Raw genomic sequence first — 71,224 nt, 5'->3', positions numbered from 1 at the left:
GATCCTGATGTACCCCAAATAATCATGGGTAGCAGAATAAAACAGCTCAGCAAGAAGGGCCCTAGTCTGGACTGGTGTCTGTGCGTGCTGTCACTCAAACCCTTCAACTCTGCAGACGAACCATACAAATGGGACAGGGCAGAGCCTTGGTCAGTGTAAGATCAGGGCAGGGCTGAGAGGTCTTGCTGACCTACAAGAATGTGTCCTGCACCATACAGAGGAGTGCAGGTAGTCTGGTTTAATTTTGCTTTGGAGGCACACTCAAGGTAAAGCAGGTATCAGGGGGGTGCTTTTGGTGCCAGTCCAACCCCTTTGCCCCACGGCAAACTCCACGTTAGTGAGGGCAGAGTACAAAGAGACCAGTGCCCTGTGCAGACCCTGTATTCTTCTCTCTCTGGTGACTGATGCAGCATCAGACATCGCAGCCTTGGAGAGGTGTCCCCGGGCTTAGTGACTGATGCTGCAGTCTCTCTGGGCAAGGGGAACCCACCCGCAGGTACATGGGAATGGCTCACCACATCACTCCCATGGCTGCGTGTTTATCACCAGCATCAGCCGCACCACCTGCCTGCCCCAGCTCCAGGGACACAAACCCCTCATTTGCGCAGGTGTCACCACCCAGAGTAGCCAGTGCCCCAAACTCTCCCTCTGCCCTCGGGGGGCTGCCGGCTGGCCAGTGCTCACCTCCCTGTCTGCCCACCAACACCCCCAGCCAGGCCAGGCTTTCCCTGCTGAGCTGTGCTCTGTACCAGGAGAGGAAAGCACCCCCCTGCAGCCTGTGGGCGAAGGAGAAGGGTGGGCTGGAGGGTGCCTGGCCCTAGGACGGGCTGGGCAGGGCACTGTGCCGAGCCCTGCCATGGAGGCGACGTGTACCTGTAGTGCAAGAGCCCTGGCTTCACATCCTGCTGCTGCGACTCACCTGACACGTGGCCCTGGGCGAGCCTTTTGCCACTTCCTTCTTTCTCTCTCCCTCCCTATCTGTCTCGTCTAATTAGGTAAAAGCTTTCCAGGGTAGAGATTGCCTCTCCCTGGGCAGTGACAGGGGGCAGCTGGGAGCCTTCCTAGACACCATTAACACCAGAGCAGAGCAGACCAGCTGCATATGACGATGTCAGCAGGAGCAGGAATCCCTGATGCAAACTTTTATCTTGTCTCAATTAGTGGGCAGCAAAATCTCAGACCTTCTGTGATTTGGTTGGAAAGCCAAGGCTCTCCCCTGAAGAGCCAGTCCCTGGCCTCAGCTCCCCAGGCAAAGCATGGCTTTTGCAGCAACTGTGGGATGCATCTGCCCGCCAAAAAACCTTGCAGGCTCACCTCAAGCACGGACCAGAGAGGCTTTCTCAGGCTTTGGTGCTGCTAAAGGAAAGGCTTTGCCCGTTGGTTAGATAACTGAGAAAGTCCTGGAGCTCAGCCTGTCTCCCAGGTAGAGGCACACAGGCAGCAGGAAGAGAGTGACCCTGGCATGGTTATTACAAGGGCTTAGGGCTGCTCGCCTGCGTCACGGTGGAGATAACATCAGCCTACTGAAGACAGCCTCAGAGCAGCCTAATTGCTCCTGCAGGAGCAGGAAAATGCGGGCCCCAAGAGCCGCTCTTGCTCTGACTAATTACCGGTCAGTTGTGCTGCAGGGATCGTGTGTCCCAGAGGACAGGCTGCTGTGGAGGGATGCCACGGGCAGCCAGCGTGGAGACAAGCTCCAGTTAAATGCCATGAGGGGTGGGTGGACAGAGCAGTACTTGGAGGAAGAGGCTCCATTCTCTGTCTCCTGCTCCTCCCTGGGAAGGCGGTCGCAGGCTGGGGTGCCATGCCAAGGGCAATAGTCATCATCTTGGAAGGAAAGGGCAAGGGCTCTGATGGGGGCCCACGGAGAGTAGAGAGGAGCGGTGTGATGGCTGCTAGGAGTTTAAATGAGGGCACTGCAAGGGATGCAAAAGCACACAAGTTCTCCTTCTGTCCTTTGCTACCCGCCTTATTATTTCATTGCTGTTTGCCAGTACATTTGGAGATATTAAGCAGAGAATGCCACGAGACTAGCGCAGCTACAGACACTGCTAACCTCAAATACAGTCACCACAGACAGCACTGCAGAATGGCAAACCCGAGGTGTGCAGACATACCAAATCCAGACTCTCCTTACTAAAAATCCACATGCTCAGAATGTTTCCGACATGGCTTATAAATAACACATTTGCCTTAAATATTCGGAAACCCACAGTTATGTCCTCTAGGATTCAGGCCAAACAAAATAAGCGAACATTTTGAGACGATATAGGTCTATGCGTTTGAGAGCTGCATACTAAAAGTAGTAGTGGGAACAAACGCAGTGTTCTTCGTCTGCCTGGTAGACATACAAGGAGCAGTTTTTTCAGGCTCTGTCCCTGCTAAGACTGAAACTGAAGCTGGCTTGAGCATGTGGGTTCTGGGCTTCTTCCTTTCCTCCCCTCCTTGCCTGGTGTCTTCTTCTCCTTGCTCTGAACAGCCTAGCAGCTTGGCTCCTGACCCCGGCAAGAAGCATAACAGGACCCATCTACACTGAGCAGGACCCACACAGTCCTGCCAATTGCAGGGCAGGGAGCTGAGCTTTGTGGAGCTTGCGAGGCAGCATGAGCTCAAGCGGTTTTCCCAGCAAGCCCTTGAGCTCATTCACAAAACGGGAGCTCGGATCCCCACGAACCCACACGTTCACCAAAAGGAGCCTGGAAATCATCTGAAGGAAAGCACAGATGGAAATCATTGTCATCAGGGAGACCAAGAGCTTTGCAGGAAGCACGAAAAGATCAGATGTTTCAATGGATAAAAAAGAACATCCAGAGCTACATGAGATAGAATAAAAATGTAGGAGATGTAAGCCCTCTTGCTCCAGGATACAAGCCACCCCTGACTGCCAGGGATTAAGACAAAATGACACATCTGAGTGGGTTGTTTCATAGTTACCTGCAGCCACATTTCCCACCCCTCTTCCTTGCAGCATCTGGCACTGGCCCTGTCCCAGGCACAGCTCTGAATTAGACCACTGGGAAACTGGCAGGAGTGGAAGGAGGCTCTGTGGAGGGGGGACGAGGAGACAAACTGAGAAACCTCAACTGTGGTAGAGTGCACTCACCTCCCTTTTTCTCTCCCCTTATCCCCACCTTTCCCCCTGCCACTTCTGCCAAGGAAAGATCTCGCCTAAGCAAAGCTCTGATGACAGAACAGCCTGCTTTGGATATTTAGGTAGGCAAGGGAAAAAATTAATTTTCAGACCATCTGTCCTGTCCAAAGAAGAGCAGTCTTTCCCAAACTAAGCTAACTCCATGCAATGCAACAGTAAGCAACATGATATTAAACAATAATAAATCAAAGCTGACATCATTTGGAGTATGTCTGGACCCTCCCCTGTGGGGGTATCACTCTTCTGTGTGTCAATGGAGGGAAGAGAAAAGCAGAAAGAAATCTAATCCGAATCAGATAAAAGACAGTGGGCCTAGGATTGTATTTCTGAGAGAGAAGAGCCGTCCTGAAGACTTACTGTGAGCACCGTGAGGGCAGGAGAGGGGGGCACAGGGAGGAAGGACGGGGCAGGATGACCTGTCTTCTTTGTGGCAGATAATTGCCTAGAACAGCAAAGCCACCCTGGACACAGAGGGTTGAGACCATCCTTCCCCTCTGCAGCATGTAGCACACCTTCCAGAGCCTCTGCCTTTGCAGAGAGGTCCCTTCTAAATCGCACGAGGGCTGTGCACCTTGGTCCAGACCAGCAAGCGCAAGGGCTCAGACATGTATTGGGAGCAGCAGGGGAGGACTCATGGTGCCTCCGGACTGGCAGATGTGGTGGGAATGTAATGGTGACATAAAGTGCCAAAACAGCAATCCGAGATCATGTTGATGGCTTGGAGAGGCATGCGTGAGCCAGTTTTAAACTATCTGGGGACTAGTGGGAGAGTATGAGCAGCAGCAGAGTCAAGTTTGGCCTAGGAGGGGTCTGCAATCCAGACATCTCGGTGACACACTGCTACTGGTACCCACGCTAACAGGCAGAAAACTAGGTTAAAACTCAGATTAAAACCCAGGCTCATTAGGGTATGTTTACCAAGCTGCGATCCCACCTCTGGAATGCAATGCAGACATGCCCAAGGGATGACTGGATTTAGCTCTCTCCTTGTAAAATACTAATGGAGAAGTGACTTAAGGGAGTTTTACTCCAAGGCCAGTCCTACAGCTGTGTACTAAGCATTTCAGGGTAAACCTAATTTTGGTGTCTTTAATGCAAGCAGAAAAAATGAAACCATTTTCCCAGTGATGCACACCAGTGCCCAGGGGGACGTGCTGCAGACATGCTTTCTGTTCATGTTTCCACTCTGCACAGCCCAGGTTGGGGTATTTATACCTAGACACATGGAAGTCTCATCTATCTATCTATCTATCTATCTCATTTGGTGTTTTCTTCAAGGGCATGTCCAAGAAACCAGCCAGTAAGCAAGGGAAAGTTGGCAGGTGGATGGTGTTCAGAGAGCACAACTTCAGCCTAAGAGCTGAGGGCATCTCCCAGGTGCACATCTGTGACTGTGCTACAGACACAGCCAGCCCAGTGCGGGGCTGTGCACGGCATGCAGGGGCAGTGCCGCTGCCTTTATAGGAGATTGCAGGCATCAGGGTGGCTGGCTCTGAAGAAACCAGAGTCCAAGGCCGTGGCTGAAAAATAAGCTTTGGATCACATCACTGACAAGCCCATCTGGCTGGAGGGAGCTACTGGGGGCCTGTGACTGGGCTGGCAGGGGCCATGGGGCAGGAGACAGGGCAGAGGCAGAGACAGGGGGCCTGGGGACGGGTGTGGGGGGAATTTAAAGTGGGTCAAAGTGATGGGGTAAGGAATTATATCTGTCTTCCACCTCCCCTTTCCCGGCCATGTGCACTCCATTATAATGACTTGCTTCCACTGATGCTGGAAGCTTTTCAGGCCAGAACCTAATTCTCCAGAAATGCTGTGCAGCTCCAAGAACCAGCAATAATTATTCATAGTGCTTCCCTCCCTGCTTCCATCACTGCAGACACTGAGATGTGCACATGGGAAAAGAGACGGTTTACAGCAAAGAGGAGAAATAACGTGCTTGAGCTTCTTCCTTTCGGTTTTAATGGGCTTCTCGTAGGTGTGCCACTGCTAATGAGTGTTGAGTCATGCTGGTCAGAGCTTTCTCTTGCACAACCTCTCCCTGCCTCCCTAGGTTGCTCTGTATCTGCCCTCTGATACTGCTATACCTGATGACTAGGGCAAGCACCACTGCCAGCAGCAGGTTTTACGCAGTATTTGCTGAGCTTTACCAGAACGGGACCCAATTGTTTCGCTTTGGCAGCTGTTTGCTCGGCCAGCTCACTGTTTGCTCAGCCATTCCTCCCCCCTGTCCCCGCCGCTGCCCCGTCCCTCCATAACCCTCCACAGCTGCTCCTGCCATGCTCACAGCAGCGAAGGGAAAAGCACCCCCAGGGTGCACCCCCAGCCAGCCTGGTGTGCACCCCAGCAGCAGCCAGTGCCGGGGCCATGCTGCTCCCCTCTGACATCACCCACACCCCACCCCAGCTCCCTAGCACCCGCAGCCCCACTCCCTGCCCCTGAGCACAGGAGGAGCCACCCACCTGCCACCCGAGCTGTACTTCTAGGGCCAAACGCTGAGGCTGCAGGTGAAACTGTCTCTTTCCCACGGCCTCGGACCCCCTCCCATGCAGAGCCCCTTGTGGCATCACACCAGCCCCCTCCAGCCCTGCCTGGACATAGATAGATTAGCCCCAGCAGAGAACACGCCAGCTCAATGCAGGGATGGCTCACACCCCAGCCAGGTGGAAGCAGCCGGGAGCTTCAGTACAACATGACCAGCCCCCATACACGCTTCATTTTCATTTTCCTTCCTGTTTTTCTTCCAGGCTGCTGGTGGCAGAGTCACTCGCAGCATGCAGGATCCAGGTGCCCCACTCAGAGGCATCGATCCCATCAGATCTTTCTTGACGACCTCTAGGCACAGGGGAGCACGTCTTAAGCTGGTGCTTGGAACCTCCTATAACAGGATTGTGAGTCCAAAGACACTGTGTAAGTAGGCAGCATTCCCTTGCTGATTCAGCTAAAGGTACTGGCACATCACAGGGAAAAAGCTGGAGTATTTTCACTGACTCACATGGGTCCAGAGATCCTATTAGATCTATCCCAGGCTGTGAGAGCACGTCGAGCCTGTCTCTGAGTCTCAGTGCCTTGGGATTGCAATGGGCAGGAGAGAAAATCCCTTGTGGGGAGGAACTTGGATCCTGTCTGATACACCAAGGAGAGCAGAGATCTTCCACCTTGCAGCAGACACAGGCTGCAGGGCTGTGTGATGCAGTGCCTTACGCCAGTTTAGACTCGTCTCTGAATCCGGCCTTCAGTCTCTGAGTGGCTCCGCATGCCAGGGCACAGTGTCCCGGCATTAAAAATACCAAGGCTGACAGATAGTGTTTATTAATAGCACGAGTGGTGTTTATTGCTGAGCAACAGTCAGCAGCTCGGAGGTTACTGCTGTTACAAGCCAAGGTCTGAGAGCGTTGCCACATTGCTCCGTTCTCAGGGGAGAAAGGCTCCATCTTTGGAGGCAGAAGTCGCAGGGATCAGGGGTGAGGTGGGTGCCCGGCTTCCTTGGGGACCTGCAGTGCACAAGGGCAGGGGTTACAAGCAAAGCACCCTGACCTGACGCACAGGGCAGCCCCCATGGGCTGGGGGACCCCAGCTCCCAGGGTGACCTCCGTAACACACAGGCAGCTTGTGCAAATGGGTGCAGAGCAGACGTGCCAGTGCTGAGCATCCACTTTCTTCCAATTGCCTGCACTCGGCTGCGCTGGAGGCGCCATCCCTTATCCACGAAGAGTTCTGGTCTTCCAGGGTCCTGCTCAAACCCACAGCTCTGACCCTGACCCTCAGCCCTGCCCCATGGCCCCTTGCCAACCTCGAGGCACCAAGCTGCTGTTTAGGATGATGTTGGTTTTAACATCTCTGTTTCACAGAGAAGGAAACTGAGGCACAGAGAGATAAAATGATCCACCAAGGGTGATCTTCCGCCTGCGTTCCAGAGATCTCCACAGGTCTGGCGGCTACATGTTGGTTATCCAGAAGAAGTGACAAGGTAGGGCACTTCGCTGGATGTTCTGCAGAGCTCTACACATCTGACTTCTCTGAAGAGCTCTGAAACACCCCTGGAAGAGGAGCAGGGGTTCAGAGACTGAAAAAACTTGGAACCTAATAAGCAGTTGTCATACCCCAGACTCACAGTTCATACCATGGAGATGGAGGCCAAATGCAGCTCTCAGAAGACATTTCTTTCCAGTCCTTGATCTTACCCTCCCAGCAGACTTTGTGTGATGGTTTGCACTCTCCACGTTTCCCTCCTCCAGGGCTGAGCTCCCTAGCTTTTACCAGTTTATGGTTAAAACCCTACAGCACTAGTTTGCTACAAGCCACATCCCACTTTGCTCTGTTTCTCCTAGGTTTTTTCCCTTTTCTCTGTCATCCCATGCAACATGTGAGGGTCTCCTAGAGAACGTTAGTCCTGAGTTATCTCTTTACATATTGCTTCAAGGGAAGGCAGTTGCAGCTGGGAACCTACTCCATCCTGCCCACACAGGCTGCTGCACACCTGGAAATAACATTACGTGACTGATGAGCGCTTGTCTTAATCAAAGCGTGACTTTCCTTTGGAGCCACACAGAGAGGAGCAAAGACTCAGAGACAGGCTGCAACGTAAGCAAAAGCCATGCTTTGCACATCACATGAAACTTTGGCTCACCACTTGCTGCCCACTATCATGGAATCTCTCAGCACTTGACAGAGGGTAGCGATTAATTCTTCTTTAACTCCTCACCATTAATTCACTTACAAATCATCCCCCAGGGTAGCGCAGTACTGTTATCACCACTGTACTGTTATCACCACTAAGAGATGAGGAAACTGAGGCACGGACCGGACCAGTGATTGACACTGCTCTAATAAGCAAGCGAAGCACAGGGCTGGGAAGAGGACCCAGGACTCCCGGCTCTGGCACAGCACCAAGGTACAGGATCACCTGTATTACACCACTCTGCAACTTCTAGGCAGTCTCTTTTACACCGAGCACAGGGTTTGGCAAAAAATTTTCCACAGAGGCCACAGCTCTGGTCCGTCTTGGTAGAAAGAACCTACCCAAAACTCCCTTTGCCCTCTGTAGCAGCCCCCAAGCAGGTTTCCTGTCATCACTCTGCCTTCTGTCTTTACCCACTCCACCCCTCATCCTCTGTGAGTTAGAGACCAGTCATCCAGTGCTAGCTAGCACCTGGACTCTAAGGATCCACTGTTTTCTGGTGCAGGGCTCCGTCTGCCTGGCCACCTGGGCTGGGAAACCTAGGACCTGATTCAGAGGTACCCACAGACTGATTTTTGTCGCTAACATGTTCCACATACTTATCATTTGAACAAGAAAATGAGGAGCCTCTGGATGCATCGGACCCCATGCAGACAGGCAGGTCTGTGTGGAGATGCTGAACAAGCGCACAGACCTTCTGTGCTCCCAGCACAGCAGAAGCGAGGTACCTTCTCTCCTCCCTCAAGGACCCCAATCCGGGTCAGGGAGCCGGGCTGTGGATGTTTAGTCTGGAATGGTCTGCGGGACATGATTTGGTGGTGTTCCCGTGATATTTCACACAATAAGCTTAGAGAGGACAATGCAGTTGCTTTGTGAGACATGGTGATGCTGTGTCTTGTGACACAGCCTATTAGCAGATTGGCTAATGCTGGGTGTGCAGCTGCTTTCTGTCACGGGAAAGGCTGAAAGCAGCCAGAATATACCTGTGAATCCTGCCTCTAATTACTTACAGCAAAACACACTGTGCTCCTGGTTTTCCCGTATCCAAGTACTTTGCACACACATGAAAAATAACGGTCAATAACCAGAACAAAAATCCCCTTTTATCCCTTACTAAAATCCTGCTCAGTAAACAGGATTATACTTGAAATAGGCTGTGATAGAGATACAAGGAAAGACAGACAGATGCCCACAATTCTTTTCATGAAGACAACTTGTTAAACAGCTGAATGGATTTTGCTGCCTCCCCTTAACCCCAGCTGCCACTATGCTCCCTGCTTAAAACACTTTGCCTCTTTGCAGGGTCTGTCTGGCAGCCATCCATCACTGCTTGATTTTGCTGGGGCGGGATGCGAAACAGCCCGATGAGGGAACATAACGTTTTTCCCTCAATTTCACCAAGGCCAAGATTTCCCCCTTCTTGCTGAGGGTGGCTTGGTAGTAACAAGGGTCCCGGCAGTGAACTTCCTGTGAACTGATGGGAACGGCCCTTCTCCCGGAGCGAGGGGACAATATCCGAGGGCTGTGGATGGAAAAATGAGGCAGTTGGCTAATAAAGAAAATTAACCCGGTGGACATGATTTGCCCACATTCTACAAAGCTGGAGTTCTTTTATAAGGCTTGCCGCAGAAAGCTTTTAAGGATAACAACTAATCCCTGGATAAGGGTCAAAGTTCTTGCTGGGCATTAAAACTTGGTGATGTGATTAAAGAAAAAGTGAAAACCTGCTCGGAGCAGAGCCCCCAATGAGGAAGCCACAGGGTGTCGGTGCTCTGATTGCCACTGAATGATCGCAGGACACCGAGGATGAGGAGCTAATGGGTTTGGCTTATGGTGCTCAGATGTCTGAGGAGCCTGAAAGGGATGTAAAGATATTTTGGGGTGAAGCAGCCCAACAGCCCTCTGAAACGGCCCCTGGATAGGCGCAAGGTGACATACCCTGGCCCAGAACAGCCAAAACCTCACCTCTTCACCAACAGGTCTTGAAGGTCCCCTCTGGAAAAAAATATTTTGCAGTTGCTGTGGATACCTTGGATTGGATGCCTGGGTTTCGTGCGTATCTACAACCCAAAAGGCAAACAGGGCTCAAGTGACTTAAAATTGGGAGAGAAACTGTAAAAAACATCCACAGTGAGACAAGGGCACATATACAATCCTCTGCTGGGCATTGGAAAGGGTCTGAGATTGACAACACCAGAAGATGGGGAGTAGATTAAAAATAGGGTGGAACCTGGTTGTAAAGGGATATGGTGGGAGCCTTGAGAGCGGAGTCTGAAGCGTGCCCGAAGGAACTCACCGCCAGGATTTAAGGCTGGGAAGGAAAGTCATTGCTGGCAAATCACCTGCACAGCTGAACCCCACAGCAGTTTGAAAACTATTGCAATATGGGGCCGTTTGCCTTCTGAGCTTTTGGTGTATACTTGGGTCGTGTTGGAATTTATTTTTTTTCAGGAGTATGAAGGATTGAAAGCTTTTTGGGTTGACTAAAAGCAGGTAGTCTTGCACTGCACACAGCTCCTGTACTGGTATAAGTAGCACAAGATCCTCTGCGTTGGCCACCCTGGGCTCTAGCAGCTGCCTCTTCACCTGCACGGTCATCCTGCAGAGAGGGAAGACTCCAGGGAATTAATGAATAGCCAGGGAGGCAGCCGTGCGGCATCTCACGAGTGCCCTTTCTGCAGCGGGGCTCTCCGTGACATGCAGAGGCCGAGGGGCTGCCCAGGGAAAGCTCCCCAGTGCTGATGAAGCTGGCAGCTCAGGCACTCCTGCAAACCCTAACCATGGGAGCGCGGGAGGTTTCGTAACTGGGAGGGTTCCCTCTGCCCAGGGCTGCCAGATTATCTCAGGCCTGCCCCACCCCGCTCCTGAGACACAGTGAGCCTATTCCTCCTCATCCTCCCACCTCACAGGGCATCCCTCACCTTCCGCCCTCGTCACTCTCACACTGTCCCCTACCTCTCCCCGACAGCGAAGCCCCTCCTGAGCTGTGCCTTGCCGTCTCCCCTCCAGCCCCGTATCTCCTGTCCCCTCCCAAGGAGCAGGTGGAGGGAGGAGCTGTCTGTACCAAAATACCGGTTTAGGTTCCCTCTCAGATGATGGAGAGGAGCAGGGAGACACGACTGCAGCGGGGCAGGGGACAATGACTTAACCTGCTTTTGGGGAATGTACACAGAGATCCCTAACAATTCCAGCAAGCCGGGAAGCCTTCTACTAACCGGCGATAAAATGATAAGTAGTGAATGGAGCTTGACCATCTGCCAAGGGTCCCAGAAGAGGAGGATGAGATTTTGTCACGCATGGAGAAATCAAGGCAGGGAGGGAAAGCAGAGCCTCGGTGGCCCACCTGGGAGCTGAACCCAGCTCCCTCGCCTCCCACACCTCTGCCCTGCTCTACAGACTAGGACCCGCTGACTCCCACGGTTCCTCCAGCTGCTCTAGGCAACTCCTGTCTGAGGGTGAGGGAGAAATACAGCTCACCAGATGATTGAACACAGCTACGTGCAGGGCCACACCTGCACCCACACTGTGGGGCACCACCACCCCCCGGCACTGGGAGCCCCAGCGCCCTCCTGACTCAGCAGCACCAAGGGAAGGTTCCCCCATGAGCTGCCAGAGCTGGCACCTCCATCAGAAGCGATTGCGAATTCCAGGGCAAAATGAGAAATCCTCAAAAAGGATTTAGAGAGATTAGAAATGAGCAGGAAACAAAATGAGATTTAACTTGGGAAAAGATAAGCTAATGTATCTGGGGCAAAGCTGCTTTGCAGTGGGAGGGACACTCTGGAAAGCAGAACTGCCAGAAGAGGTTGAGAAAGAGCAACCCCAGAGAGATACATCCAGAGAGAGAGACAAGGGGTATGTTCAGAGCCAGCTGCCTGTCTGCAGTTCTGGAGCGATCCACCTTTGAGTGTCTTCAGCACTAGACATCCTTTGAAGAAAAATGAGTGTTATTGTTATGCATGGGTGGTGTCAGGAGGTGAGGAAGAGGAACAAACGGTCAAGGGCAGAGCTTGATGAGCTAATGACAGGGGTTTTGAATAATCATTTTATGTCACTGGCCAAGAAACATTCACAGCAGAGACGTGATGAGACCCCACAAGGATCTGAGGGGTCTACGTCAGAGAGGAAAGGAACACACCTACTGACACATCTGCAAACTCAGAGCAACAGGGTGAAATTAAGGCAGAGAAAACAGAGGCTAAAGAGCAGGACAGAGTCCAGGCAGTGCAACAGGTTAGGCTGTGGGGTATGACGTGCACTAAGATAGACATGTTCAGAACAGCAGCGCAATTGCAATTGGTTGACAAGATGTCCTAAACCCAGAAATTGTTCCTCTTGGGATGTCTCTGAGTCCGTGACCAGTCCCAACAATTCAGCAGGGGTGTGGATCATACTCAGTCCTGCAAAGTGACTCACGAATGTCACAGCCTCTTGTGCTGTACATCCAGCCACCCCAGTACGGCACTGGTGCAGAGGGCAGTGCCACTCCCTGACTCATCAGCACCCCCTTCGGCAGCTCAGCCAGTTCTTCTGGGTGCTGTGTATTGACAAGGTCCACCCCCCACATTCTCAACACAGAGCTCTGGCAAGCCAATACTGCAAGCAAGAAATTGGCCCTAAGCTTCAAGACCAGCCTCAGTTTAGTCACCGAATAACTCAGGATGATCCTATGACTCATAATTTATGGTGCCTGTGAAGACTGGAAACAATCAGATCCAGTGCCATTGACCCCCCATTCACTGCACTTCCAGTGGTGAAATAAATCAAAATAAGTAGAAGTTGGCTCCTTATTTCCCAGGAGCAACACCACCTTAGAAGAAATGTGATTTGCTCTGGAGTCTCCAGGCTGCTTCTCCCAGATATGAGGTCCTTGCAATGTGAAAAAAAGAAGGCCTGAACATTCCAGTAAGCAGCCCAGCGTAAGGAAGGGGACTTGGAGGAGGAATGAGCCAATTCAAACTGAGAAAAAAAAAAAAGGGGGGGGGGGTGATTGACAGCATGTTGTAGTTCCAAAAGTTAGTACCTGCACTGGCGTCCGAGTAGCCAGGTGAGGGGTTTCTTTGAAAGGAATGAGTCCGACATAAAGCTCAGTTTGGGCTTTTGCTTCTGCGCTTGGAGTCAGAGCCCAGCACAGGCAGGGAGAGCAGGGAGGGGTGCTGGTAGGAGCCCAGATTCTGGGTAAGAAGTCAATGACACAAACACTTACTCCCGTGGTATCAATATGTTCGTGGCACAGGCTGCCTCCAGTGCCAGCAGGTTCTCTGTAGGTGAGAAAGGCAGGAAGGCCAGGCAGTGAGACAGCAGCTTGGATGCCTTTCCAAAGCCTACACCATGGCTCAGGCAGGAGTTTTGGGCAAGATGAAGGTGAAGGGCTCTGGTCAGCTCAGGCAAGTCACGCTTCTGGCCTTAACATCACTGAAGAGGTGATGGAACTCAATTATTTGCTTAAGCTGATCATTGTACTCATCTTGTGCCACCTCTGCCAAGCCGTCCATAGGGCTTGCAGCTAAGGGGTTATGTCTCTCCCTGCTTTGCTTAGATAATGCTCCCATTGAACAGCATTGCACAGGAAAGGTCCAGGGGCTTGTGTGAGATGCACCCTTTCTTCGCCACAGACATGGTCGACCTAAATTCAGAGGTATTGCCATCCAGAGCCAAAGCTTCTCACCTCCAAGGCACCACACAGGCTGGGAGCAAGACATCCCAGTTTGCATCCCAGATTATTTTGGCATAATGTGAGCCTCTCTGGGGACTCGCATCCCAGATTGTTTCAGCATAACATGAGCTTCCCTGTGGAGTGCTCAGCAGGAATTGCCACTCATCAGTGGTCCTGGCAGGGCACTCAGCAGAGCCAGATGCCTTTCCCAGCCTGGGTCCCACCATGTAACACGCTCCAAACACGGAGCACACCAACAGCTCCCAGAATAGCTGGCAAAGGAGGTGTCAGAGTAACTCCCTAGCTAAACCCCTGCCATGCCAACATCAGGCTTGCAGCATGCCTTCCCCCTGCTGTGTGCACCAGGCTTGGCCAGGAAATGGGCAGCACAGGGTGGGCAGTAGAGGTACTTGGGTGCTAAAGGCACATAGAAGCCCATGGCAGCAGGTTGCCCAGCAGCCCCGATGCCTAAGGAGATGCTTGGCCACTCTCAGGTTAGAGAAGGATTTTGCCTTTTTTTTTCACCCCCAAAGAAGTGTCTGGGACATCTGAAAGAGCGAGGTAAAAATAAAGAGCACGAACCAGCAAGATTAGCCCCCTATCACCATGTACAGATATAGCCCAGAAGTGCAGATATTTCCTCACATGTCCCTCAGCTGTGAACATGCAGCATTGCCCACGTGGACGTATGGAGATGGCTCAGGCAGCAAATTGAAATAAATCCTTATGGGAAGGCTTTTTTGGCCTTAGGCCAGACTGGGGCAGGTAACCAGCTGACATGCCCAAGAAGCCCATTTGCCTGTATAAGCTATACCCTTCTCACACAGGTGGCAAGCTGCACCTCTGGGAGGTACTTCAGGACCCTGCCCCTGATGCAGGCAGGCAGCAAGCCACTGACATTTGAGAGGGGACCTGACCCTCGCCCTCTCTGTGGTGTAAAGCCCCCAGGGTCCTCCCACCACCCCAAACTGAAGTGAAAGCCTTCCCCAAAGCTGTGTCAGGCACTCTTTCCGTTCCTTTCACACCCTCCTTCACTGCTGGTGCAGGGGGTATCACCTCCCCGCTCTTATCCACAGCTCACCACGTCCTACAAGATACAGGATACTTGGCTGGAGGTCCAGTGACAGCCAGCAGCTCAGCCGCCCCATCACACTGCAGGGCATGGGGCGCTGCAGGGCACAGCGGGGACCAGCAGCTGCCTGTGGGGTGACACAGTGCTGCCGGGGCCACACTGGCCCGGCCCCAGATGGGATGCTGGGAGCAAACATGGTGCTTGCATGGAGCGGGACTGCAGACCTTGTGCTGGATGATCGAGATTAGGCTTAAATTTCAGGCGTCCCAAGCACGGAGAGGCTGCCTGCACCCACACCACATGGACTAGGATAAAAATACCCATCTGTCGCTATCAAAGCTCCCGCCAGCAGACAGTGGAGGACGTGGCCTGCGGGACTGATTTCCTTTGGGCTTCCAAGGCCCTTTGTGGGACCATGCTGAAGGACAGAAGCTTTACAGGCATTGCACTCTTTTTTCCCACTGACAGTGGGGTTTTCTGTCGTGTCTGCACAGGCCACCCTTTTTTGCTTTTCACGGTGCCTCCTCTCATTGAGTCCCACAGAATAAATGAGGCAGGCACGACGAAAGCACCAGCTGGCTGACTGAAGATAGCATTTTAATTAGCCAGCCACCAAAATGTGGATGTAACCAGAAGACTTTGAGAGAAAGTCCTCATCAGCAGGGTGAAAGGCTGCGTGCCGACATCAGAGCACCAGCCTTCAAACCTGGCCTCGCTCCATGTGTCCTCACCTCACCTCCGGAAGGGAACAGGTGAGCCAGGTGCGAACCCTGGGCAGGATGAGGGGCAGCCACGCTCCTGTGTCCCAAACCCTCCAGGAGCAGGTTCCTCACTGGCACGCAGCCTCTCCAGCCAGGCCAAGCTCCCCTCCAACATCAAGCTGCAATCACTCTCCTCACGAGACGTGACAGCCCAGCTATATCCACCCTGGAGGACAAAGAAAAGCTGGACTGCTGCCAGGGCCCCAGGTACCTCATTCAGAGCTGGCTTGGGCAGGTTCGTGCTGCAGTGTTTGAGGAAGCTGCCTCAGCTCTGCTGCAGCCACATGCGAGGGAATCCTTTGAGCGGGTAGAGTCATCCCAGCTGAAACATGCCACTCAGCCAGGTGCTGCCACTGTCTCATGGGGTAGGTGGCTACCAGCTCGCCTGGCTCTGCAGATGTCCTACTTCTCCTGAGCCCTCAGAGGTAGGAAAAGAGAGGGGTGCAGCATGCTCTGGTCCTCCAGGCGCTGGGAGCAGCCAGCCCAGCTCACCATCGGCAGGCAGGGCTTGACGTGTTGCAACTGGCAGCAGGGACCCACCGCCTCATCCATCTGGGAGACCTGGGCTCCCTCGTGCTGAGATTTCACACCCAGCTCAGCCCAGGGGAACACCACTGACCTGCCAGTTTCAATCTCAATCTGGTGACTTGTAAACATTTCCCAGGTCAGATAGAGACAATGCAGGTCTACTGAGGCAAACCTTGCTGTCACCTTGCACAGCCATCTGCAAAGCAGGCCATAGATCCAGAAGCTGGTGGTGAATACACAAGGGACATAACTCCTTGGGTTCCTCAGGCAGCATCATCCACAGACAGCCCCTGCTCACCTTCTCACTTCACCGCTGCACTCCACAAGATGTTACTGAACAAGACGAACCAGACCCTCCTCAAGTACTTGTCCTCTTTCCTCCACTCTGCCCTCTGCAGAGGCTGTGGCTGCTGATCCACCCACTGAGCTACCCAAGTCCACCCTAAATAAAAGCCAGCTCCTTCATCTTTGCAAGAGCAGGACCGAGGCGGCCATGAACTCAGTGCACTCTCTGTGTTAACCCGGGTGAGTCGCCTCCCAGACATCCAGGAACATCTTGTATGCTCCTTCCCAGCGTGGCCAGACAACTGGCACATGAAACACTCACCTCCACGGCTGATGAGCAGACAAGACCACTTCCAAAGAGCGTTTTATCCCAAAGAGCCCAAAGCGCATCACAAAAGGTGCAAGGGTACCAAGGTCCCTCACGAAGCGATGAGCACAGTCGGAGCTGAATAGTTCTTTGTTCAACATCATCCGGGATGGCAAGGTCTTGCTGAGCCACTGCTGGCAGTGGGTTACATACGTGCTACTCCAGCTGCAAACCGCAAGTCCATCACCAGTGAAGGACACGCTCAGAGTGTTACTTTCATCATGGTTTGTAAGCTCCACCAGGATCGTGTCTACTCATGCCTGTGCAGCACCCAGCACGTGGGGCTTGGCTCCTGACAAGGCACTGGCAGGGCTGGGACCATCACCGCGCTCCTTGGCATCAGAGGCTGGGAAGGAACGCAGGAGTCCTGCCCCCTCATTCCTGCCCATCAGACCACCCTCTTCTCACCGCGTGGGGAACTCGGGCTCAGCTCCACGCAAGTATTTCGGCGCCTACCTCCCATTCATCTCAACAGGCTTTAGGTACCTAGATGCTTTTGGAGGCTCTGAGCCCAAATCCAGGAGTCCAACTGGCAGGTTGCTGGCGCCCTGTAGCCTCCAGAGGCAATGCTGGAGGGTCTGCTACACAATGGAAGAAAACCAAGATGCAAGGCAGAAGGAGAAGGCAAAGGAAATCAAGGTCAGAATTAAATTCTTTAATACAAAAAAAAGTTTGTTTGTCGTCGTCGTCGTTGTTTTTTAAGATATATCTGTAATTTCTTTGTTTAAAAATAAATATGTACTAAGGAATATCTTGAAAAAATTCACTAGACACAATATGTAGTGTTAATATCTTTTTTCCCCGCAATTATTACAGATAAACAGTAGCACCAATAAATAAAATGATAACAAATATTAAAATTAAAAAGGAGAGAGATTCAAGATGTAGAATTTTCTATTTTTCTTGTTTCTTCTTTTTACATATATAAAAAAATCGTAGCGTCTATTTAATCCGAATCACACATATACATAAACATATATATATATACAAACACATAGCCAAATATATATATAGTATGTAGATGTATATCTAACCCTTGTCTCAATAGGAATGTGTAGGGGTAGGTGTTAAGAGAAATTAATTAAATAACTGCCCATAACATGCTACTGACTCTGCCAACAATTGGGGAGAGATGGAACGGGACAACAGGAAGGTTAAATTTATACACAACCAGTACAAATAAAAAAAAAAAAAAAAAAAAAAAAAGGAGGTACGGCTTATAAATAGTTGAAATTAAATATTAACAAAGAATACTGAAAAATCCCTACTCTTTAATTAAATTATCTGTTTAATTTCTAATTTAAAAAGGGATATTAAATAAGTATATAAAACACTTTCTCTTCCCTCCCCCCGATCGGAAGCCTCTGTCTTGCGCACGATGCAGCATGAGTATTATACGTTGCAGATGCAAGCACCCACCCGCGTGTTTTTTCTCCTTCTGAAAGCCATCAGTCGGATGGGGAGTACCTAGTGGTTAGTAGTCACTTGCTGTGAGTCTGTTTTTAGACTGTCTTGTCTTTTTGGAAGTTTTCCGTGTTGTACATTATCAAGCGTTGAAAATTCAATTGCAGATGATGTTTGGCAGCATTCTGACACAGACCGAGTACCTTTTTGATTATTATTATTATTATTATTAATAATTTTAATCACAGAACTAGATTATATATATCCACATAGATGTACAAACACGCTTTCTGGGGGGTGTGTGTGCGCGCATGTGTAAGGTGGGTTTCACATACACCACAGCGTATATTGCAGATACACACATAGCCAAGATTCTCAGACATGGCTTAGGGATTCCGGCTGCCTTCACATTTGACTTCCCAGCCCAAGATGTGGAAAAGGGGCCTGATATTTACAGTACATCGTTAAAAAAAATATCTTGACGTTCTTAAAGGTCATTCACACTGGGCACACAAACTGAAGGCAGCAGAAGTTGCTTTCTTTATCCCCCCTCCAATCTTGGCATACATATATATTATTTTTTTATATATATATATGTATAAAAATAAATATATATATATAAAAAAGAGAGAAAACCACAAACATACATACACACAGACACAAATGCACACATTCACATACACACACACACACCCCTACTGTGTATATACTTTTGATTAATATCCCTTTCCAGAAATGTTCCGTAAGCATCTTGGATGCTCTTGAGTGGCAGCTCTGTGCATGAAGAAAGCAGACAGTGCTGAACAACTGTGTGGCTATGCACCGGTCCCCATTCTTGCTTCAGCACACTGTAGGCCTTGTGTCCTTTTGCAGCCACCAAGGGCAGGAAATCTAGACTCCTGTGATACTTCCTTGAATGGAAAGTTAGCGCGCATCAGCTGCCCACCATCCTTAAGAGAAGCCAGCATGTCTCTCTGGCAAAAGTTTCTATAGCAAATAAAGTCAACGCAAAATGTACACTGACATCCCATGTCCCAGCAAGGCAGGCAGGTTATGAGACGAGTAAGGGCGAAGGTTGGGGGGAAGAGAGGGGAGGAGGAATCCTTGATCACGGAGACGGCCATTTCCTTGGCCTTTGACCCATTGCACCCTAGGATGCCGCTCTTTGGAACTCCCTGCCCGTCCTCTCCATCACCTCTCCTCCCTTGTCCCAGGCAAGGAGAAGGTGGCTTGTGGTACAGCACACTCTACAGAGAAACAGCGGAGGCCACACACGTCAGTTAGAGTTAAGAAGTTTACACCTAGCGCTTCTACTCAAGTCCAGTCTTAGCTTGTTTCTTATGCCCCAAGTAGCCCGCTTGTGTCCACAGCAGTCGAGTATTATCCAGTGAAGACACCAATAACATTAGCAATGTTAAAAAAAATAATCAGTATATATATATATATTTTATATATATATGTGTGTGTGTGTGGTTAAGATATACATATATGTATATATAGATGTGGTTAAAATATATATACATATATATATATGTATATGCATGTATACACACATATATATGTATGCATGGGAAACCCCATCAAATACACCCCTATAGTCTTCCTGGCTCTGTTATTTAGCAGCATGAAAAGAAAAATAAAATAAAACAGTTCAAAACCCAAAGGTGAATTCTGTGCGGCGGGTGCCTTGGGGAATGTTCCTTCCGGAGTCCATCGTCCATACTGAAAGTGCTGTGCTCTACCGATCCTTCATTTTTAGGGTTCATTTGGATTAGTGTTTTGTTTTGTTTTTTTCTGTCTAGGCGAGAAATCAGGCTCCAGAAACAGGGCTGTTCCCCCTTCTTTTCCGCTGCTCACCGTCTCGGTTTTTCACATCTGTCAGAGAGGAGAGGGAAGGAAAAAAAGAGAGGAAGGGTCAATGTTTGTGATGGGGGTGCAAGTAGGAGAGGAAAGGGAAGGAAGGGAGGTGGCTAATGTGTTTAAGAGCACATGGTGTTAAGACATGGCATGATGTCACTGGTGGGGTGAAGCGCTGTGCAGATGGGGCAGAACAGCTGAGAATCTTGACCCATGCACAGGTCAATGAATTCTATTCCCCCAGGCTCATCTGGACGTGGTGGGTGAGGGATACCGGTACAGGGGTAAATTTAGGAGCAGAATCGGAGGCCTTCTCACAGGTGAACTGTCTTGTTTGCACCCTCTCACACCGTGCACACATAGATACACACAAACACAGAAAAAAAAGGCTAAGCAATGCATGCAGAAAGACACACTCCCTCAGTTCTCCACCTAGCCTGCTGTTTGGGTTGGAAGCAATGCAGACAACAAGGCCTCATGCAGGCAAGAATGTGGAAAGAAAGTGCCTCTCATTCCACTAGCTGTCATGAGCAGGGGTTAGCACCAGAGAACAGCAGCAGCAGCCTGAAGAAGCAGCAGGAGAAATGAGAAATTACTCTTCCCTGTAGGGCCCAATTCTAACTCTACAAGAAAGAGCATGAGGAACTTCAGCTTAACCAGCTTTTTATCTGGAAACAGATAAGCTACCCGCTTCTATGACACCTTCCTATCTTTCTGGCCAACACACCAGCCCTGGAAACCTCCCTTAGTGCCAATTATCCCAATACAGACAGGGACTAGTAAGAGTAAGCAGTAACCCCCTTCTGCCATCATGACTTCTTTAGGGTATCCTTTGTTTTTTCTTTGTATTTGTTGCTATTTCTCACCCTTCAAACTCGGCAGGGTAATTTCCAGTTATTCTGGGGTCTGGGAACAGGAGCAGAGGGAAAACGCCAAAGTTAGGTCTCGTCTCATGCCTCAGGGGTTATGATCACTGGGAGAAGTTTAACTCCAGAAGCTGCTCTATTCTGGCCCCACCATCAGTTACTTTTCCACTGAAATTACAGCATCCAAGAAAATTCTCCTGTAAACAGAGCAGTTTCCACCACGCTGGCAGTGCCAATGCCTCTCTGGTTTGGGCACAACGCATTTTCACACCCAGAGGAGGCACTTGCTACTTGTAGCAGCCTTAGCAGCAGCAGATTCCAGGTAGGCAGAGTCAAATGGATGTCTCCTCTTTCAGGGTGTAGCCACAGAGGACCCTGGATCTCTCCCCCATCCAGCCACTGCCACTGCAATACTCTCTTGACAGGAGGAATTTGCCTAGATCTCTGTGAAAGGGACTGAAGCTCAGAGTCACAGCCAAGGGCTCATTAGCAACCCCACTTCCACGTCTCTCTCTGGATAGGTAGGATGATCCCACACCAGAGACACAAACATAGCTGGTGCAAGTCAAAAGACCCCACCGAGTTCACCAAAGTGCTCAGATAAGAACCAGGAATCGGTTTCTGCACATGTCTATGCCACAGATGGTGCGTGACAGGTAACACTCAGATGACACATGCACAGCATGGATCTCTGAACAAACGCTAACCACACAGTGTCTTTGCGTCTCCCACCTCACACCTGAAATACAGACTGCTGCCTGCCTTCACCCAGAGACAGACTCAATCCTGTTGTATCCCACACCACAGGCCTGAAAGCAGGCCCTCAAACCACAACTCTGGACAAGACATGGACAGGGAACTGTGAATACACTGCAAGAGGACAGGGTGCTCGCCCTGGCTTTTAGAAGAACAAAGAGGCAAAGGATAACGTGGGGACAGCCTTGAGGGAAGCTCCTGGCCCGGCTTTCCTCACTCCGCACACAGCAGAGTGTCCAGAAGCTACATAAAACAGGCTTAGAAGACAGGGGTGGTCAAATTGTAGTCAGCTAAGGATTTGTCTTTGTCCAACAGTACGCTCAAAGTTGCATACAGATAGTGTACAGAGGGCTACAGACCCTCCCCCTGGCTACCTTAGCAACATGAACTCCGTTATCTTGTTCTACAGGAAAGGATAGCTTAGATACAAATGCCCTGCTCTGGGAGCCGTCCCCGTCCAAGTTCTGACAGCACATCTGAAATGCACAGCCACCCTCTGACACAGGGAAACTCTGCCCTCATGTCAATTAGCCCCTCTGGCCCACGTAGGACAGGGAAAAGAAGTAATCATATAGCACTGGTGCCAGAAGTCAGCAGGAAGCAAGCTCCCCCCTCTTTCTCTTTATCTCTCTTTCTCTTTGTGTGTTTCTCTTTCATCCTTCAGGACACAAACCTGCAAGTGCGCTCGTTTAACTCAAGCTGCCTCGACTTGCAACGTGAGTCTGTGAATTTGCAGGAACATTTACAGGTCTGGGGATCTTGTACAAACAAGTGCTTTCTCCTCTCTGAGCAAGGCTCACAGTGACTGCAAAAAGGCAAAAGGAAAGATGTCTAAGCTACAGCGCTTCAGCAGAAAGAAAATACACATGCAACACCCTAAACATCAAAGCAATCCCCTTGCCCCCTCCCACAGCCCCCATGCTGCCCACTGGAGCGTCGCAGGCTGATGGATTTTCCAGCAGCACCCCGGCAGCCCCAGGACAGCACCCCCTTGCATTAGCGTAAAGAGAAAGAAAACAGGCTCTCTGCACAGTATTCACAAATGCTGCATTGGATCCATTGGCACAGGCCAGAGGGAGGAAGAAGGGAAAAGCACGGATGGGAAGGTGAGAGGTCCCAGCCAGCTATTGACAAATCGATGAAAGGAGTTCTCTGAAGTGGGCTATTCGAGTAGAAAGAGGCCAGCAGCTAAATGAGTTAGATGCACAGGGTCTCTCCTCCCCTGGAAAGCAGCTGGGCTCCAGCATCACATGCTTACCCCTGCAGCCAGCACTGCCCTCCTTTCTGTAAGCCCCATCCCAACCTTGCCATCTAGGAATCTCCTATGGAAGGGCCATGGATTTACAATGCAGGATTCTGTGAACCACTGTGAGAGCAGAGCGAAAGAGACAGCAAGAGAAACAGGGAGAGAGAAGCCACCAAAATCCAGCAGAAAGAGAAGGGGGAAAAAAGTGCACACCCTCCCCAGTTCCCCAGCACCCCCTCTCCAGCTTCCCGCCATCCCACCTCTCCTCTCCGCCTGTGACTCCACCAGACACACACGCACACGCGCGCACGCACGCACACACACACATGCACGGCAGATGCCAGCCTGCCTGTCACCAGTCATCGTAGCAAGTGAGGGCACGAGACAAGTGGGGGAAAGCAGATGACAGAATTGCAACCGGAAGGCGTGGAAAAGAGGTGCAGGGCGCTCGCCCACCCACCCACATTCTTGTGCCTTGGGAAAAAATGGTTGCCACTGATGATTAGAGAGCCAAGCAAGCTAAAGCCACCTTCCTTGAGATACCCTTAGTGCTAGAGCGGTGCCACCACCAGTGCTGCCCCTGCAGGGTCTGCAGCCCACCAGTGACTGGGAGGGGAGGGTGAGATTTGAGTGAGCAGCAAGCAGGCGGATTGGTTTGGGGAGAGGGAGGGAAGAGAGTCTACAAGCAGAGGACACAAACGTACAAGCTGGGTGGTTTGTACCGGCCTTTCTTGCGCTTTCTCTTTTGACCCTTCCCCTTTCCTCGCTTTGATTTTCTGGAAGAAAAACAAAAAAAAACAGAGAAGGAGAGAGAGAGAGAAGGAAAGAAAGGGAGAGAGAGAGAAAACGGAAGAAAACGCAAGGAAGAAGAGGGGGAAAAAATACAGCCATGTGCCTTGCTGGGAGGGGGGAAGCACATGAGGCAGGACTGGACGGCAAGTCCCAGGGCCGAAGCACAGATCTCCACCTCACACACACATTCACCGGCCCTCCTGCGCTGCTGCCAGCTCCGCAACCAGCCTGCCCACAGCCAAGCCAGCGCCGCAGACCCAGCAGAGACCACCTCCAGCAGGGCTGCTGCCAGCAGAGGTGGATCTGCTGGAGCCTCAGAGGGGCACCTGCCCCCTCACAAGAGGAGCAAGTGGGAAAGGGACAGGGGATGAGGAGGAAGGAACAGAAAGCTTTGTGAAAGCATCACGCAACCACAGTGAGCGCAGACAACCGTTCTAGGCAACAAGCACGGGCGCACAGTGACTAACAAGAGGCGACCTGAGCAGAGGGGCTCTCCCCAGGGAAAAGGAAACCGCTCTGACCTGATGCCCTGCCCAGCACCACCAGGCCTAGGAGGGAACAGCCAAGCTCCAACAGCTCTGCTGCAGGGTAGCGGTAATCCTGCCTTGAGATGGGAGCAAAGGGGGCCTGGCCTCAGACCCCACAGACAAGGGGAATGACCTGGTCTACACAGCAGTGCTGCGTGCAAGCGGGCCACCTAGCCCGAAGGCTCTGCTCACCCACTCCCACCTCCTGCCTGTGGTTCAGAGGACTCCAGGAGACCGTGGTGGATGTCTGCTAACATCCCCTCTGGCAGTCTCCATCCTGAGTGCCGAAGGCAAAAGAGGGACACCTGACCTAGTGATGGCACCCAGGAGATAACCAGAAAGCAGCTTTCAGATCTTCCCTCTTTTCCCTCCCTCCCCTCACCTTCACCATGGATCTGCCAGGCAGACAAGCGGACGGAGCCAAGGCACTGACTCCATTCTGAAAAATTCACCAGTTTCTCCTGACTCTTTGGGCAGAAGCTGAGACAGACAGGGGCTAGGATGTGCAGGCCTGGACACCAACAGTGGATCCCTACAGGCCAGTGAGAGCACAGGGAGGGAGGGAGGGAGGCTGGAGCCTGTGCTGCTCCTGGAGCCACGTTCGCACAGGACCAAAGGAGAGACATGCAAGGAGAAGGCCCTAGGCAAAGCACCAGGGCTCGTCGGGCAAGTGTGCCCCGGCACTGTGGCAGCTCAGCAAAGGCTCCCTCATTCCCTGGCGCAGCCCACCTCGGGAGGGAGCTGTTGGGGATATGTGGGGGGCGGAAGGGAAAGCACCACAGCTGTTTCTTGGGCCCTGTTCAAGCCGTCTCACTGGAACGAGTGTCAGAGCATCAGCTCGCTCCCAGCCTCTGCCCTACATGTCAGGAGTCACGGGGATGCGGTGAGGGGAGGAAAATCGACCTGAAGGGAGGAGAGGGGCACCAATATAACAGGACTTTCAATCCAGCACAAATCAAAGCACACCAAGCTCTCCCATCCCTTCCCTTCCTTCCCCAGGCAGTGCAGAACCAGCAAAGAGCAGGCAAGGTGCTGTTAGAAAAGGAAAGGGAATGCAACACAGTCTGGGCTGGCTGCTTCACCCACACCCCATCCTCACCAGAGCTCACACAGACCCAGCTCTCACACACCTTCAAACCACAGAGCCACGCTGACCGACCGTCCCCAACACAGCCCTGCACAGAGAGGAGTGTTTGCTGCACACAGCCCGGTGCAGCTAGGAGCAGATTTCCAGGGGGAGGAGGAGAGGCTGGAAGGCAGCTAGAAATATACAGCCACTGGGAGAGGGGTGAAGGAAGTTCTCTCACACTCCTTCTTGCTCCCTCTGTCTCCATTTCAGCCTCATCTCCCAGCATTGACCCCCTTCCTCTCATAACTCCACACCTCTAAAGGCAAAGTTGCTATCCCAGCCATGCACCATCCAGCTGACCCTCTTTCCCAGAGAGGTCACTCTTTTCAATCTTGTTCCACATTTTGTGATCGTCCCTGCAACTACTGCAGGACGAGAGCTTATTTCTCTTGTTTCCACAACCTTTTTACTTTGAGGAGGAAGGAAAAGGAAGGTTGTGCCTTAACCTCCTTCAGGTCACCACAGCAAATCCATCAGATTGATGAAAAAAAATCTCATGAAAGCCTCCACCAAGACCCAACTAGGACATCCACCTCCCTTTACACCCTCCCAGGCTCCCACCCAACAAAACCAGCACCACATCCTGCATGGCATCACTCCTGCCTCCACCAGGCCTCTACTGCCACCTCTCCCTGTTGCCAGCAGAGTTCCTACCCAAGCTGCTGTGAAAGAAGCCAGCAAGTACTCACTCAAGCAGCAAGAAAAAAATTAATAATAAAGAAAGGCAGCGATTTGCAGTAACCAGAAACACCCCAGGAAGAGGGAAGGGAAAATGGGGGCTGCACCTTGAATCCATTCTGGTAGGACACAGACGACGGCACTTCCCTGACTCAGGATAAAGCATTAGGAATGATTGCCGTGGCCATGGGTCATGCAAGCTCCAGGTCTGGGGTATGAAGGAAGGACCGTCAGATCTGGGTTTCTGTGCCCACCTGGAATGGATTCAGAGTGTCGCCCCATGCACTACCATATGCCATTTCCAAAAACACCTTCTCAAAGTGAGCATCTCCAACCAAAGAAAAGGGTAATGGGCAGTGGGGAGAGGAAATGCCAACCAACCACCAAAAGAGAAAGGAGGAAAGGCTTGTCACTTACTTTTCTTGTTTGTTTTTGACATCTTTCTTTGGTCTGGGGGGAAGAGAGAACAAAGACCTCATTAGAAGGGAGCTTACCACATATGCTTCCAGTATTATCCCCAGTTCCCACCAGGTCCAGGGAAGGACATGTACAGCTGGCATTGCAGGATGCCTATGGCACAGGTTAAGTGGTCCTTCTCAAAGTGTTTGCCCTCCTGTTGCACCTCGCTGGCAGCCAGTGCCAAAAGACTCATGGCTGCAAGCTTGCATTGTCCACTAGAGATGGAGGAGGCTTGCCAGCAAATGACTTCTTTTCCCAGGCTCAGCCATCCCACTGCAAACCAGCTGAGGAGACTGCAGAAGCCTCTGGACAACAGTCCCAACCCAATGGCAGAAAAAAGGAAAGGCTCAGAATAAGTTTATTGCAAAAGGAACCAATGCTGCCCCATTCTCACCTGCAGTCACATTTACTGTGCTGTAAGAAGCTCATGTGCGCTATGTGCTGACTCTGATGGGGTTTAATTCTCATGATCTGGAATGAAAGAAACAGAGAGGGTCACTGCCCATTCACTATTTATATTCACAGCTCCACATCAGCCCGCTGCGCAGCAAAGCATTTGCACCCCGGGTGCTCCTGGGAAAAGCATGGCAGAGAGAAAAGCTGGCTCTGAGACCCCGTTCTCCCAGTCAGAGAAGGTCTTTGATCACAAGAAAGCAGCAACACCAGACTCATGCCAAAGCTCTGTTTGCTCATGTGTGCAAGGTGCCAGCACTGGTGGACTGCCTTGGAGACAGGCACGGCAGAGGACGTAACACCATAGCAAGGTTCTTACTGAGCCATCCCTGGATGATGCTAGAGAGACAGTACCGGAGCATCCAGCCTGCTCTCACATAGAAGCATGCTTCAGTCTAATGCAAAGGCCCAAAGCAAAAGTTTCATATCCGACTCAGTTTCCCTAAGCCAGCGTTCCTTCCCAGCTGACACTTCACTTTCTCAGTGACTTGACACACAAAGTAAACCTGGTGATCTGTGCTTAAAACAGCCCTGCAGAGCCAGACATCATCCATCCCCCTGTCCCAAGCGCCTCCAGGGAAGTTGTACTGGAAGCTAAGCACGTATTGTCACATTCTCTCAACCCAGAACCTGGCTGGACCACTAGCTCTAGCATTTGCACCAGAGATCTGTTCAAGCGCCTCTGACCCTTTACAGGCATGCAGGCATACCAGCCAAAAACTGTAATTCAGCAAAGAATGGTAGGAAGAAAACCATCCCTATCTACACCATGCTAGCATGCTCTGGCCCAGGCTGGAACCTGCAAGTAGAAAAGCAGCATGGGGAACTACAGAAGGGTACAGACAGGTTCTCTGCCAGTGTTCAAACACAGCTCAAGTGACAAGTAAAGAGAGCTTGCTGGTTAATCACTTAGCCCTGAATGTCTCTCATACATATCAAAAAGTGATGGCAGTATTTACAGTAGCCATTCAAGGGGCTGAAGGACAAAAGGAGGTGAGGTTAAGGGTAATAGGCACCAGCACCACTAAGGTCACAAGCTGGGATCCAGACTGGCAGACAAGGGCAGCGGCAAAGGTCTCTAAAGCAGAGTTTGCATCTTCCCCATGTGCCCAGCCTTTGCTATCGTGGCCATCTCTGTCTCTTCCAAGGAAAGAATTCAGCAGCCTCCAAATAAAGGAGGGAAGATGCCCAGAGGCAGGAAATCTTTTCCACTTGACACTGAAGCAGTGTGTTTCTTAGAGCCCCTTTCCACCCCTGCTGTGCCAGTGTAGCTAATGACCCAAATCCCCTGCTCTGTTGGTAAAGGCTGACCTCACATGCCCTCCAGGAGAGAGTACTGACAAGCTTTCCCCTTTTGCGCTACTCAGCTGGCTTCAGAGCAACAGCTGTGTGGACCAAATGCAGAGTTACAGTGGAGCAAGGGCCCAATGAGTATTTTCTGTAAGGCCTCATAGACAACAGCTTCTTTGCATTCTCTAAGCATGAAGTGCTCCTTTGCATGCTCCTAGGTACTGTATTTGGGCATTAGCAAAGTCAAGAGCCAAAACCAGATTCTCCTCTTGGCCTTGAACAGCCATGGGCAACTCATCTTTTAACCCGGCATGATGTAATGCTGGGCAAAAGGGTCAGTAGAGAGCTGAGCCCTCCTGATCCAACAATTTCCATTTCCCTGGAGTAGGCTGCCCTTCATCTGAATTAGCTCAGAGATGGGACTTGGGGTGGCTGTGATAGCTGACTTGCTTCCTTCCACCCAAGCATGCCGGCTTGCAAGCTGGGCCCTCACCTCCATCGTGACGTTGTACACATCCACAGGGACACATTCTAGGCCCTCATCGCCGCAGCAACCGGCACATCTCATCAGAGGCACACAGGATGGTTTGAATATGTACTCCACCTCATCAGGGTACTCCTGGAAAATGTCCACCAGGGTCTCAATTGTCCTGCAGAAGCTGCGCTCGTAGACTTCCAGGAATTTGATAACTAAAAGGAGGAATGGAGGGAATAAGTTAATGCAAACTTAGCTCAGGAATTTCTAGTGCTTTGCCCCTTAAATCAAGCCAGACAGTTGCAACACATCTACCCTATGCTCTTCACTAGCAGTCTTGCAAGCTTAAGTCCTTCGTCTCTGCCCTACACACACACATACACACACACAAATCAAGTGGGGAAGAGAAAGAGACAGTCTCTTCCTACCACTGCTTCAGGGTATATAAACAAGGTAAACAAGAGAGCCTCACTATTTGCCACCCTGGCACCATGATGCATCCCACAGGTGCCTTCTCCCCAAACCCCTTCCCCGCTATACCCCATACTCTCAGATATGCTGTCACTAAGCATACTAGCTCAGCCAAAAAGCACCTGAAGCTGCCGCAGATGATCTGTGCTCTGGATCAAGGCCCGTCACCGGTTTGTCTTTTACTCCCTTTCAATAGAGCCAGTGGATGCCCCAGTGGGTTTTAGAAGGCAAGGGGATAAGCCAGAAGCATCCTTTCTACAGACCTCAGCACAGAGACACTTCCAAGAACAAGCAGTGGGTTCTGAACCAAGCATCCACATATCTTCACTCTTAGCGTCAGCTACCTCTTCTGCCCATGCGGAACATCCACCTCAACAGGCCACCTCAGAACCACAACAGCACCTGCTAGAAGTCACAGCCTCCACGTCTCCACACCGACCACTTTCCCAGACCAAGGAATCAAGCCACCCACTGAAAGTTTCAAAGCAAACCCAACGCACCCCCAGAATTAACTAGACCGTATACCTGGCTGCTAAACCGCAATGAGGCAGTGTGGGAGGGGGAACAGGGCGGATCTGCCATTATCCCCTGCCTTCCCTACAAATGGAGCAAACACTGCTTGCGACCTGCGCTGATTTCACAAGCCTTTCTCAACATTTCCCAGTCTCTTGCCAAAGCTTCATTTTGCTCTTGGTCAAGGGTTGGAGAGATTTAAAGAGTTGAGAGATAGGACAGATAAGTACACATGCACAAAAGCCCGCTGCTAGTACAGTTCTGCAAACAACGAGTACCTGGAGCCCTCCAGGCCTCCTAGCTCTACCAGCACACAGGCAAAGGAGGATGTCTCAAGTGGAGCAGAGGATAAGAGCACACACAAAGAGAGAGTACCTGCCCCATGCTGTTATGCACTATAATGATCCACCTGTAGAGTATGCAGAGTCCTACAGCGCCAAGGTTGATAACTGAGTGATAAGAGCAAACTGCTTGCATCATGGAAAAAAATGGTCTCCGGTAAGCGTTTCTAAAGTGCCCTGAACTTGTGACAAACTGGCATAAAGGTTACTTTGCCACAAAAATGCAAAAGCTGCAGGGCTTGGAGCTCACAGCCCGCAGTTAATTGTTGAAAGTTAATTCTAGGTCATGCAGAGCTGACAGTGCCACAGAGCTCAGAGCGGGTACAAGAGGGGAGGAGCTTCCGTCCAGGGAGTTTGAAGTGTCAGAGAGCGTGAGCAGCTATTAAAAGAGAAAGTGGCTTGTGAAAGGGAAATGTAGCCTGGCAGGCATGGACTGCTTGTTGGTATTCCTCATCTAGAAGACAGCATGTTTCTGTTCCTTGTCCTTTCCTTTCCTCTTCCTTCCTCCCCTAGCTGCAGTATGGCTCCTGGCTATTCTCCTATCTTGTCTGCAGCTACCTCCTTCTCCCCGTTCCCCTTTGGAGTGACCTTAGTCACTGCCTGTGTTCCAACAAGTTGAACAATTTAGTATGTGGGAAATTCTGCAGGCACAGTGACAGTTGCTGAACTGCACTGTTGATTATTCATGCTGTGCCAGCAGAAAGGATCTGGAAACTCTGGCAGTAAAGACACAGTTCTAGATAAAAATGCCTACAGACCTACGTCAAGCGGAGGGAGGGAAGGAAAGAGAGAGGGAAGGCGGCAGTTACCTGTGCAGATCAAATGCTGTAGTCTGGGGCATAAAGGAGGCAGAAATCAACACAGAGTAGAAAACTGAAGTGAAACCGATTCACATCTGCCACGCTTTCTAAATGTTTGCACTGTGCAAGCAGCTGGATTACACCAGAGAATCCGGACCACAGGCTGGCCACAGAACAGCATACTGAACTTCTTTTGCAGAGCCTTTACTTTCACAGCTGCACCCTGACGACTGACTATACTTGAGATCTGGGAGATTTGACAGGACCAAATCCTTCCCATAAAGAATATGGGAGTTTTTGGCTCTACTTTAACTTGTGATGATTTTCCAAAGTCTGAATCAGCCTCTGAAAAGGAAATGTGGAATCTTTCTCCAGCTGCCAGTCAAAAGATTCTGCCATGAAAGGTACTTTGCCTTGATTTTGCAGGACACCGGGCATACACACAGAGACTGCAATGCTCCATAGTTCATTTGCAGTTAGCACCCAAACCGGAGCACATGACTGAGGTACAGTCATCCTCACAGCAAAGCCCTGCCTCTGCTACCGTACCTACACTTACTCTTGTGTACTGGGAGTCATATTCCACACTTTGCCGGGCTGATTCAGTCTGTGCTTCCTTTCCATTGGTTGTGTCAGGGACAGAAGAAGGTCTGTCTTTCATGGGTAAGCATAGAAAGGTCACTGAAGGACTAACACCACTTGGCCTGCTCCCTTCCTGCAATCTGGGCTTCAACCCACGTTAAAAGTTAATCCTGCATTTAACCCACACCCCTACCCTGCAAAACATCTCCAGATTTGAGTCAGAGGTTCTTCTTTGTGAATGAAGGGGGGGAAGTAAGGTTAAAACTCAAGTCAGGGCCCACATTAACTCTTCAGGGTAGTTACAGCCACAGCAGGCAGGACTGAGTCCAAATTTGGAGCAGTTGAGTGGGAACATGCTAGACTAGAAAAGGAGCAAGTCTATGATCATTCTGCCTCCCTCCCCATCAATGGCTTAGCAGCAATACAGACACACTGTTCTTTTAAAAATAAAAAGTGCAGCCACAAGTGCTGGTGGTTTCCTTTATTTATACCAGAAAATCTTTTCTCGTGGAACAAACAAAGAGTGTTTGTCTGACTCCTCTACAACTTCCTGTGCCACGAAACATGTGGAAGGCTCTCTTGAGCACAAAAGGGTAGGGGCTGAAGCTAAAATTAGTCTCCAAGCAGAGTAAGTCCATCCCAAATAATAACCTGCCACAGCTCAACATCTCAGAGCAAGCATAAAATAGCCAAAGACACAAAATCACCTTTTACCTCAACCTCAACAGCTTCAGTGGAAGGAACTACAGGACTGTCCTTGTGGAACAGAGGCATATCATCATCTCCTCTTCACAGAGGAGAAACTGAGGTACTGAGAGAGAACCTCCAAGGTCATACAGCAGGACAGAAGTAGAGCCAGGAAGGTAATGCCAAGAGTCCTGATTTCTAGCTCACAGATGTATCTGCATCACAGAATCAGAAATAGCACCAAGGCAATAGCACCGAAGTCTCACCACTCATATTGCCAGACCAACCTCTCCTGCGATCCTATCAGTCTTCTTGTAACCAGGAATTAAATTCTTTTTGATTCCTGCCCTCCCCAGAGAAAGCAGTCACACAACAAATGGCACAGACGAGGACTCTAGCTCTTTCCTACCAACAGCAGAGGACTGGTTACCAAAATAAGCCGCACTGCAGGCTCCATCTTGTTCCCACTGGAGTCACTGAACCTTCTTCTGTTGACTTCAGCAGGAGCAAGGCTCAAGTGCAACAGGCGGCAGCCCACCATCAAATCAGGTATTCTGCCCATGCAAAATGGACACCTATCCCAAACACAGCCTGCCACAAACCTCTGGCAGCACACATGCAGTCTGTGACACCAGTAAAGTTACATAAATTGAAATCGAGTGTGACAAAAAAAAAAAGCCCATCTGGGCCCACACTGTTAGAGCCCTCTGCTGACCTCCAGCTGGAATAACGCTGGAGGTCACAACCCACAGGGACCCTGCAAGACCTCCATCAGACCCTGCCATGGAGCCTGTGGTCTTGCTCTGCTGTGAAGGTATGGGGAAAAGGCCATCAGGATGGTCTTAAAGCAGCTGATGATAACCTCAGCTTGAAGACTCCCAAGTCCACAATCCTTTTATCCCACTTCTGAACCAAGGACTGAAGACAGAAAGCCAATCTCCTGCAACTCACAGGGCTCCACTGGACGAGCACTTGCAGCAAGCGTGTCTGACTAACTTGGGGGCTGACTGCGGGTACTTGCAAAAACTAACGAGGCAGAGGACACTGCCACAGCCTGGCCTCTGGGCAGCCAAAGAGACACAAAATCACAAGGGCTGCAGAGGCACCACCTCGTTTCCCCACTGAGGAATGGTCCCATTCGCACTGGATAAGTAAAACCTACTGGATCACGTTGCTGTCCCTTGAATCCGCTAAGCCTGCCAGCTCAAACCAGAGCAAAAGGGTGTATTTCTTGAGCCCAGCACTTAGCAATAACCTGACTGGGGGGGTTACCTGGGACTTTCGGGAGGCACAACTCCAGGAGATCACCCTGGGCTGCCCTTCCTCCCCCTCTCCCCCCTGAGACCCGCTGCCCAGCCGCCTGGGGATTGCTGGGGTGCTGCTTCGGCCTTTGTTTGTGGATCAGCCCTGGCCACCCAGCCGGGCACCGCCAGCGCTGCTGGGGAAGATGACAAATCCTTTCCTACAGCACTGTGGTGAATCCCTAGCAAACTGTTCGCCACTACCCAGCTCTTTGTGTGTGCGCGTGCGTGTGTGTGTATATATATATATATATATTAAAAAATGAGCGTGTGTATGTGCACAAGCGCACGCACGCAGTTTTCCTCAGAGTTGTGGGAAGCCAGCGGTGGGCTGGGCCGGCCCTGCTGCACGCCCCGGCCCTGCTGCACGCCCCGGCCCCACGGCCGCCCCACGGCCGCCCCGGGCACGCAGGGGGGGCGCAGGGGGCGGCGCACGGGGTTAATGGCGGCGGCACCTCCCGCCGGCAGCCCCCGGCTCCCGCCGCCGCCGCTCCCCGGGAGGTGGCGGTGTTGGCCGCCGGCGGCTCCCGGGGCCCGGGCCTCCTTCCCCCGTAGCCCCCGGCCGCCCCCGCCCGCCGGGAAGCCGCCCAGCGCTTACCTTCATTGGGTTTCCGCTCCCCATCCCCCAGGGCAGGAGCCGCCTTCGACAACTGCAAAGATAACAGAGAATCGGTCACCACACGGAGCCGTTACTCGGGCCCGGGGCGCGGGAGGACTCCCGGGCCCGCCGCCGGCGCCCCGCCGGGCAGGGGGCGGGGGGAGGCCGCGGCGGGCCGGGCGCCCCCGAGGCGGGGCCGTGCCCCCAGCAGCCCCGGCGGGCACAGAGGGACCTTTTGTCTTTGCCCGTCCCCGGGGAGCCGAGCGGGGCGCGGGCGGCCGGGCCGGGCCGGGGGCAGGGGCAGGTGGGAGGGAGGCGGCCGGGCCGGAGGGAGGCCCCGGCGGGAGAAACGCGTCCCTCGGGAGGGGCTTCCAGTGATCGCGGCCGAAAACCTGAGAGCAAATCTGGGCCCGGGGCAGAAAAACACCAGGGTGCCCTCCCGCCTGGCACCGCTCTCCTCCGCCCCCCGCGAGGTGAATCCGGCCCGGGAGGGCAGAGGGGGGAGAAGGGCGGCCAGGCGCCAAAGGGCATCGCTCCCCTCTCAATGTCACAGGCGTCTGTCGCCAAGTGGTGGTGGCCACCGAGGTGTTGGTATCTGGCCGGGTGTCAGAGCGATTAACTGTGACAGCACCGCTTTGGCGATGGTCACCGCCATCCCACCCACGTTCCCCCTCTCCCTGCACCGGAGACGAGAGGGGGAGACGCATCCTTGCCCCGCAGTCCCCTGCGTGGCCCAGCAGCGGGGCTCCCGTCCCTGCGCTCCCCACGCTTCCCCTGGGCAAAATCCAAGGCCCCGAGCTCTGTCCTCACTCCCGTTGCCTTTTGGGATGAGGGGCATTTCCACACCGCTGACGCAGGCAGGAGTGGCGACAGGTAACCCACCTCCAGACCGGGATGGAGACGCATTACACTGCTTTACTAAGGAAGTCTTTTTAATTCCAGGTGAAACAAAAACTCCACTCTTCCTGCTCTGCGTGAGGGTTTTAGCTCTGACGTAACTTTCCAGCCAAGTCAGGTTTCCCCCTGCTGTTCTGTTCTGAACCAAAACCAAAAAATGCCCAGCTTGATTCACTTCCCCGAGGTATGTTGCCACCTGTGTGACGCCATCCGCCCCAGAACATGCCGTCTTTCAGCAAAGGCCCCAAAAGAGCGTGGTGATACATATAAAACACCGCTTCATCAGCAATCTGCTGCATTTAGGCTTAGAAAAAGGCCCTCTGATCCTGCGGCCGGAGACAACTGAATCGAGCAGGCAAAGTCCACCCCAAGCTCACAACGGGAATCTGCTACTGACAGTCTTCTAGGTAGCCCCATGCATGGGGCAGCACCACCACTGAAGCAGCCCAAAGCATCAGCTTTTAAAAGGAGGCAGCAAGAGAGCCAGCGAAGCCCTAGAAGCCCCTCTCCCAGCCGCTCCTTTGTGTCTGTGCACAGTTCCCTTTGTCTGAGGTCCCTCTGACCGAACTCCTTGCTTCTCATTTCAACCAAAGTCTTTCTGTACCTGGGCATAACTCACCGGCCCAGACCTGAGCCACCCCATGGATCTGTTTCTTCCCTGGGGAGGAGAGGGCTGTGAGCCCAAGCTCAGTGCTGTGACAACAGTTTAAAAAGCTGGTTCCTAGAAACAGTTTCATTCCTGAAGTGTGAAGGTCACTGCAACAGCACAAACAAAATGGAGGCAAGCGGGGGTTGCAGTGGCCTTCCGAAGCCACTCGGCGCCTGACAACCTACGGGTCAAATGAAAACCGCATCAAGGGCAGAAAAGCCTCAGTCTGTGTCATAGCACAGGAAAAGGATCACGAGCCAAGTCAGTTTATCCAATTCACAACGCCCCCAAGACCTTTCACAGAGGGATTTTTGGTTCGCACGTAGCATGACCATGATGGCCATGGCAAAATTAGCTCAGAGACACCTTGAGGGTCATTCTACCCATTCTCCATGCAAGGTTGCCCAGCCAACTGCCAATCCCACCACCTCCTCACACGCAAGCACACACGGTGCACAGGTGACGGAAAGCAGAAGCCACATACTGTCACTGCTCCCCTGCACCTGGCCAGCACCTCTCTCTGCCCCTGATGTACTGGAGCAGGAGCCAGAACACTCTCCCGGCAATCACCTAGACCTGGGTTGCGATCCCACCCCAAGAACCAGAAATAAGATCCGTACACGAGGTCTGCACAGAGCTTCTAAGCACTCCCAGGGGAGCTCTCAGCAGAAACCTGAAAGGTTTCCCAGAACTATCAGTAACACCCTCTCTGCTCACTCTACCAAGAAACTTTTCTGCCCTTTCAGCAGTGCCTTTCACCTGTGACTTAGGTGCCCTCAAAGCCCATCCACTAGAACAGCAGGTGAGGCTGAGGCTTGTGCCTCACTTTAAACCAGTCCGCTACATATCAGACAGGGCAATGGGGAACCAAAAGCATTCCAAGGGACAAGCAGGCCCAGCGTGCCCTTCGGTGGGAGCCTGAAGGTCACACTCTCCTCTGCTGGCTTTTGGCATTACCCAACAGCTCTGTAACACAATTTCCTTCCAACAGATTTTCAGCGTTTCACAGAGGTGTGGAAGCAACCCTTGTGCTCAAGAGTGGGATAAATGACCCTGGGAACGGGGCTGACCAAGGGGAAGCTCCTTTCTGTGCCCTTTGCAGGTCACAGCAAATGCACATCCCGCAGTGGAGTAAAACCCTCCCTAACGAATAAACCCACTTCACACCATCCGTGTGTCTGCACCCTCCCTGTCCCCTTTCTCCCCCAGTCCTTGTCTGAAGCAAGTTATTCTCTGAAGGGAGAGAAAAGGTTAATCAAGTCATTCCCCTCTAACCATCACTCCCCTGACTACCACCACCAGAACTCTTTCTCTGCCTTCCCCTCCCCCTAATCTGTGCAGCCTCATTAAAAGAGCTTTGTAACTGTTTAGGACTGGAACAAACAATCCATCCACTTTGAGAGGGACTCTGGGACCAGAGTTAAGACACTTTTCGTCTTAGGCACTAGAAATTCTCAGCGGTTTCTACTTAAGCAGGGGGGACACGGGACTCACTGCACTCCTTCTCCATTGTACATGCAGACAGAGGTCAGCAATACTGCAAGCTGCCAGCACAGCCGAGGCACCTCTGACACGGAGCAGGATGGACAGGAGAGCGGATTTGGGGTTGCTCACGAATCAGCAAACCCCTCTGAGATGTCAGCATGGGCTTCCCTCTCCCCTTCTCCCAGAGGAACACTCCTCGCAGCCTGTCCTGGGAGCAAGGCCTGGAGCAGCTCTGGGGAAGGTGACCCGCTGTGTCCTGGCTGCCTGTGGGCTGGGGAAACAGGTTCTGGTGGCTCCCCGTCGTGGCCTGGCGCAGAGGCACACCAAAGGCAGGGAGCCTGGTGGGTGTGCGATCATTAGCAGTCTAGTCACAGGCTTGCTCTCCCTCCCTCGGTGTCTGATCGATGCCTGTTCCCTATGGCAATACAGCTGGTGTATCCAGGTCCCTCCACAGTTCAGGGCAGGAAGCGAAGAGTTCCGAGACCCTCATCAGGGGTAACCTGCCACCCGGCTGCCGCCAAGACCCGCAGACAAAGGAAGATGAGGAACGACAGACCGTCCCCCATTCTTTAGGAAAAGAGGGACTGGAAGGGGACAACAACACAACCTCCCTGACCCCATGGGGAGCAAGGACTGCGCACCGCAGCTCAGCATAGGCAAACAGCTGGGAGGGCGGCACTGCAAACCACCTTTTCCTCCCTCTCCTGCACAGAAAGGCTATCGCCACCAATGGAGGCAGACACCTGTGGCATCAGAACAGCCCATCCCCAACCATGACATAATTTCCCACTGTCCCAGCCTTGCTGCAGGAGCTACTGTAACAATTTCCTCAGTAAGGAGCTATCCCCCTGCCACCTTCACCAGAGGAGCACCATGATTCCTGTGTCCCTCTTCTTTCTCCTTCAGGAAAGCTCCCTGACACACGCTGGGACCACGCTCTCCCAGCTCAGCCTCTGCCTGAGCTTTTATTTAATGCTCTCCAATGCGCCTGGCTAGCCAGATAGGTTTTATTCAGCACAACAGCCAGATTAACAGTACAGATAAATATTATCATCAAAGCACAAAACCCTAGTCCCAGCGTGAAGAGTCATGCCTTCTGCCATGCCCAGAGTCATCGTCAAGCTGCCTACGTGAGATCTGCTGGTATTTCTAACGTTCCCATCACCGTGGTGCCTGGGTGATCAACGGACAAATAAGGACAGAACCAAAGGGCAGACCTCACCATCGATCCGCCTGAGCACTTATATGGCCCGCATCACCCGGCTATCTGAACATCTCACAGTCTCTCACGTACCTATCCCCACAACATTTCCCCCCACCACGACCGACACCCCCTAATTCTTCCCTAGTATTTTCCCCATGATTATCCTCTTTCCTTTCCCATCGGCATCATCCTCCTGCCTGGGAGAAAAGGCAGCATGAGGCTTTTACACGACTCCTGAGGGCCGACAGACCTGGACTCTACCTGATCAGCCGTTTCCTTCTCTGGGGAAGAGGAAGGGGAGGGGAGAAGGAGCAAGGGGAGGGTTAAAGGGTATTATCACTAGACACCCATACAGAGTTGTCTAACCTATAGCCGGGGAACAGACACTACTGTACGAGTTCACTGAGGAGCCAGGGGGCAAAGAACCCCCGTTTTAGGTGATGGTGGAAAAACTCTTGGGAGGGCGGAAAGGATTGTTCCCCGAGCTGAGGCTGGCAGGCAAGAGCTGCGCTGTGCCACACGCCAGGGAGAGGTGCACCTCCGCTCCCATCGAGTACAGCCCAACGTGCGGCTGTCACTGGAGAAAGTAGAGATATAACAGGGTAGAAACAAAGCGCGTAGTGCCTGCATGACTTCAGTTACAGCTGAAATGGCTCCTAATTGGGGAGTTACCTTCCAGCATCGGTGCTGAACAAACAATGTGAATAACTGATTAGTTTGCAAGCAACGTTTATTTTCACGATTGCAGATCATCTGGCCCACATTCTCTCCAAGGAGAAATGGCAGGAGAGAACTAACCTGTTATAGCCTTTAAAACGTAATCCATGCCCGCCTAGCACACAGCCACTTTCACGTGGGCACTCTGTCTAAACCCCTTAATATCTCTTGGCAACACAGCCCTCTTGACTCTTTAGAAAACAGACAGATTTATAGGACAGGTTTGTACAGAAAGCTGCCTTTCTTTTTCCTTAAAAAAAGAGAGAAAGAGAGAAAGAAAGAAAAGAAAGAAAAGGAGGGAGAGTGGGTTTCTAATCCCTCAGGAATGACAATGAGGCAAAAGTAAAAGTGACTGAGGAGGAAGAGAAGAGAAAAATGCGCGGGTTTGTAATCTCGGTGCAGGAGACACGTATTTTGATTAATTTTTTTTTCAGTCTGGAAGAAATTCAGAATCCATTTTGTCCTCTTTGATCTCTATTTGTTTTTCCGGCTAGGTATTTTGAACTCCACTCGGCGGCACGAACCCGAGCTGGGACCCAAGGCAAATACCGCCGAAACACCCTTTTGCAATGTCAGGAGACCCGAGGACGGGAAGGCGAGGCTGATGCAAGAAGCCAGCGCGCTGCCTCCCTGCCCCGCGCCGCGCAGCGCCCCGGCCCCGCCGGCACCCCCGGCCCCGCCGCCCCGGGAGCTCCGCGCCGGGGGCGCGCAATGCGCGCTCCCTCCGCACGGGCTGCCGGCTGCCCCGGGGGCCCGCGAAGCGCCGGGCAGCGCTCGCCCCCCCGCCGCAGCGCTGCACGCACGCACACACACACACGTGTGCGCTGCAGGCACCCACCCGCACCCGGTGCCAGCGGCGCGGCGGCACCACACCGAGCAGGTGAGAAGGAAAGGGGGGGGGGGGGTGTCGAGAAAAAAAAAAACCACAAGGGGGGAAAAGTCTTTTCCGCGCCCACCCCCCCACCCCCCCCGAGGCCACAAAAGCCCCCGTCCCGCCGCCGTCCCCGTCCCCGGCGCTTACCTCCGCGCTCTGCAGATAGAGCAGCGCCGCCAGCCCCCAGTGGATCCAAGTGAGCAGAAAGTTCATGGTTGCCAGCGCACGCCGCGGAGCGGGGCCCGCCGCGCTCCGCCTCGCCGCCGCCGCCCCGCCGCCCCGCCGCGCTCTCGCCCGCGCCTCCTCCGTGCCCGCCGCCGCCGCCTCCTGGGGTACCGCCGGCCGGGCGCTGCGAGGGGCTCCGGGGGAAGGAGGGTTCCTCTTCGGGGTCTCCGGTTTCACCCCTCCATAAGCCCGGCTCTCCGCCGGCCCCTGCTGCTGCTTTCGGTGGGCGCTCCGCCGGGCCGAGCGCAGGCTCCGCGGCCGCCCCGCCGCCGCCCGGCCCCCGCCGCCGGGCAGTCCGAGCTCCACAGCGGCGCCCGTCCGCGGCCGCTCTCCCCGCGCCGGGGCAGGCACGCACCCGCGCCGCGCTCGGTTTCGCGCACTCACGCCAAAGTTTGCGCGGAAAGTTTCAATGCATCTCTTTTCTGCTGCCCCTCTTCGCGGCGGCTGCCTCCGGCGGCTCCCCGAGCCGGGGTCGCCTCCCCGGGGGGAAGGGGCTGATCCTGCCGCCGCTCGGCCCGACCCCTCTCCGCAAGTCGGGGTGATGGTGGTGGAGGGGACGAACAGAGCGCGTTCCTCCTGCCCTCTCTGCCTGTCTCTCTCTGCCTGTCTCTGTCCACCGCTTTAATAAAAAAAAAAAAAAATCAGAATAGTAATATAAAAGGAAAAAAAGAAAAAAAAAAAAAAAATCCAAACTGGCTAGAGAGGGAGGGAACTGGGGCGGGGGGGAGGCTCTGCAGAAAAGGGAGGAAAAAAAAAATCCCAGCGGATCAAAGTGTAGGTGGGGAAAAATAAATTACGAGAGGATAAAGCAAGGCGGCAAGCCAACAGCAGGTCCCGGTGCCCGGGGAGGGCTGCTCCCGCGGCGCGCTGTCCCCCGCCGGCGCGGCGTGCGCTCCTCGCCCCGGCGCACCGGCAGCCGCGCTCCGCGCACTCCAGCGGCGGCTCCGCGCAGCGCCCGCTCCCCGCGCAGCGCCCGCCCCACCGCCCGCTCGCCGGCGCTCTGCAACTGCTCGGCGCGGCCGCGGGGAGACACGCTCCGGAGAAGTCCCACCCTCCGCGGCGTTTTCTCCTCCCTCCTCCCCTCCCATCCTTTCCGCGCTGGCGAAAAGGCCACGGAGGTAAAGGGGTGCGCGCCCCCTCCGCCGCTCCCCGCCACCCCACGCGGGACCGCGGCCCCACGCCGCCAGCACGTCTCGCCCCCCGCCCGCCCGGCCTTCCCCCCGCCGCCCCACGGGCCGCGCTGCCTCCACCCTTTCTGCCCCGCCGATGGATGCACGTTCGGGTCAAAATTCACCTTGCCCGTGGGAATTGCTCCAAAGTCCAACGGAGCCATTTGGGGGGAGGGGGCAGCAGGGGACAAATTGTGGTCACAGACATCATCCGTCCCCCCCGAGGCCCTCGCTTTTCAGATACAGTGATTTCTTAGCACCTACGTGCTAAAGGGGGGTGGGGGGTGGGGTGTCATCCTCAGTTGGGCTTCACCTCTCTTTATGCAGCACCAGCCCCCCGCCTGCACTGCCGGAGCCGTGCCCCATGTGCCATGGGTGTCGGGCTGAAGGGGTGCAGGTTTTGCCATCAAACCCCACCCTGCTTTCTGGGAAGGTATTTGAAGGGCAAAAAGGCAGCTTTGTCTCACTGGGGTTACCGCAGACATTCCCCAACTGAGCTCCTTCTTTGCTCCTGTCACACACAAAATTTCCTCATACGGGATATATAGTGACAATATGCCTGTGTCAACATATATAAATCTCTCTCCTGCCACCGTCCTCCAAGGACCTCGGGTGGCGGACAGAGTGGAAGTCCAGACTGGCAGATTCCTGGGGCTCACCGTGGGCTGGAGGAAGGAGAAGGGGAAAAAGACACCGAAGAAAGAAAAGGCCATATTATCATTTGAAAGCAGGTATTCCAGTGCTGTGCCACGGACTCCTACTGACACAGGCGAAGCGTTGGCTCTATAGAGGCACCTGCTGGCTGAGGGAAACACACGAAATGACAAAAAAAAAAAAAAATTATCTTTGCTTTCGGTAGATCTTAGACCTCTTCTTCCCTTTGTTTATTTTTTAAAGGTTTTGTGTCACCCGTTAGTGCAGGATGCAGGGATGTCACCCGGGTCACACCGATCCCGAGGAAGGCTGGGAGATGAGTGACGGGTCTGTCTGAGCAAGGAGCGACTCCAGCTCCCATCCAGCGCCTCCTCTGCGTAAGGCAGCGGGGTCATGCCCCGCACCCCTGGTGCCCCCGGCCCTCCTTCTGGGCGAGGGGAGAAATCCAGCCTAGCTGAAAACTGAAAGAGAATATAATCCCTTTCCCCTCAGGGATCACGTTTCTACAGCGGAGTGGTGGGTGTTGTTCAAACATTGCAAAAGAATCCCTTTTTCTTTCCTTTCTCTATTTTATTTTATTTTTTAACTGATTGTTGCAGAGGGCTTCTGAGGAAAAATATCCATCCAAATAGCTGGAGTTTCCCGTATTCGGAATGCAATTGCCAAAAACGTCCTTTGAGAGATAGGGAGAGTTCAAGCCCCTCCCTGGGATAAAGAGGGAATATTTCACTAACTGAAGGTAAAGGCAAATGAAAGTTCCCGGAGGCAGGAACCGCTTCCGACTCTGTCACAGCTCACAGTGAGCAGCTCCCTCCTTGTGCCAGGCCTCAGCACTTCAGATCAGCAGCAAGCAGGTAACTCCGTCAGTACTTTTTTCTCTTCATTTGGTAGAAAGTCCTAGGTGCCTTTTCCCCTCTCACTAGGTGAGCGCTTTATGAATGAAGGCAGCTCTACTGCAAATAACTTGCAATTTTAACCCTCCCCTGTATGGACAATATCCCTTTGGCTGCTGCACCACCACAAGTCCCACACAGAAGTCTCACAAAAAAGATTAAACCCACGAGTGGCAAGGGGTAGCGTTATCCCCTTAAAGCTACAATGTACTGTAAATAATGTACAGAACCCAGCTTCTAAAATTACCACTACGGGATTGCTCATCTCGTCTTACGTTTCATGTGGATCCTGTGATCTTCCCACCTGCCAACATCCTGTTACCAGGAAAGCGGTGTATGTGAAGTTTGTGCAAATGGTCATGTACTTGCTTGAATTCTGGCACCAGCAAGGACATTCATGTGCCTCCCATGTTAACGTTACACCGTAATAAATACTGACATTGCTATAGAATCCACAGCGTTCGTGCTAGGCACCGCTCACCAAAAAAAGCAAATCAATGTGTTACCCAGCTACGCTTCTTTATTAGCCTTGTTATCTTTCCCATGTCAATGGCTCCAGAGACAGAAAGAAAGATGGCATCAACAGGCAGGATTTTAAATACGGAATACCTAAAAGCACAAGCTCCATGTTCAGGCACTTAAGGGAAGACGCGTGATTTGCAAAGAGGCTGGGTGATGACTTATTTGGAGCTGTGAGACGATGAGAACTTTTAAGAGCCTGACCATAATTTAGGACTTCATCTTGCAGATTGAATTCAGTGGAAGCTTTGGCATTGACTTCAAAGGGCACAAGCCCTATTTAGGGGCTCAAAATACAAAATTAGGAGCCTAAATTTAGGCATCCATTTTTTAATACCTTGACCCATGTTAGTAATACTCTTCGTCTAATCCCTTTATTTGACCTGAAAAGAGGAATGTCAGTAACTCTTTACCAACTTACCTAAAAGAACCTGTGGCTGACAAGGGGGAAATGCAAGAAACGCATTCCCTGCACTTTGTTTATTTTTTTCTCCCCTCTCTCAGATCCCCAAAATAACAGCCGGAGCAATGCTAGCGGAGGAGCTCAGGCCCACTGTGAAATTGGAACAGGAAATGTGAGAAATGTGGACGTTAAAAAACAAATGAAACAATATTTTCTTAGAATTCCATCTTGTGGGCAAGTCTGGGGGGAATCTGGATTTGGATAATCTAAATTAGGAGAGAAGTCAGGGAAACAAAGAGTAATTTTAAATATTTTAGTGCCAGAGCTATTTCTTAACACACAGCTCACTCTCTGATTTCAAATATAGTCCCTCAGCGCTGAGCCTGGAGGACAGCATGAGGAAAATCGACGTCTTGATCTGGCCTTCTAGCAGACATGGAAAAAAGGCCAGAATGGAGTGAGCTGTTGAGAGAAGCAGCCAGGTGAACGGATCCTAAATGTCCTGAGGTATTTCAGGTGCTTCCTTCCCTGTAAGAAATCACAGGGAGGCAGATGCAATAGCCAGGCTATGGCCGAGTTGTCTGCAGCCTGGTCACAAGACAGTGAATCAATTGACCACACGATCCTTATCGTTGTGATTATTTTTGTGTCGGTTGCACTAACAGGGAAGGGAGCAGCTGTAGGTATAACAAAAGGTTGCTCCTCTGAGATGCTTTGCCAACGCTCCCTCTGCTGTGGTATAAATAGAATACAAGCACCGGGCAAGGGCAGCGCTAGGCTTGTATTTGCAAGCATAAGAGATGCCCATGCACCACCCACTGGCTGTTTCACTTGCCTCTTGTCGCTCAGAAGTTTGTCCAAAGATCTTCAGCTCCTGGAAAGAGAGAAAAACGCTCACAAATGCACAGCACCATCACTCGCTGGTTCCTTCTGGGTTGATTTTGTACCCTGGGTGCTTCTCCCACAGTCAATAAAGACAGCAGGCTATGAGGAGCTGCTCCCCTTTCCTCACTCACCATCTCCCCTACCCAGTCTCTCGCTGGATCTTTGCATCATCCTTTTGCAGCAAGCAGCAGAGGCAGTGACAAGTGAATGGATGTCACAGGACAGGTCCTCAGCCATCAGCAGGATTGTTTTAATATCTACAGAGAGATCAAGAGACTCAAACAGCTTTTTTCATGCCGAAACTACATGTAATGTCAGCCTAAGGGTACATCAGACGTCTTGACCCTGACTTATACATCCCCGGCTAACAGAGCTGGTAGGAATACACACACACGGTTACTGTGATAGTACTTCACTATACACTTACATCATGGTCCCTGGAGAAGCATCTGATGGGGCAGTCTTACGTATTAAATAATTTTCTGGAGGGGAGAATTCATTTGGGCTCATTTATTATCATTTGTCCTGGAGCTCGTATTTTACACTCCAAACATAGGGAGTGGGTGTTATTCATGGCTTATGTGTCTAAGAAGCAAAGGCTGATTTCAGAAAAGCTGTTCTGTTGTTTGAGGTTGATCGCTTGATGTTTGTCCCAGGTGCTGGACACATGTTGCTTGCTGAAGGAGGTATGACTTGGTCTCAGATTTCAACATTTTGGTAACTACCAAACAAAAATAAAACTAAACTCAAGCATGCCTATCCCTCCCCTGCAAATCAAGTGGCCGTTAGCAATATTGACTTGAACAATAAATAAACCTATAGAACAATCACATCAGAATCACACCGATGACGCATCAAATGAGTATGGTAACAGAGGGACACAGCAGTTGGACAGTCAGCATGTGCAGTCCTCCACAAAGACAACCAAATGGGACTTCAGACCAGAGGAACCCACAAAGCATCTATTCTGTGTGTCATGGGCCACAAAGTCCCTCCCAACACCTCACACCACACTTCAGAGCTGTAGCAAAGGTCAAATACCACAAGCGTAATGCACCACAGAAAGAGAGAAGTGTGCAAGGCTCTCCCCAAGCCTCAGCAGTGGCAGGCTGTGATCCACGCCAGTGCCCCACACAACTGTCAGAAGCTGTCGGTGCTAACGAGGAAGGTAGCACACCCCAGCCAGTGGTGTCTATTTTATCAAGGGAAAACTCCCTCCTGCCCACAGATCTGGTAGTTGGATTAAATGCTGGGGACATGGGGACAGGATCACAGATATACCTTGTCACAAATCATGTATTTTCTCTGGCCACTCACTCACCAGTGCTCCCCTGGAAGGAAGAAACCACAGCAGAAACCCAGCCTCCTTCTCCCTCCAAGGCAGAAGAAAACCTTCCTGCCTCCCTTCAGGCAGTGCGGGATTATTGCCACACGGGCAGGGTGCCAACAAGCGCTGACCCAACCTCCTCTCAGATCTGCTTGGCGGGACTCAAAAGCCCCTCTACAATGGAAGGAGGAGATTTGGGAGTTGTAGCTTCCTTAGGGTTAAAAGCTGGTGAGCAGCTACCAGCCAGCCATTTGTGGTTCCCCATTCCAGGGTACCAGAGGGGTGTGAAATGTGTATGCACCAAAGCAACACCTGTGCCTCTTCCCCAGCAATTAGGGGCTGAGGCAGGGAACCTCCCCATCCCCAGATACCACTTCCCCACCGGTGATTCTAGACCTCCTTGCACCATTTCCTCCTCCCACCTCCTTTCCCACAAGTAACTCATGATCATCCCAGTCTCACCTCCACGAATGACCTGGGGCCTGACCCTTCACAAAAACCTGCCCACTCAACTGTGCAGGCTAGAAACCCCAACCAAAGGATGCTCCAATCAAATCTACAACTGGATGCCAGTTAAATGTTTTCATACTTATGCTAGGTTATTATCTGATGTCTAAACCACAAACCATACATAAAATTGTAAAGCTTCCATCTCAGAGGTGTATTAATGTCTGGCTCTACACTCTGAAAACATGCAATTTTTTTAAAATAGCAGACTTCAAGAAATTGTTTTGGATAAATGGAAATTTGATAACTCTTTTGAATCACAGTTCACACAAGATAGTGTTTCAGTTTCATCAGGACCTTAAGTAAAGCATATCGAATACAGGTCAGTGAGCAATTTCATGAGAGCACATTGCGTTGCTCAAAGCAGGGAAGTTTTCTTAAATTCCTTCTGTCTCTGGACTCAACAGATGCCAACACACCTTGGTGGCTGTCTGCCCAGAGCCACACCTTCACACCCAAAAAAAGGCTGGGCAATACTCCCAACTAATAAAAGATCAAAACAGGGGCAAATAGGCTGTTGGGAGGTTCCTAAATTCTCCAGCTCTTGGTCTCCCGGGGGAGTACTTTCCAGCTCTGGAACTGAAATGCAGCCTGTAGAGCATTTCTCAAGAACAGAATTCGAGAGCTGCCTTCCTCATCCTTGGCCAAGCTCATCAGCCTCGTCCTTGCTAATTGTAATTTCTCAAATTCCTTTTGCCTCTCAGCATTTTGAAAGCAATTTCTTAGGGCAAATCTTAGAAGGAAGTTTGGTCCAAACAGCTTCAGGTTGAGACCACTTCGCTAGTGTCAGTTCTGGGAAAACTATTTACACCAGTAGGACAAAACATAGCCAAGGCTTAATATGCTCGAGATGCCAGAAATGCCCCCTTTCTTACAAATAGGATATTCATAAATAAAACTACTTTTGAAGAAGATTGGCAAAATCTGAATTGGGTAATAGGTTTTCTGATGTCACCAATTCACAGAAAGGTCAGTATTAAAAGCCCAGATGATTTAAAACAAAAACCGCAGGGGCAGCTACTCATACAACTGCCATCCACCAACAAAATTAAAGTTCAAACATATGATCAGTTTCATCATTGCCAGCTTATTTTCTGCTCATCTAAAAAGAAATGTTATTTCTGGAACTGAGCTATAGGTCAAAGAGCTTAGCTTCTGACATCTATAGTTTGACAGAGAACTTGCTTTTCAGTATTTTCTGTATTCCCATATATGTTATTTTTCTCCTCAAGGGACAGTATTAAGTCTTCCAAAGGTTGGTGGATGGAGGAAGGGATGTGAGTTTGCAAATCAGCAGTGAATCTAAGATATTATCTCTATCCTGGTAGCAAAAAATATAGTGCAGGTTTACTCCATCCCCTTCCCGGACGTTTCACGAGAGTTACATTGTGGGTGGATTAGCATCTTGCCCACTCACATCTTATCCATCTGTATCATGTTGCAGGGCAGCACAGGACCATCAGGGCAGCGCTCCAGACCTGCATGGGGCAGTGCTCTCTTACCATTACATTGTGAGGCAGCAGCACTCCGAAAGAGCAAGCTGCTTTCCTGGTAAAGGAAAATACACAGTCCTTGCCCCCAGAAGACTTGCTATGAAGTACCTAGCAGCCTGGTTTCCCTGAAAGTGAGCCACAAAACAACTCTTATAGCAAGGCATTTATATCTGGATAGCCCATGTCCAGAGCCAGCCAATTTGCAGATACAAGAGAAGCAGGCTGAGTTGAGCAGCTTCCCTCACCCTTTAGAAATAACAGCATGCCTTTCTCCTTTCTCATTTACCCCCCCGAAGTTTCAAAAGCCCTAAAACACGCTCTCTACCCTGGACTAAATGCCTAAGCTGCTTTACCTTTTAATGCTTGTACCCCTGAAGCCTTTCCTGCCCATTCAAAATATCTTTATGCCACAGCTGGAGCTGTGTGCCTTTAGTACTGGGGGGCTGCCTCACACGTCTCCCAGTTGCCATGCGCACTGCTGTGCTGGGGCCCCAGGACACACCTGACATCAGAACAAGACAACTGTTCTCTGAGGCCACATCCCAAGTACATGTCACTGGCTGGGGACCAGGGCTGTCAGCAAAGCAGCTTTTGCTTCACTCAACATCAGGCCAGTTAGGTGAAATAACATGAGCTGAATCCCATTTTCAAAGAAAATGATTACACAACCCAGTGCTATCTGTGAAAACAAACAATTAAGCAAACAAAGCCAGGCAGCAAAGTCAATGCAAGAGTAAGTGTGTTTTGTGCAGTGCCATGCCTGGCTAACTAGCCCTGCTCTGGAGACCAGCAGTGCCACCTCTGACACTTCTGCTCGCTCTCCCCCTCACAGACCAACACATTTCACTGCAGTTCACTCGGGCAGTTTGCTTTGATCCTTTGCAGTACTGAGTGGAGGGACCCTGCAGTGGTGAATGGCTTCAGCTGCAAAGCTCTGCTGAAGCAGCATTTGCGCCTGTCATTTAGCTGGCCTTTTCTGTTTGAAAGGAAGGTGGCTTTGCAGTCTTTGAATGGAAGAAGTGGCTTCCAGAACAGAGATGCCTTATTAAGTCTGTGCTTCTGTTCTTTCACTGATGAACATATCTGCTGTTAGTGTATCCGTGTTCCTGCCCTGCCTGGGACTGAGGAGAGGTCTGGGCACACAAGGCTGGGCTGGGCAGAGAGTGCATGGCGAGGAGATGATGCAGAGGCTGCTAAAGGAGGTCCTGGTGGAAGGTCTGTAGCTCTTCACCCAGGGGGTCATGATGGTAAGAGGACAACCCGCCAGTTTAAAATGTAACAGAGCACCTCTGACACACTAGAGACATTGAGAAGCCCAAGGGCTACCACCTCGGAGAATCAAGTGGTTGCCAAGGGAGTTGTCTGCATTAATATACATCCTTGACCCAGGTGCAGCTGTGTGCAGACTGGCTTCACTGCTGGACAGCACACTATGGTGCAGAGAGCTGAGGCCAGTGGCTGGGGGCTCATGCCAGGTTTCGGTTGAAAGCGCTTGCCTTTCATTTTTCTCTGGACTGAGCAGCGGGAATAGAGGAGCTGCATCAGCCAGCACCGATTTCATCTGGTCAGATGTTTGGTGTAGTAGGATGAGTCAAGGCTCATTAAGCAGCTGCTGAGGTTGCCTGAGCCAGCTGCGTTTTTCTCCAACAACATGCACATTTGTCGCAGAGAGTGGCTATCAGGTTGGCTACCTGCTCTCCCAGGTCTGCAGCTCATTCTAGCAAGGGGAAGACTGGGCAGATCATGCTGGCATTTCTCTCCTGGCATCCCACCTGTATGTATCTGGCCAGGTGGGAGAATGAAGGTCTCTGATGAGGTCACCACTGAGGCAGGCCCCCAAGACCGGCCCAATCTCCTTACCAGATGTGGCAGGTAGCAAAACCCAGACAAGAATCAGGACATGGGCCACGTGGAGGTCCCTGCACAATGAAGGACAACAGCTAGCTGGAGGCAGCCAAGCACACAGCTGGAGCCAGCCAGCACAGCGACTCTGTGCCATCTTACACTAGATGGCCTGTGCTCTGTCATTGCAGACACCTTGGGGACAGTCACCTGCTGGCAAACAGGAAAACATTATCCAGGGCAGTTTATTGCTGACTGCTCCTGTCCTGAAGGTACCAAAGCGTGTCCGACTCCAAAGCACTGCAGGAGTAAGAGCAAAACAGCCAGTTGCATCCCAGAAGACTTGTGACTAGTGCATACTCTACTCTGACTAGTACTAGTAGCACCTAGGCTAAAGTGGAAGGTGATCTCACATCATCTAGCACACATCTGCAGGCAGAATGGAGGCGCAGTGGAATAGGAGGGATCAGGGTGGGCCTTCCAAAACACTGCTTTGGTGGAAACTCATTCCTTATTGGTATTCTGTGCTAGATTAAGACTACTAACTAAAGAACTAAAAATGAATTATTGATTAGTTAAGAGTCAAATGAGTGTGACTCAATGTGATTTGTTACAGGCAAACAGAATAAAGTCCAAACTGCTAATGTACAAACGTGGAGTTTTAAAAGGGCCAGTTTCCAAAGCTGAAAACAATTCAGCTTTGAGCAAAATGAGATGGGAGAGAAACACAAACAGAAGAAACACAGTAGTTGGGAAACTGAATATTTTTATTGGTGCTGAAATATCACAATTGGGAAAGGAGGCTGGTTTGTAGGGAAAACAAAGCAATTGCAATAATTAAAAATGTAGATGTTGGTCTCTCCTTATGGACTTGTGTGTATGTAGATATGGGGGGGGAGAAGAGAAGCTGGTAGCAATAATTAATGTGACTGATAATTTAATTTATTACGACTGTAGAAAATTGATAGGAGGAGCAAAAGAACAGGAAGATAACTGCGGACAGATCTAAGCGTAGTAAGACAGCTTTTTTTAAGCAGAGTAAAACCAAAGGATACCATAAAACAATTCTAGTCTATTTCTACGTGGAAATAGTGGTGAAATAATTATCTAGTAATGATACAGAGAACAGTTGTAGCCAACAAATATTATTGTTGTAGACTTTGGACAGTGATGACACATATTTCCTTCCCAATAGTGACTACGGGGTTTTAAAAATATGTAACAGAAGTGTAAGAAACCTGAAGGCAGCAATTTAGATTGAACACATGGAAAACCCACCACTGCAAAGCATTAAAAAGAGCTGGCAAAAAAAGACTCTGAGGAGCTTTGATAATTTTTGGAAAACAGGTTTCATAGGCCTAAAACAAGGTGGCATTTTACCAGTATTATGATGAGCAAATAAAGAATGGCATGTGGCACTGCAGCAAGACACACAGAGAGCTGGTGGAGCCTCCATTCCTGAGCTTTTCAGTTAGGAAGAATGAATTAAAGGGGATAGAATAATTCATATCAGTGAGCCTAGACACCTAGGATCTAGTTAGATCTAGTTAGAATAACAACAGCTTTTAACAGTGAGATTACGAGTTTGCTTGACAGAGGTAACAGGGTTGATGTAATTTACTTGGACTTCTTCAGGCCATTTTAGTTCATGCCATAGGATGATACAAAATAAGCATGGATCTTATTAAATGGATTAAAAACTGGCTAACTAGTAGGTCTTGGGAAGTGATACTGTAAGTGAAGAGTCACCATTTGGCAGGTGATGCTTTTGGCCCAGGTCTTTCAAATCCAACTCAGAATGATACATTAAATGATTGCTGTTGAAGCCTGGAGATGAAACTATTAAGTAATGAAGAGGATATGTCTTTGATGCAGAACAATAAAGATTGCCTGGGCTCATGCAAACACGATGCATTTTAATGCAGAAATGTATGACTCACAGCTATGGAAGAAAGCAGACCTCCTACCAAAAGGGGATTTCTACCCAAGCAAGCCAAAAATCAGGAGAGGACTTGGAGGCCATGGAAATATCTGCCAGGGTGAAATATGGTGTCAAGGGTGACAAGATCCTGGGCTGCAAACCAGGAAATATTAAACAGGAAAAGGGAGGCTGTATTATCCCTTTAGCACCAAGACAACTGCTGCTGGGAATGCTGCATGGGCAGGGAGGATTAGAGAGGGTGCTGGGAAGAGCCAGAGGATGACTGCAGCACTGGAAAAGATGCCATGGAGTAGAGCTGCCAGGACGCAGCCTGTTCGTTGGATGAAAGAGGAGGTCATGGGTGGTTTGGTCATGGCATGTAAGAGTCTGACACTGAAGACAGCAATGCAATAACAGCAGTTGCAAATATTAAAAGAGCCAATGGGGGGAAAAGATGCAAGGCAATCTTGGAGATAAGAAATGAGGCAAAAATACAACTGAGGAAAATTACAACAAGCTCTGGTGGATTTTTTGAAAACTGGAAATCTTTCAGTCATTTTCTACAAAAGAGCTTTAATGTTTCTCCTTAATTCAAACAGGCATGAACTTGGGAAGATTCTTTGGTGGGTGTCATACAGAACAGATGAGATAGTCACTACAGTTCCTTCTGCCCTATATCTGTTATAAAAGTTGATGGATTCTGTGGGTGGTTTTGTTGCTTGCTCTCATTACAATAGGTATTTGTGTCTTCCTGCTGGTTAGTCAGTGCAGTTTCTCTGCATCCAGTAGTGATTCTCTTCCTGATGGCCTCTTTTCCTTCTTCATCTCTGTAGCCAGAAGCAGCAATCTGCTTCATTACCTTCCCTCCTGCTTTCCACAAGGTTTAAACTCCCCACAGCTCCATTCATGTCCCAGTGTGCCCAAGTCTCCACGCTCCTCCAGCCCTGCTCCTAACTGTTCAATAGCAAGAGATGTCTCTGGAGAAAGACCCTACAAGACAAGGCATTGAAGGATGCCTCTGTCTCTGTTCAGCTACAGAGAGCAGCTATGCAATGGCCTCAGACTTGAGTCAGAGGCAAACTTTTGGGCAGCCAAAGGCAACTTTTGTGCAGGTAAGGCAACTCCCGTGATGGACAACTTACCCATGTCATACTCCAGGTTTGTGGCAGGGGGGCGAAGGGACCCAGAGCAAACTCCCATCTCTTAAGAGTCATGGTTTGGTGGTGGACTTGGCAGTCCTGTGTTGACGGTTGGGCTTGATGATCCTGAAGGTCTTTTCCAACCCTAACGCTTCTATGAATCCATGATCTCCTGCTCCAGCCCTTGGGCCGTGTTTGCGGGGCGGGCTGGCTCTCCCCTGGCCCCGGGGTTTTCACGCTGCCCACACTCCCCCCTGCTGGCCACGCCACCGCTCGGCCCGCCGGCTGGCCCACTGCTGGCTGCCGAGCCGTGTTCCGTCTGCTTCACGTTCTGGAGGTGAAATACAGAAAAAGATCACAGTGGCACCTGGTCCTGTGCCTGGAGCTATGTGGGATTAAATATCCCTCACCCACGTGTTTCGGCAGGGCATTAATTTCAACCTGGATGAGGGGAGCCATGGGGAATGCCTCTTTTTTCGGCTGATGCTAGCAAGAAAATAAAGCCTGTATAAACATGGTCACCCAAGCCAAGGAAGCCTCTGCCTGCAAACACCACTGTAGGAAAGACTCAACAGCATCAGAGGGCCATCGGGCAGGTGTGCGAACTGGAATGTCATTAACTTAAATGTTACCTCACGCTTTGCATAACTCACAGCTGGATGTGGAAGTGCAGTCCCATTACCTGCACCCTCTGACAGTGCGGTCATAACCCCAGCAGAGAGAGACTGCTAAAAATTAACTTATTAATGTTGTTGTTGCTGTTGTTATTACTAAGAAGTCAGATACAGGAGTACTAACTCAAAGAAACAGGCCATCCCCTCTTGCCAGCCACCCTCTGAAGACAGGACTTTTCTGCTGAAGATAGGGACTAAGGAGAAAAATGAGTGAAGATTTCCGTTTCTGAGATAGCTGGCAATAATTAACATACAGCTAATGGAGCTGGGCTTTCCAGGGAATGTATTCTAGCTGCGAGAAGATTGGAAAATTCCAGAGTGAAATGCAACTGGCCTTGCACCTCATATTTCTTGTGCTCCCCAGATCCCTTCAGGCCATTAGAAGGCCTGACCCCGAGTGTGCTGAAGCTACTCTGAGTGACTTCTTTGTGTGTTGAGGACTTTGGGGCAAGGCTGCTAAACCCCCAAGAAGAAAACCGGGATTATACTCCTGTTGGAGAGAGCTGAGGCCCAAGAAGCCTGTGGAATACCTCCATCTCTCTGGCAGTATCTTTCTGCCAAAATAATCCTATCATCTCTTGCTGACGCTCCCCCTTCACCCCAACCCCCTCTCTCTTTCAGAAGTTGGTTCATCAAGGAAAATACAGCCCAGGCTTTTGTACAAAAGGACGTCGACATGCTTACCAACACAACAGGCCAGCGTGTGGTCTGGTCTGTGGGCTACACACTACCACAAACCACCCTGAATAAAGCAATAAGGAAGCACAGACCCTGCTGTAACAGGGACAGCACAGCCCCACTAGTGATAAGTTACATTTTTAGTATATCTCTGGCCTATCTGGTAAGGAATCCAGCACTGACTTCCTCTGTGGTAGGACACTTTTCACAGTTAGCCCATACAACACTACCAGTTTTCAAGCAGGGAAGCGAAGAGCAACTCCCAACAACCAGGATTAGACACATCTATATACAAAGAGTAAAAAATGCCATCAGCTGGTGCTATCATTGTTTACTATTGCATATGCAGCAGGAATAGCTCAAGATAATGTAAGAAAAATAGTTGAAGTCATACAAACATATAGATTCTGGGGTATTTATGGGACAAGATAGCACAGTGAGGAAGGACAGATAAGGTGGTGCAGGAAGAAAAGAAAATGAGAAATTTTGCCCAGGGCAGCTGAGAGACTGAGGAAGACATGAATCTGAATGAGAAATTTTTAAACATCAGATGATCTCCAAAGAACATTTGTGTTTTTCCTCTCCTTCATAAGCACAGCAACAGCATACAGAGCAGGAGGGAAAATACACGCTGAAAAATAAAGTCTCACTCCATGCAGTTTCTTGCAGCTCTGTACAGGCAAAGACCCACAAGGGAAAGGGGAGCGAAGGACCATTAGTAATCGCAAAACCCAATCTCCTGTGATTACCATCCAACCTTTAACAAAAAATCTTCACAATTTGCCAACTGTAACTGTAATTCTATTGTCTTTGCTCCCAGGTCCCTTGGCTCACAGTTACAAGACCACTCATGCAGAACACCAGGTTATAATTCTGATAGCTGGTGGAGACAAAGAGAAAGTCCACCAGGGAAAGATAAATATTGTTCTATAAAGATCACCAACCAAATCTACTCAAATTCCAGAAGATAAGAATCGTTAATAATTTCCTGCTCAAAGTGGTCAGCCCTGGCCTCTCCTGCAACCTCTTGTTCCCATGAAGATAACATTTCTGAATAATAATTATTTTTTTAAAAATTACCCAAAACTAAAGCACTTTTCCCCAGAGTAAAACTTCTGTCCCTAATTTAGCCAATGTTGGCTTTATGCCATCACACTTCTTTCTTTAGTGTGTTGTATGGTGCATTTGGAGAAATGCAGCTGTATCTGAAATGCTCAAATCACTTTATTTTAAGCAAAACACAGCTTCCATCCACCTCCAAAAGATCTAAGTATTCCAGTAAGTAAAAGCTACCTGTTTATCTTACCAGATCACAAACTTTCAGCTGTCCCTGGAGAACAAAAAACAACAACTAAATATTGAAATAAATTCTGCCTTTTGAGGGCCGATGAAACACTTTGACTGCAACTACGCAGAATCACTCTCTGGAATTGTTATCCACCAGTGGACTCCAGCATGTTCAGACTTCTCACATCCTCCAATAGCTGAAAGTTTAACCCTGGTGTTATTTTCAAGCATTTCCAAGACTGTTTTGATTTGGTGATACATACTCCTCAGTTACAGAAAACATTTTGCAGGAGCTGCTCTCTGGCTTTTCTGGCTCTGAAAGATCCCCACAGCGGAGCAGCTGCAGAAGTGATTTTCCTTCTAAGAACTGTAAACTGTTTGCATCCCAGGACAGGGAAAAAGGGACCAATCGTTACTAAAACAGCATCATATCATGATCTGCAAAATATCTGTAACCATGACCACTCCTTATGGCAGAGCTGAGCTCCCTGTGCCTGCCTTGTGCTGCTTACTCTCAAAACCCACCTAGGGCATTTCCCTCTGTGCTAGCCCCACCGGAGCCGTCCAGCTGTGAGAGAGAAAACTGGTTCTGCTCACCAGAAATGTGGCATTTTGCTTATTGCCATGTACCAGCAAGAACCACATTTGGGAACGAGATCCAAGGGCGGGCTTGCGCGGTGGGCACTGGAGGTCAGTAAGTTATCGCTTTATTTGTAAACACGAGAAAACTTCATCTGGAGTCAATAAAAACACGGAGTCCCGTGGGACCATTCTCCTGAGTTAAAAGCAGTAAATTCAAAGAGCTCATCCTTACAGAGAAGGGAAATTGGCAAAGAACAGCAGCATAATAATATGTTACATTGTATATCTACAGGCCCTTTGATCCCTGGATATTTACAAATATTAATGAGTCATGCTTCTCAAGCACCTTCTCGGAAGGTATCATTAGACCATTTTCCAGATGGGGAAACCCACGGGAGAGAGAAGTGATCCTTCCATAGCCACACAGAGCGTCTGTGACACAGCCGAAAGCAGAAACCAGATATTCTTGCTGCCAGTCCTTTGTTTTTAATTATAGCAACATTCTTCCTCTCATATTTTATGTTGTATTTTATAACAAGTCATATATGAATACACCTATGTAGGACATTTCTTGCTGGTTTACTTTCTACCGGTCACACTGATATTTTACTCCTTACGCTAAATGAGTTTTAACTGACTCCATTACAGCAGAAAAGTCAGTAATAAATATACACTGCAGTCACACAGAGAGCGTTCCTTACACAAAATAGTCATTGCCTTTATAAGCAGCAATAGGACACTGAGAATTTAATAACAGATACATCTTTAATGTTTGAGAACAAAATGCATCTATACATATGAGTGAATGCCAAATAATGTGCTGTGCTGTCTTGGTCAAGTTCAGCAACCCTAAAGCTGCAATATCATAAGGGATCGAATTTGAAGAGACAGAATTTAGTGTCTGTTGGCTTGATGGAAGAGCAGAGGTAGAAAACAAAGAAATGAAAAAATCGTGAAGTATTCTCAAGTATGTGAGAAAGCAGCTATCTATAGGCTCCTTTGTTCTGGGAGAACTGATAAAAACAGCAGTTTTCTTTGGTGACACACTACCTAGCACTGCTTTTTTGCTCCTGTTGTGGATAAGCAGGACAGTTGGCCCTGGATAACCTAACCCATAGTGGCTCTGCTTCCCTCTAGAACACCTTAGCATTTTTTTTTATTTTTATTTTTTTAAATGTACAGATCCTTTGCATATAACAGCTCAGCCAGAACACTACCACAGAGTTGAGGCTAATGGGGTAACTTCATTTACATACAGAGCCAGTACTTATTAGCTTATTTCTACAAAACATTCAGATCCTCCTGTCTCCTCCCTCTGAAATCTATAAATTCTTCCCACCATATCCATAGATAAGAGGATGAGCTGGGCCTCTGCACTGATTCTGTTCCTTACTGGGCCTGAAGTGGTGTGGGAATTCGATCACTTTATCATTTTCTCCCTGGCTTTCTCTTCAGCCTCACTCTTCTCTGCTCTCACCTTGATTTAGCATTTTGTCCTTTCAAGAGAACAAAGTAATTGCTCTGGATTTTACCAGGGGACTTTTGCTGGTGGGATAAACCTGTCCAGATGTTGGCATTTACATCAGAGCTAGACGTCTAGACTTCCTTTAACAGTCAGCAGAGAAAAATAGGCATTCTGGGGCATGGGTAATCTCATTTTAAGGTAGATGTTGAAAAGCACTCAGATGAACCAAGTCCTGGAAGTGACTATCTCTTTCCATTGGCTATAAAGATTGCCTGGAGCAGAAATTCAAACATAAACATCAAAAGTTAAGAGAGATGAAAGTGTATGGTCCTCAAAGTGCCTAATACAAAGGCACTTCAATAGTCACTGGGCTTTGGGCCTTTTGTAGTGCATGAAGTAATATCTATGTGTTTTCCATGATATGATCAAATAGTACTAGAAAATAAGGAAGAGGATTCTCTGTGAAGGAATCACAACCTTATACTCCTTGTCTGGGAGTGGTACCCACTCACATGCCTGAAGACAGCTAGGCTTAAGCCTCAGCCTCAGACCCAACAAGTTCGGTTCAAGTATTTCTGCTGCCGTCAATGGAGTCAGATTGCCCTGTCTCAGCAGGAGGATGAATGACTTCACAGCAAACTCCATTCAGGGGAAGAGCTGCTTTTCTGGAGTCATTGAGCAGATGCCAGTAAGATGCAGTCTTCCCTAATGCTAGCTCATGTTTCCCCAAAGTAATATGAGGCAAAATACTACATCATCTCTAAAATTATTTTTTATATTCAATATATATTACACCTTATTCAAGAAGGTGTATCAACTCAGTTGCCTTCATTAGCACAGTTTGCAGCTCATCATCAGTGAGACCTCATCTTGCCCACCTCATGACAGCACCACACTCAGACCCCCTCCAAATCACGTCAAGAGGAGACACTACAATTACTACCCCTACTGATGATGCAGCCAGAGACAGTCCAGCAACCCTAGATGGCAGGCTTTTGATCAAGCTTGTAAGCACAAAAGACTCTCATATTTAGACACCAGAGTAATTGCAATGGCAGTGTCAGGCAGTAGAATAAAACCTAAAAGCCTTGCTACCCACCTCCCCAAACCAACCCTTTCTTCATGTTCTTCACACTACAAGACAACAGACAACCACTTGTGCAGATTCCTCTTTTTTCTTTTCTTCAGTAACAGGACTGACTGTCATTTTATCCACATTCCTTTTCAAATTTAGCTACATTTGCACCACATCAGGATCTAACAAGATTATTAAAGACACCCATATCACCACATAACTGAAAAGCCTGGTTTGTTGTGAGGACTCTCATTCCCCAAAAGCAAATTTTCCCAAGATGCCTGAGCAAAGAGGGAGTTTTTTGGTGGGCTTGCTACTACCTTCCTAACAATGTGGAAGTGTCTGGGAGAGTTTGCATCCTGAATGATCTTCTGCTCTCTGCTCTTCCAGTATTCAACACTGCTTTCATTTAGCTCGAGTCAAAGGCCTAGTGGAGTCCGAAAAGCTATCCACAATGCTAGTTGTTCTTCCTTTAAGACAGTCTTTGCATTATGAAATAAGATTGTTTTTCTCAGTTTTCTTTTTCTTGTTCTCTAGGAACACTTATTGGCAAAAGTGTCTTTGTTTCTTAGAAGTTCATCAGCTCTCACCATCTGTTTCTCCCATGATGTCACCTCTCACTTTTGCCTCATCGCTGTTTCCACAGCAGTCAATCATAATCAGATGCCTCAAATGTCTGACCTCCATGAGGAATTAAAAATCAGAACAGAAAGGATATAAAGAAAAAAAAGTATAATGGGAATCAAAACCAGGGGAAAACAACTGCTCAAAGTTTCCAATTGCCTCTGAATCTTCTTCTAAATTTCTCTATTATAGCATCATCTTTTAAGAATGTTTTAAAGCTGACCTCTAAAGAAAAGCTGTTTGAATGTATAGATTTTAAGAGGTAGATGTTTCATGTTTTCATAGCATTTTTAAAAGGAGTGATTTCATTCTTGTACTCAAAATCCTATAACCTGAATATCAAGAGATGGTGTGAAAATTATTGTCAGTTCTTACATCATAAGAAAAAGAGAATAGCATGTAAGCATTTTAAGTTGAAGGATTTTTTTTTTCTTCATGACAGCTAATAAACATAGGAAAAGAATAGTATCTTTGTTAACAATAACTCTGTAAATTTAAACGAGACATCTGTTTGTTCTGAAACATACATCAAAATTAAGGAAGACACCAATGCAAAAAGTTTGCTGTTCCTAGATGAGAAACAAGCAAAACGTTCCCTCTTCCCATTTTTCTTTCTTGTCCTAATCACACAACGTCAACAAACAAACAAGGCCATAAACCCGGCTGTATTTTGACTTGGCAGGGCACCTGTAGTATGTGCTTGCTCTTACATAAACCAGAGCTTTTTAGCTTGTTTTTATTGCTCTCTCTGGTACCAAGGTGCCCACAGCATTCCAGCCAGGAGCTCTCCGCTGCTTCTGGGATTGTAACTATGCCAGAAATACCACTGCAAAAAGGAAGGCTTCCTTTCCATATACCAGAAATAATATTTTCCACAGATCCCCAGCTTGCACAGGTTAGCGTGACCGCAGGCTTCTTCCTCAGCCCCCTGTAGTGTCTATCATGATGAAAGCATTTGAAAGCGCTTTGTACACTGAACTTCCTGGAACCGACGGGAGGGCTCAGTATGGTGTTTTGCAATCTGAGCATCCATCTAAGCGGCCGTGTTCCTCATGAAGTCCCAGTGCTGCATATCTGTGCTAGCAATTACTGCAAAGGGGTGCAGCTGAGCCTGGTCTCAACACAGCTGAAGCTCAAGCACTGCCAGGAACAGTGTTCAGCGCTGTTTTAAGAAGTATGGTTTGTCTTCATATGCAGGAGCTCTTCTTGTTCTCATTCCCTCTCTTGAGTGCCAGAGTCTTTGAGGTAAGCCAAAAGAGTCCTCTCCTTCCTTGCTCACAGTGAAAACTCCTTGCCTCAATTTGGAACCTCATTTAACTAGAAATTATCCCCTCTAGATGTTTGTCTGTCATCACTGGATAATCTGGTTCATCCCAGACCACATATCCGTATGTGTCCATCCAATAATCTCCAGGAGGAACATTTCCTCTGTACTTGATAATGGAGACATCTCTCACTGTATCCTCAGTTTCATCTTTAGATTGTTTCAGGGGTCTTTGATTTTATTCTTTCACCTGCCCAGGAGGAGATTCCTTTTCTCTACATCTTGTAATTGGGAATGGAGAAGAATGAGTACAAAGCTTTTTATTTTGTTTATGTGTTTCTCTCATTAGTAGCATACCTATCTTGCTGCATCAGGATGAAGAGGTTGTTCTGAACAGATGATTTCTTTTTTTTTTTTTTCAGTGGGAGAGAGAGGCTGTTGTGGAACAATTTTTGTGCTTGGTGTTTAGCTAGAGTAAGCCAAGCAAAGGAAAAGCAGGACTTACAATCCACAGAAAATGGTATTTGGGTTCATCCCAGAAAGTGGATTGATAAGATGATTGTTGTAAACATATGAAGGGATGATGACTGCACTACTGCTTAGTCACCATATACCCTCCAGGTGGCCCTTCCCAGGAGTCCAATGTTCCCCTTGTACCATTTGAAGCAAGACACCCATCGGTGCCACCCTCTTCAAACATCACATGAGCGTAACTGATCCTTTTCAGTAGTTATGGATGAACACACCACTTCTGAAGGCTGAATCAAAGAGGGCCTCAGTAATCTCCAGTTGCATCATCTGTTTCCACGTATGCATACTCAGACTCTCCTCCTCCACCTCCCTCTGCCCCTTGTCCTTGATTTCATCTGCCCTTTCCCTCATCAGTTACTCTCCATATCTCACTGTCGCCTGCAATACTCAACATCTCCCTCCATTCACCCTTACATTCCCCAGCCCTACCAGACTTAAAAAGTTTAGGGTGCAGACTTTCTCTCATGCATGTGAACAACAGTGGGTGGAGTGGCTGCTGAAATCTTACTGGATCTGCAGTATGGGCAGTGGGGTCTGTATGCACTTAAAACCGAAGTCTTGAGGGAAATCCTGAAGCCAAGCTAAGACGTCAGGATTTTGCTCAAAAGGCCAATAGATCTGTAGCTGAGAAAATGAACCCCTGGCACCAAACAAGATAAGCAGGAGATGTTGAAAGTTAGGCTGTTTGCTTAGAAGTCCTTCGTACTAATCCCTGCCTCTGAGGGTGCCCCAGAGAGAGCATGTTAATTTGCCTCTAGATGATGAGATGGCTTCAGGAGGAGGAGCAAGGAAGACCTTTAGTGTATCGCTTCTTTGCTTCACTTAGCCTGGCGATGACCACTTCACTCACAGCTGCACTGACCCAGGTATCTGTCTCATCAAAAGAAAGCAGAGTTCAGCGTCTATTCTGGGAAATACAGATGGGAGTGAGGGGAAGGAGGGGGGAGACCCGTTTCCATGGTTTCAAGCTCTTTCTTTCTAGATGTTGCTTCCCTCCTCTTCAGCAGCTAATTTCTCCAGTTTCAGGGCTCAGGCCCAGCTCTGCCTCCTGCGGCATGGCAGGGTCTATCACGCCTTGGCAAGTCCTTTACTGAAGGACATGGCAGGGAAACGAGTGGTATTCTCTTGCTCGTGGTGGGGCAGGCTCTGCCATGTGTTGCACCTCAGCTTTCATTTTCAGGTTGCTGTGCTCCCCTGCAGCTTCCTCCTTCTCTTCAAGCTGCCCCTCACACCAATGACACCCAGCTGCATGTCTGCCTCAACTGCCCCGAACCATGGGGGATGTAATACCTCTAGGATAAGCCACAGCCCTTCTCCATCCTTCTTTCCCCAGGGCAAGAGGCTCTTTACAGCCCTGCTGTTTCCCTCAGGACCACTGAAAGGACACCCCAGCAACCCCATCTTTTCAAGGACAGCAGTCCATTGATCTAACTCCCTTAAAGGCTGCACCCAAAAAGGTCCTGCTGGTGGCATGCGGGGTGTCCTCTTGGCAAGGGCTGAGCTCACCCCGCGGCAGTGCCCTCCATCCCTGCCAGCCTGTGGCAGAACCTCTTGCCACTTTCCCCCCAGGCACTCCCTCGCTCTTTCCCCCCCAAACCCTTTCCCAGCAGATCCTCCCCACAAACAGAGGCAGACTTTCCCCCTGGAAACTCTGTAAAGGAAAAGAGCCAGCTCAGAGAGATCTTTTGTATTACCCTGAGCCCAGGCTGAGTTTTCCTGGGGACACCTCCCACCTGCTTTTTCTAGGAAGGAATAAATGTGGAGAAGCTTAGAGTTGGGCTCATGGCTACAAGTCCAAACACAAGTAGAGTGGAAGAGAGACCGAAAAGCTAGCTACCCTGTCATTAAAATATGAAAAGGATAAAGGATTAAGCTTATCTTCTCCTTAGGAAATAGAGGAGAAATGGGAAGTGGCAGTGTAAGGGGCCTACAGCTGAACAAGCTTTGTTTGCAGGATAAGTGGCTTTTATTCCTAGTGAGGAGAACTAAGCTTTGTGTTTACAAATAATACTGACAGTCCAGCCCTGACTGCTCAAAAAATGCAGCATCCTTGCTCCTGGATTGCCTCAGCAGTACATCCCCAGAGGCAGGGAGAAGCAATAAATCGAAGTAGCAATCCAAAACATGAGACAACTTTTGAGCAATATTTTCTTGTGCCTTGTGGTATGTAGAGGGCTGCTGTCCCCACATCCCACTGGCAATTGCTCTGGTAACAAAAATATTATTGTCTGCACTGTGATGGACAATAAAGACCCCTCGGGCTCATTGTTTTAGAGTCGGGATTTAGCCCAAGTATCCTTACCACGCCTCTGCCTCTAAATGCTGTGATTCAGTAACTTGGCTGTGGGCTGGGGAGTTGCTCCCTCCCATCTGCTGCATGGGGCAGCCCTGTGGGTGGGACGGAGGTGATGTGAGGGCTTCGGACTTGCCTGCGAGACAAGGACAACTTACACCCCTGCAGAAGATAGTGCCTCAGAGCCCTCTGGATGAGAGCAATTGCGAAGTGACCAGAGCGTCTCCTTTGCTTTCTTGCCCATCCCGTAGCTCTGCTCCTGTGGACTCCATCCTACATCCATGAGTTCCCAGGACCTGTGTCTTCTGAACCCTAGAGGGTACTAGAGAGCAATATTTAGCCTCCTGAGAAGCAGGCTACTTGCCTGTGGTCTTGGAGGTGTCTTTCGTGAAACTAGGAAGCAACCCTGTACACCTTGGAGGAACCTTGGAGGCACCAGGGCCTAAGCATCTCTCTCATTCACCATTACTCTCTGAAGGAACTCGAGCAGACACCGTTCAGTGTAAGGAACATGCAAAGCCTAGCAAAAGGACGTACTTCCCTCTGGAGCTTCAGGATAGGTGTCTCTGGGCCCTAGATGATAACAAAACGATTTTAACATACACACCTGTCAGCACCACCCTGACTTTTATAACCAGGGATCCCTTCATTATCACCTCCTCTGCTTTACAAGACACAGTGCTTAGGTAGTGTGGTGATGGGGACCGTACAGAACAAGACACCAGCAGACTATGCAACCTGTACTGCATTATTCCAGCCCTCCGAGCAGGGACTGCACACAGCTCAGCATGGAGGAGAACATGCAGTGTGAGTGTATACACTGCCCTGCCTGGAATCGTAATGCAGAATGGGATCATCCTGAACCCATCTAGGCACTCATCCAGATTTTAAATGTTCTGCGAGTTCAGACACAAGAAAAATATTTCTGCCCTTTCTGCTTTGCCCTGTGATGAGAGCAGAAGAGCAGCAGAGACTGGGTGGGAAGTAAGTCAAGAGGACCCCACCAAATTATATCCTTGAAAATAATGACCTGTCTTGGTGACTTGTTTCTCCCTCCTGGACCATGCAGAGTCCTGATGTCAGTAAAGCTGTTCTGCTACCAGGGAAAGAAACATCTTTGATTCCTGACAAAGCCAGGGTGACAGATGTTAGCAATGCTGGGGAGCATGCTGGCCATTTGCCAGCTTCTTGATGTTGGTATGTTAATTACACCTGAACTTGCAAAAGATTTGAATCAGATCTAACCACTCACAACTTTCTATTTGGGCAGCAAAAGCATGCAGAATTTCACAAAGCATAGATTAAAACAAAAATATGCCTTCAGAGCAGCAGGAGAAAGAACCTAAAGAACATCCTAGAGAACTAAAGAGTGAAAAAAATGTGCCCTACTTATTTCTTAGCCCATTTTAACTTGGTGGAACTGGCACATCTGCTGTATTGCACAGGTGAGCCTGGAATCTCTTTTTGGAAACCACTTCTTAAAGATAAGATGTTCTTGTTCACAACTTCCTTCCTAGCCTTGCAGAGCCATATTTTGGTCATCCCTGAAGTTGTTCCCAGTGCTCAGAGGCAGACAAAAGTGCAGTATTAGGAAGCAAAGTGGGGTATCATCTGATAGCACTTCATGCCATTCCTTCACCCCTTTTGGGTCTGAGCTTCTCCTTTCCACCAGCTGCAGGTCTTAATCTCCTCTTCTTGTCCACAGCCTCTACTGCTCAAACCTCTCCTAGCTGTTCTGCCTGCACAGCTATGGGGTCTTCCATCTTTCATGCTAATAGCAAATTTGATCCTGACATCACTTGCACCAACAGCCTGTTTCAAAGAAAGACATGAAGGAAAGCACAGGTTGGGGGGTGGGGTGGGGGGAGGGATGATTAGTTGTCTGTGGGGAAGCTGATTAAAAAGCTTTCAGAAGGAGCTTGGAACAAAATTTGCATCAAGAAGGAAGGACAGGTCTCATGACGGAAGCCAGGAGATATCTCCTTTCTGTTACTTAAACTTATGATTCAGAAGTTCCAAGTGGTTTAATTTGTTACTGGTTTTGCTGTTCAGATGAATTAGGGAAATATGACGTTCCCAAGTATGTTCACAAACCATTTGAAAGAATGCCAGACAAACCCAAGCACCCCTATGCGCCTGCATATCTATCAGTCAACAGGCATTGACAATGACGTACAGCGGGATCCTTTGCAAAATCTCATTCGCATCTTAAAAAACTAACTGTTCAGCTTCAAGGTGGAAATGGATCAGCAGACAATGCAAACTTTTTGCATCCCTGAACAGCTCTTAACAGTTCAGCAAAGCAGTCTTGATGTTCCCTGTGCCTTTCAGCATAACTATTACTGTCACCTTGGTATTGCCTGAGAGTTTGAAAAAAAAAAAAAAAAAAAAAAAAAAGAGAAACATTATTTTGCAGAAGTAATTTTTGAAAAAGCCACAATGGTTTTCTTGTCATGTTGCAAACCAGAAAAGAAATAATTCACTTTTTGGCCTTAAAATTTGAAAATTTAATATAAAGGGCAACTTAAGTGCCTGTAAAAAGCCAGATCACAATGTGCCTTGCCATCTTCAAGTATGTCATTCTTTCATCATTATAAATGTCTTTTTTAGTTTCAGAAGCATGACAAATTCTACCAAAAATCTGGGAAGCTCCAGACAATCTGGCAGACCTCACTGTATGAGCAACCATTGAGGATTTACCGTTTCTCACATACATTCACCTAAAGTACCTGTTTGTGGTCACTTGGATGAATTCTGTTTGCATCCACACAGCTCAACGGAGGCCCTGCCAGGAAGCCATCTAAACCCTAACAAGCTCCCCGAGCCCTGCTCCATGCAGCCATTCCCACCCATAGGTGCAGGGCACCTGCAGGTCAGCGCATGTATGGCCACACACAGAACACCCCACAGTCACGGAAACCACACCATGGATATGAGGAAAACCAGGTGGACACCAGACAAGATTGGTCATAAGTGCAGGCTCAGGCCCAGACACAAATTCAGGGTACACGTTCCTTGTGAAACCATGCAAGAGGCAGCAGCAATCTTGACAGCAGCAATCAAAGCCCGAGTTTCCAGCAGGATCTCCTGCAATAGCCCAGAGATGAAGGCACATTCAGAAGCTATTTATTGCATTTCAGGTTCTGTTTTCACTCCATAAAGAAAATAAATGTTTTGGCCATGAACACAGTCAGTTGTTTGGCTTTTGCTATGTGTACACAGGGAAACTTCCTAGTAACATCTCGCACTGTCATCAAATACCATGAATTTGTTCCTTTGCACTGAGCTAGACTCAGGCTTGAATTCTCAATTCATAGACTTTGAACTTGATTCAGGGTAACATTGTTTTAGCTGAGGTTCACAGCCTCTTAAGGCCACAGAGGGCCAGCCAGAACATCTCATCTGATCTCCTGCTGCCCCTAGGACACAGACTTCAGCAGTTCAAGAGCTATGCTTGGTTTTAGCAAATCTCTGCTAGCGGTACCAGGAAGGTCCCCAAGACTTTTTTTTTTTTTTTTTTTTTTTTTTGTTTGGTGAAGGAAAGGCAAGATATTTATTAGGTGTTTTTTCTAACGCAGCTTTAATAGAAGGAGTCACACAAAGACAGAAGTATGGTAAAATCCCTCACTCCAGTCCTTACATCTGGGTATGGACAGACAAGACCATTTCCTGTTGTTCTCCTGAGTCTCAATACAGGGCTCAGGACAGGGCCTCTCATGCCAGTGATTCTGCCATTTCTGGTGCACAGTCACTGGAGCACTTCCCTGCACCTCGCCCCCAATCTCTCCATCCCATCCTTCCCCACTGGTGAACCTACAAGCAAAAATGACACCTGAAAAAACAGTTTCTGAAGGACCATTACCTGCCCCTAATAAAAAAGCATGAGAAGTCTGTGTAATTGCAACCAAGAAGCTGTGCTGTAAAAACTGAGCGCATTCACAAAAAAAGAAAAAAAGAAAAAAAAAAACCACAAACAAACAAAAAAAAACCCAAAGGGGGAAGCTGTACACAAGGAACAATTCACAGAGCACAGCTCATCAGTTCTAGCCCTTCAGACCTCCATGCACCTTTGCTTTGGTACCCATTTACACAAGCTGTTCCCAGGAAACCTACATGGGATAATGGAGAGAGAAACATGTCATGATCTTCTCTGCTCAGAGGCATCAAACAGAAACTATGCAAAGATTTATAAGATACTTTTCTCTTGCTTACACCATCTTCAGAGATTCATACAAACCATCTAGCTAGTATGAATGCTCATGGCCAAATTCCTGTGGGACAAATTCTTGCTGAGTCAAGCTGGTGAAAAAACAGAAATTCTGCTTTGCAGGAAATTCCAGGACCTCTGTTTTCTCCCTCAATTAATCGGAAAAGTCAGAAATGAAAGCCCTCTGTAGAATGACATTTCCAAGCATTTTTCTTGACTATTTGGAAGAAAGGATAGGCTGAGTTTTGCAAGCCACAGCTCTGTGAGACGCATGCCAAGTATAAAACCTTTTGGACATTTCTGTGCTGCAGTTCCAAAAGCCACACCATACTACAGTAAACAAGCGCAGCATCAGGGACAGTGCTCCTAGCATCATCAGAGTGCCCTGCAGAAAACACAGTGTCTGTGCAGGCAATGACCGTGATCTTCCCCTAACAGACACACCAAGCTAGAAGGAGATTCCCTTCCTTGAAAGGCCATTTGTTGGGGTCTCTTCTGATATCTATGCAAGGTGAAAGCATGTTTACATTTTGAGTACTTTCTCCTTCCACTGTCATTACCTCTCCCACGCACTGCGTGTGTTCCAGTGACGTGCAAAGGAAGTTACAGCTGACATAAGAGAGGGACAGGCTTTTAAGATGTCCCCGGAGCCCTGAAACAAAGGCTATTACAAGGAACTGTCTGTGCTTCTTCCAGTGCAGAAAGTGCATGCACACCCACATGGCAGCTCCTGAAGCCTGAATTGTGCAATTCTGTGCAGCACCAGAGAGTCTTCAAGCAAATAGTCTCATATAGCACGCACTGAACTGAGCTCATGAGGCTGAGTAAGGGTGACTTCAACCCTGCATCCTTTCTCTGCATCAAGAAAAGGGAGTGATGGTCAGCTAGGCGGCTTCATGAGGTGGTGCTCAGAGGATGAACTGTTTCCAGTGCAGCAGCATGTGGGACTGCAGCCTCCAAAGCTCAGGCTGGAACTGGGGTGGGAAGATGGACAGGAAAAGGCCAAGGTCTGACACCACTCCTCTGTGCCAGAGCTGCACAGGCTTTCATTAAGTCAAGCCAGAATCGAGCAGAGATTTCATTAAATAAGGCAGTCCCAGAACAAGGTGTCTCCAAGCGCCCAGGCACCATGGACAAAAGATAGTTTAACAGAAGTGGGATGAAATAATTGTTCTGTTAAATTCAACCAGCACCTCCTGTTTCCAGACTGCTCTGTGGCATATTTGTAACAGCAGTATCAGTATACCAGGCCCACTGCAAACGTAGATGTTAAGAGTTACACCATGTGGTGCCGGAGAACTTTAGTTAGTTTAAGCAGTGAATTTACCGGGGTCTGACTGGAGCACAAAGGGAGTGGTGTGTGGGGGCTCTTCACTGGCAGGCAGAAACAAAAAGCATAACAAATCACTGCAAACTCCTAATGGCAGTCAGAAGACAGGAGGGCTGCAAGGCATATACATGGAGTTCACAAAAAAAAAGAAGCGGAGCCTAGGAAACAAAGTAGCTGGATAATTTCTTGCTGAGTTGGAGCATGAAGTTCCTGTCTTGCAAAGGTGCTGCTGTATCCTTCATACAGCCCATGCACCAGGAGGGCAACCTGGGGCCCCTTCAGTGGGCTGTAAGGGGAAATAATACAAGAAAGGATTTCAAATTGCAGATATTGCTGTCAAGGTGCTGCAGTGTTACAAACATGTGCCCTGATTCTGCTATGTGTTTCTCACAGGTGCTCTTCCCTGCTCCACCTTCAGATGTGGTCCACTCAGATGTCCACCCACCAACTGCTTGTTGCAGGACCAGGGCCAGAGCTGTACAAGCAAATTCAGTTCTGGGGAGGGATTTTTAGTGAGGCTTAAAAGGTCTGAAGGAGTAGTGTGAGACTTCCTAAAAGCTTCATCATTCTCATTAATTCCCCCAGACAGGAGAATCAAAGGCCAAGTGACTTGGTCACATCCCTCCTCCTTCCTGATCCTTCCCGGATCAGGGAACAGTAACATCAGCATGCCACAGTGGTGAGCAGTGAATACCCAGGAAGCTTTCATAGACCCATTGCTAAGGGGTTTCTAGTGGCAATATCCTAACTAAACTGAAATCAGGCAGTATAAAGAGAATAAAAGGGGGAGTAGAGGGAGGAAGAATATACTAGAGTGACAGTCACGTGGTGCAAAGGGCTAACACTAGCCTTATAGTCACCATCCCTGGAAATATTTAAAAGACGTGTAGATGTGCCGCTTGGGGACCTGGTTTAGTGGTCAGTTTGGCAGTGTTAGGTTTATGGTTGGATTTGATAATCTTAAGGGTCTTTTCCAACTGAAGTGATTCTATGATTTTAGCTCTCTTTAAATACATGGGGAATGGTTTGGGCATAAGTGAGATTCTAGTGGATTCCAGCCTGGTGTTATTTTCTCTGCATAGGAGTAAATTCTTACCAGCACCCAAAAGGTAGACTGTTATAAAAAAGTTTCCTAACTCCACTACCAAACCCTGCAGGACAGGAGAAATGAAAAATAGCAGGACTGGCAGTATATTGCAAGACTTTCCCCAGTTCTTTTACTGCAAGAGCCAGCCTTTAGGGTAAGCAGGGTTTACGCCAGCAAGTGTTCATCCGCATGGTGGAGTTAACTCGTGCAGTTTACAGTCCAGTCCCGGTCTCCAGTTAGCTGACCTTGCAGAAAAGCAGCTGTGCCTCACTGGCTCCTCTCCGTGCTTTTGGGGCCTTATCCCACAGCCCCAGGTGCTGTACAGGAAATGGCATGGCTCTACAAACCCTTCCCCAGAGAAATGGGAGGAGAGATGTCTGTCTGACTCAGGGCAAGAGGGGGATTATAGGAAGCCCCTGTAGGACTTAGCAACATGGGAGATAGATAGGCTAGCCTGCACCCGCATTGCAGAGCAGTTATGTCAGCAGCCTTGGCGTTGTACCCTAGCCCATCTCCTTGGCTGGCCAGCTGAAGTTGAAAAGCATCTCTGATTTATAGGGATGTGGGTGTGGATAAGACACAATTTACCAGCAACACTGGAGCTATAATCTTATTAACTCTGCAGTGAACACCCACCCTAAGCAGGGAGGCCAGGGAGGTAGGGTGACTCCAAACGAGAAACAGGACAGCCAGACTTGTAGTTCTGGTCCAGCTGTAGCCTTCCCACTCTCGTTCCCTTCACTGCACACACCCAGGGGTCCCAGTGCCACAAGCACAAAGTGGGGGCAGGACATTATTCTCCTTTTAGCCTCCAGGACTCAGGATCTCAGCAGCAGGACCCCCTCCCCCTGTCCATACTTCAGCCACTCATCCCTCCTCCGCCTCCACCCTGAGACCCCGCAGCTGGGCCCAGAGCATGCAGCCAGAAATGGGAGCTGTCAGCACAATCACTGTGGGTTTCACAACCTCCTATTACTGCAGCTTTACAGTTTATTTGCTCTGTGTGCCAACATATGTGGACGCATGCTCTGTTCCTGTGGATATATGTGCATCTATGTGTCATACTACCCACCTCACAGAGCACAGGGGAATGTCAGGCCTGTGAAATGGTGATGTCCATGGTTTGGCAGCTACACGTTTTGTGGTCACTCTGTGTATCAGATGGGCATGGGAAATTCCTGCTGGACTCTGGCAACAAGTTTCTCCCTTGGCTAGTTTTTAATGGCAAAGGTTTTGTAATCACCATCCGAGCCTGAGGAGCAGAAATTCCTGAGGGGTAATTGGCTTTGTCGGTCTGTTGGACGCACTCAGCCTTGATCTCTTCAATTACTGTACGCATGTACCTACTCTCTCACTGACATGACGGTGAGGACAAGCCTGCCGGCTCCATGGATGGGTGCATGTCTTCAAGCAGCACAACCGCCCTGGTAGCTAATGCAGCGCACGAGACATGGGGCAAGGACAGCAAGCAACACCAGTCTCAGTTTGGTGGCAGCCACTTCACAAAAAAGATCACAGAGGAGACAGGAACTGTGGGGACAGAGGGAGAAATCAAGTGGGCCACCAGCTGGTCTTTTTCTACCACTTGACTCAGGTAACTG

The 71,224-nt window shown here is 49.6% G+C and overlaps 1 protein-coding gene across 7 annotated transcripts; it reads right to left on the bottom strand.

Moving 5' to 3' along the window:
- Positions 1-17,132: 17,132 nt before the first annotated feature.
- Positions 17,133-40,424, bottom strand: VEGFA (vascular endothelial growth factor A). Of its 7 annotated transcripts, XM_037405120.1 has the most exons (9): positions 39,697-40,393; positions 33,724-33,775; positions 28,449-28,645; positions 26,607-26,683; positions 26,171-26,203; positions 25,861-26,007; positions 23,332-23,403; positions 22,055-22,186; positions 17,133-19,777 (listed from the first exon to the last, which is right to left on the bottom strand). In XM_037405120.1, the coding sequence occupies exons 1-9, from the start codon at positions 39,760-39,762 to the stop codon at positions 19,756-19,758; spliced, it is 798 nt and encodes a 265-aa protein (XP_037261017.1). In that variant the 5' UTR covers positions 39,763-40,393; the 3' UTR covers positions 17,133-19,755. The 7 variants fall into 7 exon arrangements, 6 of the variants coding, with proteins under 6 accessions (XP_037261017.1, XP_037261019.1, XP_037261018.1 ...); XM_037405122.1 differs by lacking the exon at positions 25,861-26,007 and having other exon boundaries at positions 39,697-40,424; XM_037405121.1 differs by lacking the exon at positions 22,055-22,186.
- Positions 40,425-71,224: the final 30,800 nt, after the last annotated feature.

The sequence above is a fragment of the Falco rusticolus genome, chromosome 12 (genome assembly GCF_015220075.1).
Source record: "Falco rusticolus isolate bFalRus1 chromosome 12, bFalRus1.pri, whole genome shotgun sequence".
Lineage (NCBI taxonomy): Eukaryota > Metazoa > Chordata > Aves > Falconiformes > Falconidae > Falco > Falco rusticolus.
This window is presented reverse-complemented; position numbering and strand designations above follow the sequence as displayed.

What these genes read in the sequence shown, in the direction of transcription:
- VEGFA (XM_037405120.1), bottom strand. Translation starts at nt 39,762, where the DNA reads ATGAACTTTCTGCTCACTTGGATCCACTGGGGGCTGGCGGCGCTGCTC. An exon ending in CACAGTAAATGTGACTGCAG is followed by an intron (nt 26,204 to 26,606) that starts GTGAGAATGGGG and finishes TCTTCCCCCCAG; the next exon opens with ACCAAAGAAAGATGTCAAAA. An exon ending in CCTACCAGAATGGATTCAAG is followed by an intron (nt 23,404 to 25,860) that starts GTGCAGCCCCCA and finishes TTTTTCTTCCAG; the next exon opens with AAAATCAAAGCGAGGAAAGG.